At 44.0% G+C, this 72,089-nt stretch overlaps 1 non-coding gene across 1 annotated transcript; it reads left to right on the forward strand.

The window, feature by feature from the left end:
- Positions 1 to 28,491: 28,491 nt before the first annotated feature.
- TRNAE-CUC (transfer RNA glutamic acid (anticodon CUC)) lies at positions 28,492 to 28,564 on the forward strand. The gene has a single exon. It is a non-coding gene; the product is annotated as a tRNA-Glu (tRNA).
- Positions 28,565 to 72,089: the final 43,525 nt, after the last annotated feature.

Here is a 72,089-nt window from a genome sequence, read left to right on the forward strand (position 1 = left end):
AAATTTCAGATCTTCCTCCTTTCTCTACTCATCCGTTGCTGGGGATTCCGTATCCGTATCCATGTGGTACCTTCACTGGTTTCTGTTTCTGGACACCAACAGCAGAGAACCTCTGTCGCCTGCTGGGTGACCCGTACAGAAGATAAGTGCTGTAGGAATTCAGAGGGTGATGACTTAAGTAATCTCTAACCCCTGACGTGGGGCACGAATGCACGACCCCAAGACCAAGAGTCAAGGGCTCTACCAACTGAGCCAGCCGGGCAGCGCCCCCGGAGGGTGATGCATTTTCAGGAGAACCAGGCTGATCTAGAAAAGCTGGGACCTTGAAAGCTAATGCTAGATGGGCTCTGAAGCCAGCCTCCCTGGGCTTGAGTCTTGACTTTGCCACTTCCTAACTGCGACACGGAGAGCAAGTTATTGACCTCGTTACACCTCAGTTTCCTCCTCTGTCACAGGGGGGTGATAAGAGTATCTACCTAATTGGATTCTTATGAATATTAAATGGGTTCGGACTGATAAAGCGTTTAGTGCCTGGCATGTGGAAAGTACTATCCTGGTGTTAAATCTCCTTAAATACAACTTTGTTGGATTCCCAGGATGAAACTCTTGACTGGTGATACAGTTGTACACAGAATGGTCACATTTTTTTATGCTCGTTTCTAGTCTCATGGCAGCAGTTGTAATCATTCCGCAGTGTTAAAAAAATGTAAAGAAGGTCACAGAGAAGATAGCACAAAGATCGCACCAGAAAAGAAAGCCATATAATAACAGTACTGACTTCGAGTGTTTAAGATAGACCCATTTCACGTAGTTCAACTTTTATTTCCACTAAGGCAGCTTCTGAATTGGTGATCCGTCAGACAATCTACATACAGAGGCTCACACATGTAAAATCCCCTTTTGGTTTGGGCTCCGTAAACGACAGACCCATGAAACTCAAAGGGGAGGGGAAAGTGAAGCCCAGCCAATAAAGGAGGTGCCTGACATCAGCCACCAGTTCGGAGCCAGTGGGCGGCAGGCAGCGATTGAGCTAGAAGGGTGAGCGTGCGGGGAGTGGTTAGTGGGGTCCCTGGGAAAGTCCTGGTATGTATATTTGGCTGGATCCCCGTGGGCCGGTGAACAACAGAGAACTTTTCTGTTGGATGATGAAAGCAAGAAGAGGGGTATCGTTCCACTTTCCTTCGATATCTGTCTTGGTCTTTGTTTTTTTTTTAAATGTTTATTTATTTTGAGACACAGAGAGAGAGAGAGAGAGAGAGCCCGAGCGCGTGCAGGTGTGCAGGGGAGGGGTGGAGAGAGAGGGAGAGAAGAGAATCCCAAGCAGCCTCTGCGCTGTCAGCACATGAGGCTCAATCTCAGGAACCCTGACGTCATGGTCAGAACCGAAATCAGGAGTCGTCTGCTTAACCGAGACGCCCCCCCCAGGGCGCCCCGCCTTGCTCTTGATGATTACAATTGGAGTCCACAGAATCAAGAAATATAAATAGGAATCAAATACCAACCGGGCAATTTGTGACCTGAGTCGGTTTTGTTTTGCCAGCAATTTCTTGATCCTTCGTTGGCAGACATCGTATCTACCGGCCCGTCTTGAATGAGTTTTGCTATAGACTCAGACGCTTCTTTCTAGACTAACGCTGTTGCTGAATTCGTAAAGTTCAGAGCTAAATAAACCCGCCAGGAATTGGGACACTTACCTGGGCTGGGCTGATCTCTTTCTACTATCGTACTCATGCCTTTGGCGCTCACGCTTGGAAAAATCCCATAACCAGCCCCCTCTGCCCACGGAATGTTATGTTAGTGAGACTGATTTCTGTCTAGAACGTGTGATAGTATGAAGGGGGTGGCAACAGGAGGGCCACAACCTATCATGGGACCTGGAATTGTACCCTTATTGATGACATGTTTGAGTTATGTCATACCTTATATTCTCCTGTATTGCCTAGTACTTTTACACCCACTACTTTACTTCATCCCCACAACAGTCTTCTGGTTAAGAGAATGACTGCAATTTTACACGTGAGGAAACTGAGGGTTAGCAAAGGAGAGCGAAGTCATTTGCTTAAAGTCACCGATGAAGGTAGCAAACTGACGGTCGGCTTTATAATTCCGAGGCCAGCTCTCTTTTCTATCACCCAAAAGCCATCTCCTGGCTTCGCTTCTAATGTCCCCTTTGCTTTATTTTTTTCATCTTTATTTTTGAAAGTTTATTTACTTATTTTGAGAGAGAGAGAGCGTGCGAGCAAGTGGGAGAGGGGCGGAGAGAGAGGGAGAGAGAGGATCCCAAGTAGGGTCCCATGCTGTCAGCACAGAACCCTCCTTGGGGCTCGATCTCAGGAACTGTGAGATGGTGACCGCAACCGAAATCAAGGTGGGACACTTAACTGACCGAGCCACGCAGGAGCCCCTAGTGTCCACTTTAAAAAATACAACTACCCTTGGGAGCGGGAACACACCTAACTTTCCATAAGCCATTCGCACCCTAGTATACATTGGAGAATCCCCTCGATTTTTCTCAGTGACAAGAAGCTTAGAAACAAAAAAATTCTCAGGGTGGAATGTTAAAGGCCATTTCTGCCAAGGTGGGATCCTCTAGGAACGAGAGTGGGTTTTTTTTTTAAGTCATCCCTACACCCGACATCGGGCTCAAACTCACGACCCCCGAGATCAAGAGTTGCACGCTCTACTGACTGAGCCAGCCAGACGCCCCGAGGAATGGGAGTGTTACCGATGGGCCAGAGAGAGAATCATCTGAAGCTCGAGAGAAGGGTCCAAGTATAATGCTGCCTGTGAGGCTTCTGGAAGGCGTCAGGGAGAGAGGGCGGCAGAAGGTGGTGGGGACACTCACAGAGAGGGAGGAGGAAGACCAGAGGAAAAGGAAAGAAGGGCTTATCAAATATGTTTTCCCACTTGGCAGTTTTTCTCTGCTTCAGCTCATAGCTGCTAGAATATTTTGGGGTATGCCATGATTTTAGATATTGAGCGACCAGTGCTGTGGGCAGTGAGCAGAGCTTTACCAGGCAACGGGGTTAGCTTCTTTTTCTCTCCCGCTGTCGGGCATTTTCTCCACATTTCACTCGTTCCGATGGCCCCAAGGTTACTCTGGGCTCTGTACCTGACCCTTCTGCCACTTACAAAGACAACTTGACCCAGCCACATCACCGTGTACCACTCCGAAGTGGACGAGTTCTCAGACACACATAAATGCTAAGTGCTCAAATGGACCCAGCGCAATTATAAAGAATGTTCTCCGGAATTTCCTTAGACATTACCAGATCCGCTCTTGTCTAGAACATTAAGCAATCCGTTTCAGCCGTGCATTCCTCCCGAGACAAAGCGTGCGCCTCTGAAAAGGCCTGCGCCGCAGAGTGGCGGGTGGGGGGGGGGAGAGAGCAACCTCACAGTGTGCGGAAACCCATGAAGCCCTCTGAGCATCGCAAACCCCCACCCATCCCGGTTCCACAGCTGTTAGTTTGAGCGAAAACATATTAAGATGCATTTTCCTAGGAGACAGCAATGGAGGGTCACTGTTGCCTTTGTTTATCTTTTATGTGTGTTGGTGGCCGAGCCCCCGATCTCCCTCCAGCCCGCCCCCCCTTTCTCCCATCTACGCCTTCTCTACTCCTGGGTCCTCAGCCCCTGCCTGGGCGTCCTCTCCCAGCTGAATTCAGCTGGCCCTCCCACCCCTGCATTGTCCTCTCTTTGCTTCTTCTGCTTGAAGGGCTATTAGTCTAATACGAGCTAGTAAGAGCTTTTAGGGAACAGGCAGTGAATATTGCTTTTGCAGAGGCCAAACAAGTCTTCTCTGTGAGCAGCGCAGCGGTGCTGGAGGGGACAGGGGAGAGCTGAGTCCGGCCCCCCACCCCTGCCCCCCGCGCTGTCCCCCAGCTGTCAGAGGGGCTCAGCGTTCCTCGTCTGTAAAACCAGGAAGCTCTCTCTTTGTGGGAAGTGGCGAACACTGTTTATACGGGAGCATTGAGGCTGGGGGTGGGAGGTATGGTTGTCCTGAACGTCACCTTTTTCTAAAGCCTAAAAATCGAAGAGCGCACTTTTGAAAATTATAGAACTGTTTGCTCACGGGAAATCAGGGCAAGGGGCACCTGGGTCAGGCGGTTAAGCATCCGACTCGTGATTTCGGCTCAGGTCACGATCTCGCAGTTCTCGGGATCGAGTCCCACGTCGGGCTCTGCGCTGACAGCACAGAGCTTCCTGAGGATTCTTTCTCTCCCTTTCTCTCTGCCTCTCCTGCGCTCTTTCTCTCTCTCCCAAAATAAATAAACTTAAAAAAAAAAGAAGAAGGAAAACAATGACAGCAACCCCCACACGCACGTAGCCCCAAATGAGAAAAGTCATCATTTACCTAAAATCTCTTTGCTCCGAACGACCTGACCCTTGGGAGATCTATCAGATAAATATTCATTCTGAAGGTGCTATGCCCAGAGAGGGCTTTCACATCCCAAAGTAACAGGTAAAAGCTTGAAGTACCTCAATATTGAACAGATTCCATGCGATAACGATAATCAGACACAAAGGTAAGATTCATAGGTCCTATTCGCCTTGGGTCTCATCAACCCTAGACCAAAGTCGGGGCCTGAAATTAGAACATCGCGGTGCCCGTCCTGACTTCAGATTTAATTGGCTGTATTAGCCAGAGTCAAACTGATTGCTCTCCGTTGGCTTCCTCCTTTCCCAACACACACGCACACACACACACACACACACACACACCCTTCCCTCTCTCCTTTGCCCTGGCGGTGACCCTGGGAAATGACCGGTATGGACCACATCACCCTTTCCCGCTGGCTTTTAGTTGGGTTTCATTAGCGGGAGATGCCAGCAGGAGGCAGGAGGGTGGGAAGAGAGAGAGGTGTACTTATCTCCCTCGCTCCCTCCCTGCCATTAGGGCGCGATTTGGGCCATTACCGTGTTGCCACATCAACAGCCATGGCTCGTGTCAACAGGCTTCTCTTCCAAGGCTGCCACTCTTCCTGATTCTAGCCCGGGGAAGGTGAGCCCCGAGCAGGACCCCACCATGTGTCAACAGCCTCTCCGTTCAGCTTTTCTCGCTTCCCCCGTTGAGGGTGCCATCTGTTTGCAACCCGGGCCCGCCTGACACAGAGTCTGGCCGGTAAACACACCCCTCTTGAGTGTTTAACACGGAGCACTTTAATGCACTGGGCTGGTTACTCAGGTAAGGGAATTGCTGGCGAGCCAAATAGGCCCCTCGACAACCCAGAGATTAGCAGCAGCAGGAAAACACAGAACACAGAGGGAGAAAGGGAGCAGGGGGCAAGAGGGGAGGGGTGGGCACCAAGCAGGCGCTGAGGAGCTGAAGTCCACCAGCCAAAACTGCCTCCCGAAGGGATCTGTCCAGCAGAGGAAAGACACAGCCCCTGCCGGAGAAGCCACCCGAGGCAGATCCAGCTTCTTCCTCCTTCCACCCCGGCTCCCACCCCTTCCTTCCCTTCCATTGGCTGATGCAAGAGCCTCTTCAGAAGTTTGGCCCGCAAGGGGGTTGACCTCCCCTACCCCCCCCCACCCCCCCCCCACCCCCCGCCAAAAGCAAAGCAGAACAGAAGAAGGACAAGGAGAAGAAACCAAGAACAGGGGTGCCTGGGTGGCTCAGTCGGTTAAGCGGGGCCAACTCTTGGTTTCGGCTCAGGTCACCGTCTCACGGTTCGTGGGCTCGAGCCCCGGGTCGGGCTCTGCGCTGACAGTGCGGACCCTGATTGGGACTCTCTCTCTCTCTCTCTGCCCCTCCCCCGCTCACTCTCCCTCAAAATAAACAAATAAACGTTTAGCGAAAGTAGAAGGAGGAACAAATCGGTCCAGAAGCAGCGCAAGGCTGTGACACCTCGGGCCAGTTTACCAAGCCACGCTGAGCTTTTGTGTTCTTACGCGCAAAAGGAGACCGTTAATGTTTTACCCGCCCCATGGGGATGCTGTGAACCAATCCTAAAAGACAGACTAGGTCGGAGTGTTTGGTAAACTCTAAGGAGCTATATAGACTAAGGTATCTGAGCACCCTGGAGTTTATGAGCCTGCCAGTTTCTAATATTATCACTTTTGTTCTCAGGCGACTGCTTTTAGTGTAATACCTCAACCAAAGAAATGCCTTCACTAGATCGATTCTCTGAAACTGCCTGGGAGCCTGTTTGCAAGGAAAGGCAACGAAAGCACAGGGAAACGCAATCGTTTGTTCGTGATGTCCGGTCCACCCGCGACCAAATCAGGGGGTCCGCGGGGGAAGGGGGGCACGGCTCCCGTCTTCGGCAGCCGGGCTGCATCCGGGGGCTCATGTGGCAAGCTCAGTGTGGCACGCGGGAAGAGTATGCCCCCTTAGCGGTCCCCACACCAGGCAGTGTTTCGGGAAGGACAGCAGAGAGCCAGATGGAAAACAGACACATCTCTGCACAAGATTAGCTTTCATGTCCCCTGAGCTGTCGTGAAGCCAGAAGCCAAGCTGGGGAGTCAGCTGCCTGCACAGAATCCCTGCCCCACCAGCAGGATGAGTTTGTTCAGAACCTGCTCTATGAGGACAGTGGAGATTGCCTTCAGTACCTGCCTCTTCCTTCCTCCTTCGGCGGTTCGCTTCTCCTCTGGTCTTCTCCCCAGGCGATTCCTTTCCTCCTTTCTCCTTTGTTTTAATATCCATCTTCGAGAGGGATCTGAGGCCAGCCTTTTGAATCACCTGTGACTACATCCCCACGGCACTGGCTCTGGAATCTGGCTGCGTTTGAAAGTAGCTGGGGTGTTGAAAAATCCCCAATGCCTTGGCCGTACCCTGGGTCAATATCAGAATCTCTGGGGGCGGGACGTAGATATTGTTATTTTTTTACAAGTTCTCCGGGGTGATGGCAATGTGAAGCCAAGGTCAAGAACCACTGCTTTAACTCCATCGCAGTGCGAAATTAAAGCTGTGCTCTTCCTGCTGAAGGAAAGTCAGAAGGAAAGCCTGTGGTAGGGCAGAGAATCTTCTTGAATGACAAGTGGGTTGCTTCAGGAGCTTGTAAGGTGATGAATAGTCAGGTCCTTCCACCCCAGACTGCCGTGCTTCTGGAATAGTTGCACGCCTCCCCAACTACTACCCATTCCAGTGCCAAAGCTGTGCCCTCCTCACAGATGACCAAGCCTTGATTGGGTCAAGGGTAAGGGATCCAACTCTTTGTATACCACAGAAGCTCTGAGCCACAGGGGTTCATTGGCCTGTAGACATTATCTAAAATGAGAAGAGGGCGGGGCACCTGGCTGGCTTAGTTCGTAGAGCATGTGACTCTTGATCTAGGGATTGTGAGTTCGAGCCCCACGTTGGGTGTAGAGATTACTTAAAAATAAAATAAAATAAAATAAAAATAAAACGGGGGGTGGGGGAATGAGAGGCTGAGAAGTTAAGAGACTTTTATGAGGTGCTACTGTAGATTTCTGTCAGAGCCAAAGGACTTCTTTCTTGCAATCCTACCATAGGTCCGTTCCCATCTCCCCCACCGTGCTCAGGCTTCTGCTGAAATCAGAGCCCATTTCGAGAAATTTCTCTTTCTTTTCTTTCTTTCTTTCTTTCTTTTTTTTTTTTTTAAGATTTTATTTGTAAGCAATCTCCACGGGGCTCAAACTCACAACTCCGAGACCAAAAGTCGTATGCTCTTCCGATTGAGACAACCGGACGCCCCACGAGAAATTGCTGAAGGCTTTTGAAATGATGGTTTTTGTACTAAAAGCCAGGTAAATAACGCGAGCCAGTGACAATGATTAGGAAATGTTTATGTCTTTTGTGTACGAGGCCATTTGTTTACTTGGCAAAGAGAGAGGAGCCCATGATGTCACTGCATGTGGATGAAAAGCTCAAACATTCATCTGTGCAAACATACATGAATGAAAGAAAAACATCTCTGTTTGCGAGAAACAAGTAGGATTACGTTAATTTGAGGGAGGCTCCCTATTAAATTGTGACACATTGCACCTTGGATCAAAAGCACTTGGGGAAGGGATGTAACTTTCACTCCCTTGGTTGAAAACGATTATGGAGAAGTTCTCAGGATCACATTCAAATCTCTATACACAGGTGACGGGCACTGAGATAACTGTCTTTGAAGGAAGAGTTTACTACTCATAGTTCCCAAGTGCAGGGGACATATCACATCAGTCAGAGCCACATGGGAAGGGCCAGGGTTCATCGGGAAGCAGAAGGATTGAGGGGAGACCATGGGCAAAAGAATGGAGAAGGCAAGATAAGCTTTAGGATTGGCTAGTTTGGATAATTTTAACGGGCTGTGGGCTACAGGGAGGTCCCCAGCTATCTGGTATGTAGCCCTGGGGTGATTTAGGTCACAGGGAGATCTTGGTGTGAGTTTACTAAAGCAGGTGGTTGGTGGTGGGGTCTAGGGATTGGTTGATTTGCATGTGAAAGGTGTGCTTTGAGGGGGTTGTGGACTCTGTATTAGTGATCCCTGGGATCACTAATCTTTTCAGGATTAGCAAAGCCTCAAGATGTCAAAACGCCATAAGAGGGCGCCTGGGTGGCGCAGTCGGTTAAGCGTCTGACTTCAGCCAGGTCACGATCTCGCGGTCCGTGAGTTCGAGCCCCGCGTCAGGCTCCGGGCTGATGGCTCGGAGCCTGGAGCCTGCTTCCGGTTCTGTGTCTCCCTCTCTCTCTGCCCCTCCCCCGTTCATGCTCTGTCTCTCTCTGTCCCAAAAATAAACAAAAAACGTTGAAAAAAAAATTAAAAAAAAAAAAGCCATAAGATACCAAAAATTAAAAACGTGATGGCTACAAAGAAGAATTTTCCGTTCTGTCTTTACTGCAATAGTAATCTTCATCTTGGGGGGTCCTGGTTGCAAAAGCAAACCCTTTCCTGGTGAGAATCCCCAATTTAAGGATAGTTTCGTAAAATGAGACTTTAGTTTATCGAGTCATTGTCTCAACAACGAAGGACAAAGGACACTTGAAAATCCAAATCATATCCGAAAACATATCCTCAAAAATCCAAAACCATATCCTTATGGGTCCAAGAGAACTTTCTTTGTAACCATTAAAAAGGCTCCATAGTTAACTCAACTTTGAGGGACATACTGTATTGGCAGTCACATTAATCTGCCCCAACACCTTTCTTCAGCTGATGAACAGCAAGTATTACCTTTTTTTTGTCTATTGATTTTAGAAAGCTAACCTCTCACAAACAATATGCAGTTGACCTTTGAACAATGTGGGGGTTAGGGGCGCCAACCCCCTGCGCGGTCAGAAATCCACACATAACCTTTGACTCTCCAAAAACTTAACTACTAATAGCCTACGGTTGACAGGAAGCCTTACCAGTAATATAAAATCGATGAGCACATATTTTGTATGTTATATGCATCACATGCTGTATTCTCACAATAAATTAAGCTAGAGTAAAGAAACTGCTATGGAGAAAATCGTAAGGGGGCGCCTGGCTGGCTCAGTTGGTAGAGCCCGCGACTCTTGATTCAAGGTTGTGAGTTTGAACCCCACAATGGGTGTAGAGATGATTTAAAACGATAACATCTTTTGGGGCGCCCGGGTGGCTCAGTTGGTTGAACATCCAACTCTTGATTTCGGCTCACTTGGTGACCTCACAGTTCGTGGGATCGAGGCGTGCTTTGGGCTCTGTGTTTCAAGCGCTTGGGATTCTCTCTCTCTCTCTCTCTCTCTCTCTCTCTCTCTCCCTCTCTCTCCACCCCTCCGCAGCTCACGGGGGCTCTCTCTCTCTCTCTCTCTCTCAAAAATAAATAAATAAATAAATACACATTTAAAAATCTTTAAAAACAAAAAGAAAAAGAAAATCATAAGGAAAATATGTTTACAATATTGTATTGTACATATATATACACATATATATACATATACACACAATATATATATGTATATAAGACACTATATATATATATATACATATATATATATATATATGAAAATCTGTATATAAGTGGACCCACACAGTTCAAACCCTTTTTGTTCAGGGTCAGCCGTGTATGGAATCAGCAATATAAAGAAGTCATTCTTTTCTCTTTTCATCTACTCACAAAACTTTCCATACACCCACAAGACCACGTGCCTGTGCGCACTCGTGCCTCCACAAAGGGTTTTACTAAAATACCCTGAAATATTTCAGGGATGCTTATGTAGGTCACTTGATTGAAGACTCAAGTAATTTTATGTGTGTGTGGGGCGGGGGGCGGATGGGGGTGCAGGTGTCTTTCACTGTGTCCCTGTGGCCAGACACACAAGGGGAGAGGAGTCCACTTTTCTCCGGGGAGTATCCGGCATAGCACGGGATTAAAAGCAGCATCATTCCCAGCAGCCCCAGCGCACATTGTCACTGCTCCACGAGCAGGTGGCTATTTATAAAGGTAGCGTTCGGCGACGGCCGCCCAGCATTCGAAGACTTTTCGGAAGATTCATGGCTCCTTCCAAACCTTATTCGGGTCACTGGAGCTGAGGTTTTCGGGATCCTTGAAATCCTTTCTGGGGTGGAAAGTAGCGAGAATTCCCCAACAGAACATAGTAAAGTGTGGAAATTGCTTCTGGCGGGGGGTAGCGGCTCGGCGAGGGCCTGAAAAAGCCGTAAGGGTGTGCTGAGCTGCCTATAAGGGAAGCCATGCGTGCCCGGGCAAAATAGAGCAGCACACAATGGGACATTTCATGGCCCACAAACTGTCCATTACCAGTTTGGAGAACGGGGGCACAGACTTTATTTTTTCCCTGATTTTGTTTATTTTTGTTTTGCTGAGCATCTAGGGCCTACTGAGGCACGCCCACCCGCCTCCCCCCAGCCCTGGCTTTCTCTTTTTCAGATTTTCTCACATTTCTGTCCTCTTGGACCCTTTATTTCCCTTGCCCGCGGTCCTGCCACTTCTCTCTTCTCCTGTTATCCGCCAACAAATAATGAGATCAATATTGAATTATATTGACTCGGTGTTTACTAATATTAATAACTTAGCCGGATAGGGAGCAAAGAGGCAGGACACCCAGCCTCTGACCTAAAGGAATAGGTAAATTAGACCCTTCTAGGACTCGGTATAGCCTCACTTTTTTTAATACCCGCGAAGCCTGCCTTTCGGGAGACTGTAATTATTAGTAAAAGCATCAGCCGGTAGCTTGCCTGGGGGAGCCCTGCAAGGGAGAGAAGCTTCCAGGGCTGCCTCTGGTGACAGAAAGTGGAGAAGGACGTTTGGGGGGGGAGGAGGCGGTCACAGGAGCCATGGGATTGCATTCCCAGAAGGAGGTCGGGGATCAGGAGCCAAAGCACATAGAGTCATTCAGAAAGGAAGGAGATATTGTCCTTTGCTCCCTGCTGAAAGTAGACTAGAAGACCGGAGACAATGTGCAGAGATGGAATCAGACATTCTAGAAGCAGCACAGGACTAAAACAAAAGAAAGGGACTCAAAAATGGGGCGCCTGGGTGGCTCAGTTCGGTTGAGCGACCGACTTCGGCTCAGGTCATGATCTCACAGTCCCGTGAGTTCGAGCCCCGCGTCGGGCTCTGCGCTGACAGCTCGGAGCCTGGAGCCCGCTTCGAGTCTGGGTCTCCCTCTCTCTCTGCCCCTCCCCTGCGCTTCCCATCGCGTTCTTCTTCATGGCCCAGTTGGAGATTGATGGGAATGCGCCATAGGTATCTGTGTCTGCTTGGGCATTTACATCAACTTGCGTACAAGCTTTCAGAAAAGTTTCGCGTGCCCCTGAATGTTTTATCGGCGTTATTATTGTTATGATTCCGAAGGAAAAGATCTATAGAATCTCAAATCACGCATGACTCTTCTTGACATGCGCTGTCACAACGATTTCTTTTATGGAGCTACTGAAGGCAAGCTCTGGAAACAAGATTTTTCTCCACAGGCACTGTAGAATAATGCTTACGCCAAAAAAAGAAAAATGGTGACCTTATTAACCTAGTTCCTTCCACAGAAAATTCCCACAAACTGTCAGCATCCCACGGGATTCCACCCACGTGCAAATCCTAGTGCGATGCTTTGAACAAAGACATTTGTCTCCTTCCGTGTGGCTGCTGAAACCACCTTCAGGATCGAGAGCTCTGCGATTAGATGTAAAGCTCCAAGTCCCCTCGAGGAGGAGAAACGGGAGGTTAGTGTCGCAGGACCACACACGGGTAATGTGCGCGTTCCACTCAGTGGGTATCTTTGTAAATCAGATCGATCATTTACAAGAAACGGGGGCATCTGGGTGGCTCGGTTGCTGGGACGTCCAACTTCGGCTCAGGTCACGATCTCGGGGATTCACGAGTTCGAGCCCCGCGGTCGGGCTCTGTGCTGACAGCTCGGAGCCTGGAGCCTTGCTTCGGATTCTCTGTCTCCCTCTCTCTCTGCCCCTCTCCCACTCGCGCTCTCTGTCTCTCAAAAAATAAACAAACCTTTAAAAAAAATTTTAATAAATAAATAAGTAAAAAGAAAATCAATGTGTCTCTGTATGTGCCAGTACAATGCTTCTTTCATGATTATAGATTTGTGCAGTATATCTTAAAATCTGGCATTTGGGGGGCACCCGGGTGGCTCACTCGGTTAAGCATCCGACTTCAGCTCAGGTGGCGATCTCCAGTTTGTGAGTTCGAGCCCCGCATCTGGGCTTCTGCTGTTGAGCTCGGAGCCCGCTTCTCCTCTGTCTCCCTCTCTCCCTGCCCCTCCCCTGCTTGCTCTCTCTCTCTCTCTCTCTCTCTCAAAAGTAAATACACATTTTAAAAAACGTACAAAAAAATCGCACACATACACCGCCACCTACTTAAGCCGCCCCTGGGGCAGATACCTGAGAAAGACGCCAACGTTTTCTCCCTGGCCCAGGAACAATCTTAGCCCTTCCTGGGGGACACGTGCTTACCGGTGAGCATTTGAAAGAAGGAGCAATGGAAAGGCTCCCATGGCACCCATGGCACCCATGGCCCAGCGTCAACTCAGTCCACCATTACTGGAGAGCAGCTCAATGTTTACCCCTACTGCTCATGGGCCAGCACCATTGCTTTGCACAGGGAAGGAAAAGCGTTTTTATAGGACGTGTACTTTTAACTCTGAGCAAACCACACTCTTGTCCAGAGGAAGAGAGGCAGAGGCAGGCCCAGGACTTCTCTATCCGTTGCCTTGTGTTGGAGAATAAGGTCGCCCATGCGTGACCGCCCCTCCCCGGGACAGCTAGGCTCACGGGGGTGAATCCTTCATGGAGCTCTGGGGTGGAAAGAGATTTGTGAAGCTGCTCCTTTTCGGGGACCTGCTCCAAGTTTTCCTCTGCTCTATCAGGGGTGATCAGAAACCTGAATTAGAGACCTTACCTGTTGGACACTCCGCCCAGGGTGAGGTGGCCTACCTCTTCTCTCCATCTGTCCCCGGGGCCTCCGAATGATCCTCTGTTGTCATGGCTCTCTGCCCTGACGTAGGCACCTCACATAGTACTATGGAGAGTTTTCCTTTGGGTACTTCTTCAGTTCTTAGCAATTTTATTTTATTTTTGTTTTAAATTTTTTTTACACATTTATTTATTTTTGAGAGACAGAGAGAGACAGAGCGTGAGCAGGGGAGGGGCAGAGAGAGAGGGAGACGCAGAATCCATAGCAGGCTCCAGGCCCTGAGCTGTCAGCACCGAGCCTGACGCGGGGCTCGAACCCACGGACCGCGAGATCAGGACCTCAGTCAAAGTCGGACGCTTAACCGACTGAGCCACCCAGGCGCCCCAGTTCTTAGCAATTTGTGGTAAGAGTTTCTTCTGCCAGTATCTCGGGCGATAAAAAGAGGTATGTTTATCACATATACATCATATATATCACATATCATGTAAATGTATCTGCGCACATGTATCCAAACAGCATTTTGTTGTGTGGTCTTTATACACGGCACTCCTTACTCACGCAATAGCCCCACAGCAGATGTAGGGTCATTTCAAAGTTCTGTGAGGGAGAAGAGGAGCTTTCAATGAGAAAGTACCAATAAGTGGTTCTGGAAATCCTTGCCCACCTTACGTAACGTGTTTCTTTTATTATTGGAACAAAATTTTAAGTACAGGCAAAGTACAGAGAATAATACAACAAACAATCAAGAATGCGGAACACATGATTGAGTTTTGTCGTTTGCTTCAGATTGTTTTGTACACACGGGACACAGTTACAGAGCTGAAGATTTCTCTGTGTGCTCTCTCCACTGCCACTGACCTTTCCGCTCTCGTTATTCTGAACTTGGCACCTTGGTATCTTTCCAGCCTGTATTCTCATGACTTCATCAGGTATATATTCGTCGCATGTTTCGCGCATATTCATACACGTGGTTCCATAAATGGCAGCATACATTCACACAATTGTACAACGTCCTCTTTTATTTCAACGTATCTTGGCATATTTTTGGAGGAGAGCCCGTGCCTTTATATATCAACCGTGTACGTCATCATACGAAGGTATCCCAATTTGACAAACGTCAAGTTGCTATTCGTTTTCACCATTACAGTAATCCTGCGACAGGGCAGCACGCACGTGTCTCCTTGGACACAAGTGAAGGTTTCTCTGGGATCCATAACCTTAAGGTCAAGTTGCTGGGGATGATTTTCAACGTCACCAACAGTGCCAAATTGCACCCGCTCTCATTTATACTCTCATTCACCGCGTTTGCGCGTTCCTAGCTGGCCAGACATCCATCAAAACTTGATATTCACTGGCTTTATTTAAAAAAATTTTTTTAAAGTTTATTTATTTTTGAGACAGAGAGAGACAGAGCATGAACGGAGGAGGGGCAGAGAGAGAGGGAGACACAGAATCTGAAACGGGCTCCATGCTCTGAACTGTCGGCACATAGCCCGAAGCGGGGCTCGAACCCACGGATGGCGAGATCATGACCTGAGCCGAAGTCGGACACCCAACCGACTGAGCCACCCAGGCGCCCCTCACTGGCTTTATTTTTATTGATCTGACGGTACGAAGTAGAAGCTAAGTTGTGTTGCTATTTGCATTTTCCCGATTACTTGAGAGGTTGAAACTTTTTGATATGTTTATTGGCCAGTTGTGGGCCCTCTTCCGTAAATTGCCTGCTCCTGTCATTAACCGCTTTTTTTTCCCTGATTTGTCTATTTATAATTGAGGTACCAATCTCAATTATAGGTCTTTATGTATTCTGGGTACCAATCATTCGATAGTTACACGTATTGCAAATATATTCTTCTCCAAAGAAGCGGTTCAACTTTTAATGCTATTTATGAAGATATTCTTCTAAATCGTTTCCTGGTAGTTTGGGTACATTTATGTGAAATTTACTTTTTGTCAATGGTATGGGGTAAAAATCTATTTTCCACATATGGATAACCAAATGTTTTGATGGTACCCATTGAATAGTTTAGAATTTTCCCTTTGATTTGTAAGGCGATACTAATTCTCAAATATCTGGTCTGTTTGAGGGGTCTCTATTCTAATCTAATGATCTATTTATCTATTCTCACACTAACACTACTTTGTTTTAATCACTATAGCTTTATATAATTCTTTATATTTGCCAGAGGAAATGTCCTCTCCCCATATTTTTTTTTTTCAGAAATGTCTTTCATTAGAGTTTTACTCTTTTGTATAAAACTTAGAATCAGTGTGTTAAATTACATAAAACATTGTGGTAGGATTTTGTTTAACATTGTGTTAAAGACAGGGGGGCGCCTGGGTGGCTCAGTCAGTTGAGCGTCCGACTTCGGCTCAGGTCATGAGCTCACAGTCCGTGAGTTCGAGCCCTGCGTCGGGCTCTGTGCTGACAGCTCAGAGCCTGGAGCCTGCTTCGGATTCTGGGTCTCCCTCTCTCTCTGCCCCTAACCCACTCGCATTCTGTCTCTGTCTCTCTCAAAAATAAATAAACATTAAAAAAAATTTTAATTGTGTTAAAGACTAACTTGGTAAAAACTAACAACCTTAAATGACTGAATCTTCCTGGGGCATCTGGGTGGCTCAGACAGTTGAGCATCCGACTCTTGATTTCAGCTCTTGGCATTGTCTCTCTTTCTCTCTCTGCCCCTCCCTTGCTGGTTCTCTCTCTCTCTCTCTCTCTCCCAAAATAAATAAATAAACTTAACAAAAATATTAAATCTTCCCATACTTGAACAGGCATAATACTTCTCCAGCAATCTAGGTCTTTGTTTTTTTGCCATCTTGCAATAATGTTTGATACATTTCCACACAAAAGTCTGCACAACATTTGTTGCGATGATTCCTAGTTAGGGTATAGTTTTGTTACCGTAAATGAGATTTTTTTTCTAGTGTCTTATCCGATTTGCTATTGCTGACACATAGGCATTTCCTTATTATTGTCATGTTGATCTTATGACGAGCAATTTTTGCCTGTTGTATAGATAATCCTGTCTGCCAGTAACAGCAAAATTCTCTTCTCCATTTTCGATTTTCTCTTGTCTTACTGCATTCTCTAGACACATCAGTATAATATGAATATAAGAAGTAGTGGCTGACATTCCTCCCCCGATCCTCACTTTAATTTCTGCATTTTTTTCCAGAAATGTCTTGAATCTTCATTAGAGGCTTACTCTTTTACATAAACTTTAGAATCTGTTTCTTGAGTTACATAATGTCCAAAGTTTAGCCATGAACTAAGATGGCTGGTATAGATTTTTGGTAGATTTCCATATTCTTTGTCAGGTTAAGGCAGTTGCCTTCTTTATCTGGTTGTCGTGGAGGTCGCGTTTTTTTTTTTTTTAAACAAAGCGTAGATTTTATTTGAATTGAATCATTTTCTGCACCTATTTAGTTGAACATATATCTTATTTCTCTGTACTGCGTTTGGGGGGATGCATCTTTCTATTTACTATGATTTCTTCTAAATTTGGTTTCCTATTAGCCTACTACTTGAGAATTTTATTTTAATTGCTTATTTCTAATTTCTATCATTTCTGTTGGTTTCTGTTTTTCATAATGTCTTTTATTAATTCTATTATTACCTCCATTCTTTAAGATATATATATATATCTTTGTATATATATATATATATTTTTTTTTTTTGATTTAAGTAATCTCTAACCCAACGTGGGGTTCATACTCCCAACCCCAATATCAAGAATCATATGCTTTTCTGAATGAAACAGTCAGGCACCCCATATCTCCATTCTTTAACTATTTTTTTAATGTTTTTTTTTTTTTGAGAGGTGCGGGGAGAGGCAGAGAGAGAGAGAGAGAGAGGGAGACAGAGGATCCGAAGCAGGCTCTGCATTGTCAGCACGGAGCCCAATGCGGGGCTCAAACTCACAAACCGTTGAGATCGTGACCTGAGACGACGTCAGACACTTAACTGACTGGGCCACCCAGGCGCCCCTTAACTCTTTTAAATGTACGTACATTTTTTTCTTTCAGGTTACTTGGTTGTACCTTGTTCCTCAAAGGCGAACTCTCCATTTCTTTTTTTTTTTTTAATGTTTTTAATTTATTTTCGAGAGAGAGAGACAGAGCACGAGTTGGGGAGGGGCAGAGAGAGAGGGAGACCCAGAATCCGAAGTAGCCTCCAGGCTCTGAGCGCTCAGCGCAGAGCCCGATGCGGGGCTCGAACTCACGGACTGTGAGATCATGACTTGAGCCGAAGTCAGACGCTCAACCAACTGAGCCACTCAGGTGCCCCAAACCATATGACTTTAGATATGCTTCTTATGGTCCCTAAAAATCCACGTTAAGTGAAGGAAAGAAATAACAACGCCTATAAGATATGGAGTCACTCCAAGTAAGAAGCTGGAGGTTTTCAACTCTCAATACGTACTGGGTTGCCTATGATTGAGTGCCCTGGCCCATTCTTCTCAATGAAGGACCAACTCCTGGCCCATTTCACACTATCCTCAAGCCAAACTTGTGGTTTCCCCTCTTCCATACTCTTTGAGCTGTGCAGATTTTCCATGGACTACTTAGACTGTTGTCTGACTGTTTTCCATATTGTTCTGAAGTTTCTTCAACAGTTTTATTGAGGTATGATCGATCTCCATACATACAATATACCCAATGCATTTTATACTAAACGTATTCAGTGGTACACAGATCATTATAATCCAATCTTAGAACAATTCCATCATCCCCAAATGTTCTCTAGTGCACATTTTCAGCCCATCACCAACACAGGAAGCCCTCATCTGCCTTTTGTCTCTAGAGCTGTACCTTTTCTAGAAATTTCGTATGGAGACAATCGTAGCAGAGGTACTCTTTTGTGTCTGGCTTCTACTATTTATCATAATGTTTTTGAGGTTCATCCACATTGTCGCACTTATCCGTAGTTCTTTTAGTTTATTCCCTTTTATTGCTGAGTAGTATACCACTGTGTGGCTATATCACGTTAGGTTTATCCATTCACCAGTGGCTGGACGTTTGAGTTGCTTCCGGTTTTGAGCTTGCAAACAACGCGCTGAGAACACCCGCATGCGTGCCTTCATGTGGACATGTGCTCTCATTTCTCTTGAGTAGATACCTGGGAATCGAATTGCAAGGTTATATGGAAACTGTACGTATAACTGCTTAAGAAGATGTCAAACTGTTTTTCCCATGTGGTCGTATCGTTTTATGCTCTCGTCAGTAACGTATGAGAGATACGAGTTTCTCCACAGCCTCTCAACACTTTGGATGGTCAGTCTTTTTTTATAATAGCCATGCTAGTCGGTGCGAGGTGGTATCTTATGATTTTAATTTGTGTTGCCTCAACGACTAATAATGTTGACCAAGTTTTCACGCGCGTATTAGAAATCTGTATATAATCTTTGGTGAAAGTGTCACATCTGTTTCCTATTTGTATTGGGTCGTTTGTCTCTTGTTATTGAGATGTGCAAATTTCCCAAACTCAAAATTGATTAAAGACCTAAGTCTGAGACTTGAAACCATAAAGCTTCTAAAGGAAAATGTATGCTGTAATCTCTTGGACATCACCCTTAGCAGCATATTTATGGATATGTCTCCTCAGGCAAGGGAAACAAAAAGCAAAAAAAAAAAAAAATTATTGGGACTACATCAAAACAAAAAGCTTTTCACATCCAAGGAAACCATCAACAAAACAAAAAGGCAACCTATTGGATGGGAGGAGATATTTGCAAATGATATATCCAAAAAAGAGCTAATATCCAAAATATCTACTACTGTGGAAAACAGTATATATTCCACTATAGTATAAAATTCCACGACTGGGGAATTGCCCTGAGAAAACAAAAACACTGTTTTGAAAAGATGTATGGGACCCCCGGGTGGCTCGGTCACTTAAGCGTCCGACTCGTGATTTTGGTTCAGGTCATGATCTCACACACACTCTCGTGCGTGCTCTCTCTCTCTCCCTCAAAAGAAAAAAATAAACTTTCTTACAAAAGTATGCACCCTCAACTAAACAATCCATTTCAGACTAATACCAACTTAAATCTAGTCAAATGTAGCAACTTTTCTCCAGTGTATTTTCCTTCTCCCACTTTTGCTCTTTTTGTCCTCACATATATCATATACATGTATGTAATACCTAGATGCTATATACCCAATAATACGTGTTATAATTATTTCTGTGAAGAACTGCATGTTCCTCAAATAATGAAGAAAAAAGAAATGATAGAAAGAAGAAATAAAAAGAATATGGAAATAATAAAAAAGTGAGATGCACACACACAAATACCTGCAGTCTTTTATAGATGCACCTGTATCCACTCCCAGTATTCTTCGTTCCTTTTTGTAAATTTGAGTTAAAGTCTTGTGTCATTTCCTTTCAACCTCGACAGCAACTTCATTATTATTTCTGAGACTTTGTTAATTTGTCTCAAGCATTTTTCTCTCTGTTCTTTGCACCGGATAATTTCTTTTTTTTTTTTTTTAAAGATTTTTTTTTTAATGTTTTGAGAGAGAGAGAGAGAGAGAGCATGGGGGGAGGGGCAGAGAGAGAGGGAGACACAGAATCCGAAGCAGGGCGCCAGGCTCCGAGCTGTGGGCACAGAGCCCGACGCGGGGCTCGAACCCACAAGCCGTGAGATCGTGACCTGAGCCGACCGTCGGTCGCTTAACCGACTGAGCCACGCAGGCGGCTCCCCAATTCTCCCTTAGCTTTCAGCCTTTGCTAGAAACCTCTCCTGGGTGTCTTCCACGCCAGTGTGTAGTTTCTCCGCTCTCAAGACACGAGGGGGTCTTATCTCAGCCCTTTTATGGTTCTGCCATTGGCAGGACCTTCCTGTTAAAATTTCGGTTTTTCTGTTCACCCAGCGAGCTCAGCGACCTCGGAGTGCTGTGCATTTTCACTTGGTTCCTATCAGATGGGTTACTTGTAGCTGACCGAGCCCTAATTAAACCACATTCACCCGAAATTGAGTCTCCCCCCCCCATCCCCCCCCCCCGCCGGCCGCCGACCCACTAGTTTGCATGGCCCACAGCTCATGCTGGTAAAAGTTACTTCTTACCCGTGAAGCCGGGAGCAGGGTAAGTCAGTAGACCCAGGAACAAAAGCCACAGACTCTATCTTTGGCCAATCAATCTGAAGCTCTAAAAATGGTCGTTTGGGGCCCTTGAGTTCAACGCTGGCTCTTTGGAGAAAGGATTCACCGAGGTCTTTATGCCTTCACGCCACAAGCCGACCTGTTTGCCGATTTTCCTTTTCCCTTCTTTCTTTCCCTGTAACAGTCTTAAGTTTTCTCAGTCTCTCTTCTGCCTTCCGGTGCCAAGTATCACTTCCTCGTCACGCAGCCCAGATGCTGACTTGCAGCAGGGATGAAATTTCCCCCACATCCGGGCGCCTGGGTGGCTCCGGCGGTTAAGCTGCCGGCTCTTGATTTCGGCTCAGGTCATGGGCTCGGGGTTCATGAGTTCGAGCCCCACGTTGGGCCCGGCGCTGACGGTGCGGAGCTTGCTTGGGATTCTCTCTCTCTCCCTCTCTCCCTGCCCCTCCCCCCTGCTCCGGCACAGGCGTGCACGCGCGCTCTCTCTCTCCAAATAAATAAACACTGAAAAAAATTTCCCTACATAGAGTGAGTTTTTCACAGGCCCAACATTCTGCGTGATCATGGGATTATGTATGTATTTCATGAGTAGGAAAAAAGTTTCTTTTACTGGAAGCGATCTAAGCTTTGGAACAATTGCATCCAAGACGAGAAATCTGGCAGATCTAGGTATGGATAAGAGGCAAGGAGTCTACTTGGATTACGTGGAGAACAGAAAGTTTGAGGTTGAGTAATTCACGAGGACCTTTCAATAATGAGTGCTAATGAATGTAGAGTTGTAAATCCCATAATTGCAAACCTCAATTCGCAAGGCAAGGAGGGGTCCAGGGCACCTGGCAAGAGGATGGCGTTAGTTCCAAGCAGTCCAGGGAGATACTATTTGCTGTTGCCCTTAAGCAAATTAGAAAAAAAACGGAGCTCAGAAAATTTGTCCTCGTGGTGGTTGCCGTAGAAGGCGGGGAAGCTCTCAAGCCAATTGTAAATTGTTGTGCCATGGTGGGTTTTACCAGAGAATGATTCTCCTTATTTAAGAGAGGCCGAATTGTCTGGTTGGTACATTACACTATTTTCTTTGCAGTCAAATGCATTTAAATACAGGAGGGAATCAGAACGATTCCCTGCCGGACCTTTCCCGCTCACACCATTCTTAGAGACCCGAGATTTCTGTGCAGGGCATCTGGTAACCCCATTCACACAGATCTGTTTGTATTTCAATTCACAGCTGAGGGGAACTTGAGGTCTGACAAATTTCAAAGTTTCCAAGGACCCCAAGGGATAGGATTTCTTCTTTTTTTAAAAAAAATGTTTGTTTGTCTGTTTGTTTTAAAATGTATATTTTTGAGAGAGAGAGCATGAGCAGCGGAGGGGTGGGGGCGGGGGGGGGGGGACAGAGGGTCCCAAGCAGGCCCCGTGCTGACAGCAGCCGGCCTGATGTGGGGCTCGAACTCACGAACTGTGAGATCATGACCTGAGCTGAAGTCGGATGCTCAACCAACTGAGCCACCCAGGTGTTCCCCACTGTTTATTTTTGAGAGACAGAGGGAGAGAGAGGGAGAGAGAGAGAGCAGGGGAGGAGCAGAGAGAGAGGGAGAGAGAGAATCCCAAGCAGGTTCCACAGTCAACACAGAGTCTGATGCAGGGCTTGAACCCACGAATGCCGCGATCATGACCTGAGCCAAATGGCCAACTTACTGAGCCACCCAGGTGCCCCAAGATTTCTTTCTTTCTTTCTTTCTTTCTTTCTTTCTTTCTTTCTTTCTTTCTTTCTTTCTTTCTCTCGAGGGAATGCAGATAGTATCCTGAAAATAACAAGAGTGTGGGGAATCTCTACTCCATTCCCACAGTCTTGTGGATCCCACCAGGATTCTGAACCAAAGTCAAAGGCAGGGTTCCTCTGGGCTGGCTTGGGGTTGTAGGCCGGGGCAGAGGCAATTAGGGTCCATCCTGGGATGAGTGATAAGGGAGCGGAGAGTGTGGGGAAGCTTCTATAGAAGACTGAGTAGGAGAGCTATTTTCACAGTGTTTCTTGAAAGCGTTCTTTGAAAATACAGCCCCTCTATGTCGGCGCTATAACAGCTCATTAAAAACCAAAGTTTCAGAGCAGTTTGAACCTTTTCATTAACACTACACTGCGGAAGTTCGCTTGGTGTTTTTTGGTCACCGGCATTTCAAAGGAAACTCTAAAACGTGTCGCAAATATGAGGTACCTCGTTTCCTTGCTGCTTAAGACACCCATTTTCCCGTTCTGAAATTGAGACACGTTTCTCACCCAACCTATTCATTTAATGTGGTAGTACCCTCCATGTCCTTGAAAAACGTTTAGTACATCAAGGATGTATCTTCAGATCTATGGGGTCTTAGAACAGAAGTGACGGTGAGAGCGTTAAGAGCGGGAACTCTGGCTCAGACAGAACCACATTTAAATAATTGCTTCATCAAATACTGGTTCTGTAACCTTGGGCCATTTACTTAATTTTTCTAAGACTTGAACTTTCTCATTTGCAACATGGGGATGCTCATACCTATTTTGTAGGGTTTTGAGAATTAAGCGAGGTAATATGTAGCAAATAGGAGTGAGCGGCCAATTAGCTATTGTCGTGCTGTACTCATTTTTCTTTCCTCTTCCACCCAGGGAGGCCAAATATCGTCCGGCTCCTACTCCTAAGGGCCGAGGGAAAATTGATCAAACCACTAATATATATAGAGGATCTTTTATGTATTCAGCACAATAGCCAGGCGCTTTGAGGAAAGTTACTGAATTATGCTACAGTCCCTGCCCTTTGGGAGCTGATAACCTAGTTGAGGACAAAAGTTAAATTCATAAATGACCAGAGGGGCACCTGGGTGGCTCACTCTGTTCAGCTTCAGACTCTTGATTTCGGCTCAGGCAGATCACGATCTCACGTTTCGTGGGTTCGAGCCCCGCATCGGGCTCTGTGCTGACAGCTCAGAGCCCGGAGCCTGCTTCGGATTCTGTCTCTCTCTCTCTCTCTCTCTCTCTCTCTCTCTGCCCCTCCCCCACTTGCACTCTGTCTCTCTCTCTCAAAAATAAATAAACGTTTTAAAAAAAAAGACACCTCACAAATGACCAGAGAACGGATTCTTTTATCATCGATATGACGTCATTTAGCCTCTAATTATGTACATCAGAATAAAAGCGACTCAGCACTCTTTAAAAAAAAGAAAAAGGACTCTGGTTCATGGGAATAACATGGATTCTGGAGTCAGATGAGGATTGAAATCCTGATTCTCTCACTTCCTGGCTATGTAACCTTGGCAAAGTTACCTAACTTCCCTGAGCTTTCATTGTCCTGTTGATACAGGCGTGGGTAATGGTATCTACGTTACCGGGTTGCTATAGGAAATGGATAAGAAGGTCCATGGCCTCTACCTGGTGCTTAATGGGTAGCAGTGATTGCTGGATACATCTATGTTTTCTCCGGAGCACAGCCCCTAACTCAGCGATCTGTACAGAAAGACGTAATCAGCAAATGTTTACTGAGCTGAAAAATTCGCATTTGTTCTACGTTTTCTTCTCCCGGCTGTTTGAGTGACTGCTGTGAGATGTTGCCTCGCGCCGATCGTCCAGGTGAAGTCAGTTGGCGGCCAGTTTTGGGCTGTTACATTTTTCAGAACCCATCTACGACCTGGAAAAGATTTTCCTTGAGAAAAACAGCAAATTGCCAAGCTCATCAGTGAGTTCTCCTACGAAGAAGATCACTTTCTGGTTATTTTGTCAGGGGGACATTTGATTAAAAAAAAAAAAGCCTCTCTGTGAACACAATATCCTAGGCTTAATCTTGTGCTAATTAGAGCTGGGCTTTCTTAATTCATTTCATAAACATGTGTAAGCTGCCACAGCGTACAAGGAATTGTGCTAGGGGCTATGTGGTAACAAAGATATATAAGAAGTATTCTCTATTTTCAAAGGGGTTTCGTCCCAGAGAGAGGTACAAAAATAACCAAAACGTAAGGTAGAATATTTTTTTTTTAATTTTTTTGACGTTTATTTATTTTTGAGAAGAGAGAGACAGAGCATGAGCGGGGGAGGAGAAAGAAAGAGGGAGACACAGAATCTGAAACAGGCTCCGGGCTCTGAGCTGTCAGCACAGAGCCCGATACGGGGCTCGAACTCACGGACCTCGAGATCATGACCTGAGCCGAAGTCGGACGCTCGACCAACTGAGCCACCCAGGTGCCCCATGAATATTATTAAGTGGCTTAAGAGAGGCACAATGTGCTTTAGGAACATGAAAGATGAAGAGATTGAGTTCTGTCGGAGAAACTGAAAAATCTGGGTGGAAATGGGACCTAACTTCAACTTGTGATATAAACTGAGATCTCTGTAAGCAGTGTGGGCTACTCAAAGTTTGAAGTTGTATCTAAATCTTATGTCTGCCTTCCGTGGAATTATCCTTATTTTTGTGACTTTGCAAACAAGACTGATCCCCAGCTTTGACATAGCAACTTCAGTAAACCCTTTCTTTCTCTCTTTCTTTCCTTTTCTTTCTTTCTTTCTTTCTTTCTTTCTTTCTTTCTTTCTCTCCTTTTCTTTCTTTCTTTCTTTCTTCTTTCATGTTTATTTTTGAGAGACAGAGAGACAGAGCGTGAGGGAGGAGCAGAGAGAGAGAGGGAGATACAATCCAAAGCAGGCTCCAGGTTCTGAGCCCGATTCGGGACTCAAACCCATGAACCGTGAGATCGTGACCTGAGCCGAAGTCAGACGCTCAACCGATGGAGTTACCCAGGTGCCCTAGCAAACATTTTCTTTCTTAAGCTTCCCCATAACCTCCCTTCCAGAAGCTGGCACCCTTTAGGAGACTGACTTGAAATATACCAGTCTTCTTGATTCGTGACTGAAGTGAAATCTGTTATGTTACGTTTGTATTTTCTAAGGATAAAAGTTGTGAATTGGCTGTTTCTGACAACCTATTTTGCTTCCTAAAATATCTCAAATTTATCATTAAGACAAATTTCAAAAAGAAAACACAAAAATACATGTGACTTTAAAATATAAAGATTTACGGGGCGCCTGGGTGGCTCAGTCGGTTAAGCGTCTGACTTTGGCTCAGGTCATGATCTCATGGTCTGGGAGTTCGAGCCCCACATGGGGCTCCGTGCTGACAGCTCAGAGCCTGGAGCTTGCTTCCGATTGTGTGTCTTCCTTTCTCTCTCTGTTCCTCCCTTGCTCTCTTGCTCTCTTTCTCAAAAATAAATAAACATTAGAAAATATTTGTTAACACTATAGATAGTTATGAAGTATGTGAAACCAAGCACTTATAAAAGCTGTGTCTCAAGGGCTCCTTTAGAGGATTTTTTCTGGGAGACAGGTAAGTTAAGGCTTCTTAAAATAAATGTTTAATGAAGTTTGGATTAAAGACCCCTTCTTCTTTTCTATTTCTCGGTAACTCTCCTTCTAGTAAGCATAGGCATTCGTAATTAGGATCATCTGTCTCAAATTTTCTTCTCTGCTGATTTGTTGTGGATAAATGCTTCTAAAAATCTCTGGAAGGCAAATGCTAGTGGGAGGCAGTTTCCATGGTGACTTCAGGGTTTGTATTGTTGTTTTTAGACATCATAAATATGAGGGCTGCTTTCGCTGGTTACTGTGCATATCTTACTCATGGTATGAAAGGTCGTAGGGTAGATGGTGAGGAGGGTATGGGCCCTGTGGTCTGGGCCTCCTGTGATACGTCCAGAATCTTTGCCTCTCTCGTGTCTGTGTGTCTAACTGTAGTATTTGATGCTGAATCCGATCTGAGGTGGACACATAACTCGGATACACAATGGAGTCGGGGGGAAGGGTTTCCATAACAAGTGAATGAAAGTCAATGAATGTATCTTAATAAGGCAGAAATGCACTTCTTGTTTTCCTGAAAACCCATTCCCTCCCTAAGCAAAACTTGTTTAACGTTTAGCGTAAGAGGAGGAAGAGGAAGCCATTGCTTCTTTCAAAGTCCAACTCAAATTCAGTTAGCTTTATCCTCATAATGGTCAGATTTATAAAACATTAATAATGAAACAATGGGAGCCTGCCCATTAGACAATATCTGTAACAACTTCCTTTACATTAGGACAGGTATTTCCAGATGAATCTCTATGTATAATTATCTATCTATTTATCTATCTATCATCATCTTTCTATCCTTATGGAATTTAAAACTTTATTTTCCCTTCAAATGTTGCCTTACAACTTGTCTAGAAAAGAATTTAATCTCCCCCAGGGAGTCTGGCCTTTGCCCTGTGCTCCCGGGAAGTTATTTCTATGCCCCTGCAATGTCTTGCCTTATATAAGTGTCTTTGTTTCTATGGGGGTTTGGGGTCACAGAGATAGTAGTCTAACAATGTGATGGAGGGTGGGGGCTTTGGTCATGCAGCATTAGTTGGCCTAGAGAGGAAGGAGCTGGGGACTGGGGTCAGCTACATGGGTGGGAAACCAGATCTACATGGCTGAGCTCCAATAAAAACTCTGAACACAAAAGCTCAGGTAAGCTTCCCTGGTTGGCAAAATTCTTTGTGTATTGTCACACACGGTTACCAGGAGAGCTAGCGTTCCTGGGATGCTACAACTCCACTGGGAGAGGACAGCCAGAAGCTCCACATGGAGAACTTTCCTGAACACTGCAGCTTGTGTCTCCTCCTTTGCCTTATTTTCATTTTCATCCTTTCACTGTCATAAACTGTGTGTCAACAGCCTTCCGTGAGTTCTGTGAGTCTTATTAGCCAATCATCAAAACTGAAGGTAGCCTTGGAGACCCTTGATCTTGAAGTTGGTGTCAGAAGTGAGGATGGTCTCGGTGAGCCTTGAACTTGCAGTTCAGAAGTGAGGGTGCTCAGGGGAGCCTGGGTAGCTCAGTCGGTTAAGCGTCGGACTTCGGCTCAGGTCACGATCTCACAGTTCACGAGTTCGAGCTCCACATCAACAGCCCTGACAGCTCAGAGCCTGGATCCTGCTTCGCATTCTCTGTCTCCCTCTCCCGCTGCCCCTCCCTTGCTCATATTCTGTCTCCCTCTCTCTCTCAAAAGTAAATAAACACCAAAAATTTAAAAAAAGAAGAAGGGAGGGTGCTTTGGGGGATTGCCCTCTAACTTTGCACAACTTTAGTTAAATCAGCACACCGAAACATAGAGACGTTGGTCAAGTCCCCTCCGGTCATGGATCAGGTTCCCCAGGAAACGTTTGGAGACTCAGATCTGTGCGCAGTAAGTTTAGTGGGGAAAGCTCTAGGAACAAGCCCTGTGAGGCAGCAAGAGAAGCAGGATTGGACAGAGGGAGACGTTGAACAGCAGCTCTATTCTCGACAGCAGTTCTCCGCTGATCCTGGGAGGGCCTTTCAGAGCAGCCATGAACGAAGTCCTTTATATAAACCCTCTTCACCTCCCCACTTCCCACTTCCGCCCAATCATTAGATGTGGGTTACACCTGGGGAGGGTGTGCATCTCTGGGGAGGCAGCCTCCATCACCTGAGGGGAGCTCCAGGGAGAGACTCAGCTGTGAGTCGACAACAGCCAACACTCCTAGCAGCTGGAGAACTGGGTGCCTCAAGCCTAAAGAGAAATGCATCTCCCTTTTCAAGTTTTCTCCGGGGTCTACTGAGTGGCTGGCTGTTGGGGCCAGAGGCAACCTAATTGGCTCTCCCTTTGTGAGATGGAGATCACAAACCATGGTGTGTGTGTTTTATTTGGAAAGCCGCATGCAAAATTACAGTTCTCTACAAAACAAAATGCTGGAGGAGAGACTTTCAACATAACTCTCTATGCTGGCCAATAGAGAGGAAAGAGATAAGGAAATCTGCGGGATCGAGGACAGAGAAGCATAAAGTGTTAAACAGCAATTCCAAACGGATATAAGACAGCACTAAGGGGCGCCTGGGCGGCTCAGTCAGTAAAGCGTCTGACTTCAGCTCAGGTCACGATCAGTTCGAGCCCCTCGTCGGGCTCTGTGCCGACAGCTCAGAGCCTGGATCCCGCTTCGGATTCTGTGTCTCCCTCTCTCTCTCTGCTCCTCCCCTGCTCATGCTCTGTCTCTCTCTCTCTCAAAAATAAACATTAAAAAAAAAATTTAAAGATGACATACGGCGTTGCCTGGGTGGCTCAGTTGGTAGAGCACGTAACTCTCGATCTCGGGGTTGTGAGTTCAAGCCCCACGTTGGGCACAGAGATTACTTAAAAATAACATATATATTTAAAAAATAAGAAAACAAATGAGAAAGGGGGGGGGGACAAAAGCCCAGAGAGAGACAAATAAACCCAGAAACAGACCCTTAATTATAGAGAACAAACTGGTGGTCACGGGAGGGCGGTGGGTGGGGGGATGGGGACTAAGGAGGGCACTTGTGATGAGCTCTGGGTGTTGTATACCATTTGTAACACGGTGCATTAACTATACTGAAATCAAAATTAAAAAATGGTAGATGTGTGAAGCAAAAAAATAATTTAAAAAATAAAATAATCTCCTTTCCATTAAAAAAAGATCTTAAGGACTTCATATGATAAAAGAATGTAAAATAGCTTGCTGATATTTTTATATTGATTACACGTTGAAATGGTAATATTGTGGATATATTGTAAGAAAGAAACTGTATTATTATTATTATTATTATTATTACTTTTATCTGTTCCTTTTTAGTTTTTTAAGTGTGCTTCTTAGAACATTTTAAAATACGTATGCGGGGCGCCTGGGTGGCTCGGTCGGTTAAGCGTCCGACTTCGGCTCAGGTCACGATCTCACAGTCTGTGAGTTCGAGCCCCGCGTCGGGCTCTGGGCTGATGGCTCAGAGCCTGGAGCCTGCTTCTGATTCTGTGTCCCCCTCTCTCTCTGCCCCTCCCCCATTCATGCTCTGTCTCTCTCTGTCTCAAAAATAAATTAAAAAAACGTTAAAAAAATAAAAAAAAAATACATATGCGACTTGCGTGTCTTTTTTAATGTTTCTTTATGTTTGCGAGAGAGAGAGGGAGCATGAGCAGGGCAGGGGCACAGAGAAGGAGACAGAGGATCCAAAGGGGGCTCTTCACTGACAGCAGTGAACCCGATGAGGGGCTCGAACTCAGAAACTGTGAGATCTTGACCCGAGCTGAAGTCGGACGCTTAACAGACTGAGCACCCGGCCCCTCGCATTTTATTTCTATTGGACAGCACTTTCTTTTTGTAAGTAAACTCTACCCCCAGCTTGGGGCTCGAACCCACTTACCGGAGATCAAGAGTCACATGCTCTATTGACTGAGCCAGCCAAGTGCCCCTATTGGACAGCGGTTTTCCGAACAGTCTCTGAAAAGCCCCAGGATAAGAAGCCCAGTTGCCCAGAGGTGAAATCAGCCTGTTAGCACATCCTTTATTACTGTCTCCCTTCCCTGTCTCACTTCCTTATTCTCTCCTCCTGGTTCCTAGGATCACCTCCTAAATAAGCTACCTGTGCCCATACCCTGGTTTCAGGGTCTGCTTTGGGTGGGAACGTGGGTAGGGGGGAGAGCGTGAGGGCCAAACTAAAGACATTAAGTGAGCTACGGTCGTACAACCCCAACCAAGAAATACTTGGTGCTGCTAAAGATGTGATCCCCTCTCCTTTCCTCCCATCCAAAATTTGTGTTCACTCCCTCATGCACGTTAGCTAAAGCCCATAAAATTTCGCACCAGATCTTTCGCCCTGTGCCCAAGATACCCCTCACCTCGAAACCCGCAGACTCGCTACACCATTTTTCATACCTCCTTCCTCTTGTGTATCCTTTCCTCCAAGCCAGAAATTTACTTTCCCTTTCTTTTCTCTTTCTCTGGCAAACCCTTATCTGTCCTGCAAACCCCAACTCGAATGTAAACTATTGTGTTAAATATTCCCTAGACGATCTACTCTCTTGGGGTCTTCTTTCTTGGTAATCCCATTCCTCACCCATGTATTAAAATGTATCAAGGGGCGCCTGGGTGGCTCAGTCAGTCGAGCGTCCGACTTCAGCCAGGTCACGATCTTGCGGTCCGTGAGTTCGAGCCCCGCGTCGGGCTCTGGGCTGACGGCTCAGAGCCTGGAGCCTCTTCCGATTCTGTGTCTCCCTTTCTCTCTCTGCCCTTCCCCTGCTCATGCTCTGTCTCTCTCTGTCTCTCAAAAACAAATGTTAAAAAAAAAAATTTTTTTAAAGTGTATCAAGCCATGTGATAATCACCAGTTTTTGTCTATCTTCTATATTCTACTTACCCCACGCTCCTTTTTCATTTTTTTTTAATGTTTATTTATTTTGGGGCGAGAAAGGCGAGCCGGAGGGCAGAGAGAGAGAGGGAGACAGAGGATTCAAAGTGGGCTCTGTGCTGACGGCAGAGATGCGGGGGCTCAAACCCATGAATCGTGAGATCGTGCCCTGAGCCAAAGTCAGTCGCTTAACCAACTGAGCCACCCAGGCGCCCCAATTTGCTATGCACTCCTAAGAGCAGCGTGTTTCTCCGGTAGCAAGCCGGATCTCTGGCACATAAAAGCTGCTTAACGCGATGTGGATTGAAGAGCCTGCAGGGTCTTAACACAGGATTTCTCAGAGGTTTCCATTTAAGAAGCCCCAGCTGGAAGGGATAATGGGACGTGGGGGAAGGAATGAACAGCAGGAGAGTGTTCACTACAAGAGAAACTTCCGGCAGTGAATAAAATGTCATAGGCACCTGTTGGGATGAGCACTGGCTGTTGTACAGAAACCAATTGGACAATAAATTTCATATTCAAAAAATAAAGAAACGAAAAAAAAAAGAAATGTCATAGCTAATCTAAAACACTTCAATGGGTTTTGTGTTTCACTCTGTACGGTCTATCTCTGTATTTTGATGGAAGACGTGTTTTAAATCGACACCAGGGAGACGAGACGTGCAAACTCTTTCTTGTCTCGTTAGCTAATGGGCAAGAAAGATGCTCCGAGCCGAGTTCATTAATTCGAAAAGTATCGTACACGACTGAAGCAAGCAGAAATTACGTGGAAGATCCAGTTATGAGGCAAATCCCTGCAATAGCTAGAAAGCCACAGTGTATTGAAAGCTCCAAATGTGCATAAATACAAGGACATATTTGGCAACAGCTTTTCTTCTTTTCTTTGTTCTTTTCCCTTTCAGGGCCCTTCTTTCCAGGCTACTGTGCTTTTCCCGTTGTGTGTTCTTGGTGCCTTTTTCAAAAGTTAGTTCATCATAGGGGCACCTGGGTGCCTCATTCGGTTGAGCGTCCAACTCTTGATCCGGGGCTCAGGTCATGAGCTCATGGTTCGTGGGTCTGAACCCCTGCATCAGGCTCTGCGCTGACAGCACAGAGCCTGCTTGGGATTCTCTCTCCCCCTCCCTCTCTCCCCTCTTCCCTGCTTGGGATTCTCTCTCTCTCCCAGAATAAATAAACTTAAAAAAATTAGTTCATCATATATGCATGGGTTTATTTCAGGACCCTTGATTCTATTCCACTGGTCTATGTGTCGGTCTTTATGGAGGTACCATACTGTTTTGATTACTGTCGGTTTGAAGTGTAATTTGAAATCAGGAACTGTGATGCCTCCAACTTCGCTCTTTCTCGGGATGGCTTTGGCTCTTGGGGGTCCTTTGTGGATCCACGCAAATATTTGGCCGGCGGCATGCATTTACAAGACGCGGGGGGGCTGGCTGCAGGCACGCAGACGGATAGCTCAAGGACAGTGGTCAGGGCTGGATCCAAGCCCCCAAACAGCCACGTGGGTCTTGGCTGTGGGCTATCGGTGTGCACTTGTGTGGTTACAGAGGCTCACGTATGCACACAGTGAGGCAAGCCAGTGACAGGAGTCGGGGCCAGATGGGGACCCACAAGCACCCATGGGGGCCTTGGCTGTCGGCGGGCACGCACAGCTGCAGAGACTGGGGCCAGCTGCCCATGTTGATCTCAGGCATTGGTGGCGGGCTGGTCAGAGGGAGTGCGGAAGGAGGGTAAAAAACTTCAGCGGCGGAATCTGCAAAGGGTCAGGAGTGGCTTCCACAAACAATTTTTTTAAGTTTATTTCTTTATTTATTTTGGGAGAGACAAAGCACAAGTCGGGGAGGGACAGAGAGAGAGGGAGACAGAGAATCCCAAGCAGGGTCCACATCATCAGCACGGAGCCTGACGTGGGGCTCGAACTCAGGAAACTGTGAGATCATGACATGAGCCAAAATCAAGAGTCAGACACTTAACGGGCTGAGCCACCCGGGCGCGCCTAATTTTTTTTTAGTGTTTATTTATTTTTGAAAGAGAGAGAGAGAGAGAAAGACAGAGCACGAGCAGGGGAAGGACGGAGAGAGAGGGAGACACAGAATCCGAAACAGGCTCCAGGCTCTGAGCTGTCAGCACAGAGCCCGACGCGGGCCCGAACCCACGAACCATGAGATCATGACCTGAGCCGAAGTCGGAGGCTCAGCCAACTGACCCTCCAAGGTGCCCCACCCCCCACCTTTCCCCCCACCCCAAACTGCCCAACAAAATTTGTTTCCAGATGAAGCCAGCAATAGATCCTTCAGCATTATCACCTAGTGCTAATTTTCTGAGACTTTAGTTTTCCAACGCCACATTATAAATCATGTTATAAACCTTGCATTTCTGCTGAATCCCAGATACCATTTAATTCTGGTTGCCTTGAAAGCCATCCCCGAGGTACCTCCTCCGTCAGCTCAGTGCATTTAAGTGCATGTCACATCACCAGGAAGAAATGATCTCTTATGCCTCATACTCCAGGCAAATCTGAAAATGTCTGTGGGGAAACGGATGAATATAGCATAGGTACCAAGGCGGCGGTGGGCGGGGAGGGGGACGGGTTCCTTCTTCATTTTTATTTTCAAAACCTACGGTACCCTGGGGTGCCTGGGTGGTTCAGTCGGTTGAGCGTCCGACTTCGGCTCAGGTCACGATCTCACATTCTGTGGGTTCGAGCCCCGTGTCGGGCTCTGTGCTGACAGCTCAGCTCAGGGCCCGGAACCTGCTTTGGAATCTGTGTCTCCCCCTCTCTCTGCCCCTCCTCCACTCTTACTTTGTCTCACTCTGTCTCTCAAAAATAAATATTAAAAAAAAATTTTTTTTTAAGCTAGGCTACTCTAAGCTCAGCTTTTTCATCACCACTACCGAGGTCTAAGCGACTATCTTCTCTCACTTGAATTCTTGCTGATTCCGCCTTTGCCCCCCACCCCACTATAGTTTATTCTCCACTCAGAAGCCGGATGATCTGATGATGTCCTGCTGCTCAGAACCCTCCAGTGGTTTCCCATCTTAATCAGAGTAAAATCCAAGTTTGCCTTAGGGTCCTGAAGGCCCTACATGATCTAATCAATCCCCTGGTAACTCTTTGACCTACTGGCATTTGTTTCCTATTTCTTTTTCTTTTTAAAAAAAAATTATTTTTAACGTTTATTTATTTACTTATTTATTTAAAAAAAATTTTTTAATGTTTATTTTTGAGAGAGAGAGAGGCAGGGGAAGGGCAGAGAGAGAGGGAGACACAGGATCCGTAGGAGGCTCCAGGCTCTGAGCCATCAGCACAGAGCCCGACGAGGGGCTCAAACCCACGAACCGTGAGATCATGACCTGAGCCAAAATCAAGATCAAGCACTTAACCGACTGAGCTGCCCAGGCGCCCCAAAAGAACATTCTCTGTGTCAATCTACAATCTACAAGCTTCAATCTACATCTGCATCTCAGTATTGCCACCACTTGGCTACGTACTTAATCCTTACTTATTTGCGTATGTTGTCTTTTTCCCTACCTAGAATGTCAGTTCTACGAAAGCAGGGACTTTGTCTGATTTGCTCTCTGCTGTTTCTTTTAGGACCATACCTGGGTGCATAGTAAGGCCTTGGCAAACACTTGTTTAATGATTTACTCCAGGTTTAACTATTCCTACCTAACACAAGTAGCCTCGGGCCCACACAAACATATACGGGGCTCTATTTTCCTTGGGTTAACACCTAAGAATGTCTACCACGATCCTTCCATTCGTCTCCAGGGCAGGAGCTAGGTCTTGGGGCACTGGGTGATGTGTAAAGGTCTGGGACCAGAGGGGAGGATGATCTTCTCTATGTCACTGACGGATGGAAAAAAACCAGAGCAGTAACGGGCCTCCATACTTCTCTTCCATCCACATAAGCCAGGCTTCTGCCCAACCTGGTGGCAACAAAGAGAAAAGTCTGTCAGTAACACGTCTAGTTCAAAAAACACTGCTGGGGGCGCCTGGGTGGCTCAGTCAGTTGAGCAGCTGACTTCAGCTCGGGTCATGATTCACGGTTTGTGAGTTCGGGTCCCGCGTCGGGCTCCGTGCTGACAGCTCGGAGCCTGGAGCCTGCTTCGGATCCTGTGTCTCCCTCTTTCTCTCTCTGCCCCTCCCCCACTCGCGCTCTGTCTCTCTGCCTCTCAAAAATAAATTCAAAATGTTAACAAATTCTTTTAAAGAAAACACTGAAAGCCACAGCGACCTGTACAATAAAAAATAACTTGGTGAGCTTACTCCCAGAATTCCCTGTTTGCACCAACGTTGTTAACGGGAACAGAGAAGCATTGAATAAGGACTGCAGGTGTTGTCTCAGGGGGTTGGTCATTAACGCATGCAATAAAGCACTAACTTTACCTTTTCATGGGTAATTTCGATACCGAATCACCAATGAAACCTAGTAATAGTTTAAATCTTTTAAGTTACTACCAGATGTACAAGCTTTGGAGTAATTCTTCTCAGTTTCTTACCGACAAATACATGCTGTGTGTTCTCTTAATTCTGCTTGAATATTTTTTTCGTCTAAAATATCCAGAAGTTGAGTGGCAGTAACATGGTATCTATGAAAGGAAGCCCACTGAGCATTTTACATTTTTAAGTTCGGATTTGGTGATCAGAAAGCCTGAGTTACCAGCTTCTTAGACTTGAAGCTTCTCTGTCACACCGAACACCTGATACTTGGCACTGAAAAGATCCTAGGAAGCAAATACAGATGTTTCCCGGGGAGAAATTACCAAATGGGGATTCGTGACCACCCAGGAAAGATCACTAACATCTCGCCTCCTCCCATCTGTTGAGTTTTACTGGTCTCCAATCTGTTAGGATGGGGTCATTGGACATCACAGACATATACTTGAACATTTTGGATAAATCTTGGTGCAGTTGTCTCCAAGGTATTCATTTTAACTCCGTACTGCCTCACAAAACTAACATTAGTCATTAAACCATCAATTAAAAAGTGGAATGGGGAACTTCTGGTTTGTAGTTGGGCACGTAACAGGCTTGGAGGGGGGGGGGGGTCACTGCTCTCTCCTTCCAGTAAGTAAAGAGGTGAACAGGCTGAAAAATGAATAGCTCTTCTTGGATATTAGGAGAGGAGAGTACATAAGGCAAACTAGTGCCCTCCAGATTGAAGAGACAGTCAAACAGATACAGGGAGTCACAGCTTACCCAAGCAGAGACTCACCAGTAGAAATACAGGAACCAGTGCCAGGGAAGGAAAAATCTCAAGTGTAATTAACAAATTGCTGTAGGCTAAGGCCAGATGACTCTGAGATGTATCATCTCCAGAGGAATTCCGTTATTGCAGGGGGCACACTCTTGTGAGATTTAACACCAGGAACTCTACCAGATTGCCACAGCAAATACTGAAGAAAACTCACCTTGGGTTTCCTGCAGGAGGGAGGGGGGCAAAGGAACCCTTCTGAAACACTGCACAGCACTCTGTTCTTAGTAAGGTCTGCCCTGTGGAGAGATACGTGAACCAGGGTCCAACCTGCTGGGGTATTATCAGAACCTAACGAACCCGGAGAAAGGAAAGGCCATACTCCAGTGCATTCTCACTGTCCTGCCTCATATAAGGGAAGAGAAACACCTGTGAAGGTTATAGTGTAGACGCCCACCTCACCACCACATTACAAAAGGCCTATTCACAGCAGTTCTTTTATCCAGCATATCGTGTCCAGCGTTCAAGAAAAAATTACAAGGCATACTAAAAGGCACAATGCATATTTTGAAGAGACAGAGCAAGAATCAGAACCAGACTCAGATATGGCTGGGATGTTAGAATTACCCCACCAGTAATTTATTTTATTTTTAATGTTTATTTTTGAGAAAGAGAAAGAGACCAAGTGTGAGCGGGGGAGGGGCAGAGAGAGAGGGAGACACCGAATCCAAAGCAGGCTCCAGGCTCCGAGCTGTCAGCACAGAGCCTGACTCGGGGCTCGAACTCATGTACCGTGAGATCATGACCCGAGCCGAAGTCAGACGCTTAACCGACTGAGCCACCCAGGTGCCCCATCACACCACTAATTTAAAACAACTGTGATTAATAAGTTTAAGGATGTTAAGGGTTCTAATGGATAAAGTGACAGATAAAGAACAGATAAACAAGGTAAGCAGAGAGATGGAAATCCTAAGAGCCAAAAGGAAATGTTAGAGATCAAAAACACAGTAACAGAAATGAAGAATGCCCTTTAAAGAACTTATTAATGAGCTGGACATAACAAGGAAAGAATCTCTGAGCTAGAGGAGGTATTAATAGAGAAGCCCAAAAGTGAAAACCAAGGAAAACAAAGACTGAAAAATGGAACAAAATGTCCAAAGACTGTGGGAAAAGTACAAGAGGTATGACATACATGAAATTGGAATATTGGAAAAAGAAAAGGAGAAAGGAATAGAAGAAATATTTAGAACAATAATGACTGAGAATTTCCCCCAAATTGATGTCAGACATCAAACTACAAATCCGGGAGGCTTGGAAAACACCAAGCAGGATAAATCGAAGGAAAAAAAAATACACCTAAGCATATCATCTTCAAATTACTGAAAAGCAAAGATAAAGAAAAAAATCATGATAGAAAACAGGGGAAAAAAATCTTACCTGTAGAGCAACAAAGATAAGAATCACATCTGACCTCTTCTCATGAATCATGCAAGATGAGAGTAGACTAAAATATTTGAAATGTTGAGAGAAAAAAGTCACCCCTAGAATTCTGTACCCTTCAAAATTCTTCTTCAAAAGTGAAAACCATGGGAACGCAAGCTGGTGCAGCCACTCTGGAAAACAGTATGGAGGTTCCTCAAAAAACTAAAAATAGAACGACCCTACCACCCAGCAATTGCACTACTAAGCATTTATCCACAAGGTACAAGGGTGCTGTTTCGAAGGGACACATGCACCCCCATGTTTAAAGCAGCACTATTAACAATAGCCAAAGTATAGAAAGAGCCCAAGTGTCCATCGATGGATGAATGGATAAAGAAGGTACACACACACAATGGAGTATTACTCGGCAATCAAAAAGAATGAAATCTTGCCATGTGCAACTACGTGGATGGAACTGGAGGGTATTATGCTGAGTGAAATTAGTCAGAGAAAGACAAAAATCATATGACTTCACTCATATGAGGACTTTAGGAGACAAAACAGATGAACATAAGGGAAGGGAAACAAAAATAATATAAAAACAGGGAGGGAGACAAAACATAAGAGTCTTAAATACAGAGAACAGAGGGTTGCTGGAAGGGTTGTGGGAGGGGGGATGGGCTAAATGGGGAAGGGGCTTAAGGAATCTACTCCTGAAATCATGGCTGCCCTAGATGCTAACTGATTTGGATGTAAATTTAAAAAATAAAAATAAAAATAAATAAGTAAATAAAATAAAAGTGAAGGAGAAATGAAAACTTTCTCAGACAAACAAAAATTGAGGAGAAAGACAAAGGTATGATATCACATAGGATCTAGAAGAGCGAAACTGACAGAAACAGAGCAGAATAGTGGGGTGGCTATGGGAGAGTGGGGAGTGGGGGAAGTGGAGGGATGTTGTTTGAGGGGAAAATTGCCACTTGAAGATGAGTGAGTTCTGGAGATCTAATGTGCATCAGAGTGACTGTAGTCAATAATACTGTATCATAAACTTCAAAGTTTCTGAGAGACTAGCTCTCAACTGTTCTCACCACGAAGACAAAATGATAAGAATATGATGCGTAGAGGTGTTAGCTAACACCATGGCGATAACCACATTACAATATAGAAAGGTTTCAAGTTAACCTTAGACTTACACAGTGTCATATGTCAATTAGCGGTTAATTTTTAAAAATTAAGAGAATTTTTTTTTCCAGTTGACCTGCCTTGTGAAATGTTAAAAGAAGTTTTTTAGAGAGAGTGAGAGAAAGCAACAGAGGTAAGAAACTCAGACCTACATCAAGAAAGGAAGAGCTTCAAAGAAGGAATGAGTGAAGCTAAAATACAAACTTTTTTCTTATTCTTCATTGATTCAACAGGTCACTGTTTGTTCACAAACATAATAGCAACAATGTATCCAATTATGTATGCTTAGGTATTATTATATATACCTGAAATGAATAATAGCAGTGCTATAAAGAATGAGGGGAAGGAATTAAAATACTTTCGTTGGTTTAAAGTACCGACATCACCTGTGAAGTGATACAGTGTTCTTTGAAAGTGGATTTGGATTACTTCTAAATGTATATCACAAACTCTAGGGTAACCACTAGGAAAGGTAAAAAAAAAAAAAGAGTATAACAAATATGCTAAGAAATGAGAGAAAATGGGATCATGCAAAATGCTCAATTGAAACAAAAAATGCAGGGGCACCTGGGGGGATCTGTCAGTTAAGCGTCCGACTTCGGCTCAGGTCACGATCTCACAGTTCGTGGGTTCGAGCCCCGCTTCGGGCTTTGCGCTGACCGCTCGGAGCCTGGAGCCTGCTTCGGATTCTGTGTCTCTCTCTCTCTCTTTCTCCCCCACTCATGCTCTCTCTCTCTTTCTCTCAAAAACAAACGTTAAAAAAAATTTTTTTTTAAATGGACAGTCTGGCAAGTAGAAAATCAGTAAGGATATAGGTGAACTCAACAATGCCATTAATCAACTGGGCATAGCTGATGTCTATAGAATACACAGTTTTTTCAAGCTCGCATGGAATATCTACCAAAAGACCGCATGCTGAGCCATAAAATCACCTTAGCAGATTTTAAAGAGTAGAAATCATACAATGTCTCCACTCAGACCACAGAGGAATTAAACTAGAAATCAAGAACAGAAAGGTAGCCGGAAACTCCCAAAATATGTGGGGATTAAACAACACACCTATAAAATGCACACGGGTCAAAGAAGGAATCAGAAGATAAATTAAGAGTACTTTGAAATAGGGGCGCCTGGGTGGCTCAGTCGGTTAAGCGCCGGACTGCGGCTCAGGTCATGATCTCACCGTTCGTGGGTTCGAGCCCCGCGCCGGGCTCTGTGCTAACAGTTTGGAGCCCGGAGCCCGCTTCATATTCTTTGTGTGTGTGTGTGTGTGTGTGTGTGTGTGTGTGTCTGCCCCTCCACCACTCTCTCTCTGTCTCTCTCTAATAAATAAATAAATAAATAAACAAACATTAAACAAATGAAAATAAAAGTGGGCAAAGACCTTTCCAAACTCCTCACCAAGGAAGAAATATAGGTGGCAAATAAGCAGATGAAAAAAATGCTCCAAAAAAATGCTCCACGTTGTATGTCATCAGAGAAATACAAATCCAGAATCTGGAACACTACAACAAACTGCAAAATGATACAGCCACTCTGGAAGACGGTTTAGCAGTGTATTACAAAACCAAGCCTACTCTTGCCTAACAATCCAGCAATCACACTCCTCGGTATTTACACAAAGGGTTTGAAAACCTGTCCACACAAAAACCTGCACACAGCTGTTTACAGCAGCTTTATTCATAATTGCCCAAAACCTGGAAGCAGCCAACTGTCCATCAGTAGGTAAGCGGATAAATAAACTATGAGGCATCCAGACAATGTGATATTATTTAGCACTAAAAATAAATGCGCTTTATAGAGCAAGTTTACCTGCATTTTACTGAGAGAAGCCAATCTGAGAAAGCTCTGTAATGTATGATTTCAACCATAGGACTTTCTGGAAGAGGCGAAACTACAGAGACACTAAAAAGATCAGTGGTTTCTAGGGCTGGCAGTGGTGGGGAGTGGTAACCAGGGGGAACCCAGAGGATTTTTCAGGTGGGGAAAATACTCCGTATGATATTATAATGATGGATGTCATTACATGTTTGTCCACACCCATCGAATGTACGATAACAAGAGTGAATCCTCAGGGAAACTAAAGATTTGGGGTGATGATGGTGTGCTCATGTCGGTACACCCTTGGTAAAAAATGGACCATTCTGGAAAGTGATGTTGATAATGAGGAAGGTTGTGCATGTGTGGATCAGGGGGTAGAGGGGAAATCCCCGTCCCTTCCTCTCAATTTTGTTGTAAATCTAAACCTCCTCGAAAAAAAAATAAAGTCTAGGGGTGCCTGGACGGCTCAGTTGGTTACGTGTCCGACTCTTGGTTTCAGCTCAGGTCATGATCTCACAGTTCGTGTGTTCGAGCCCTGCGTCGGGCTCCGCACTGAGGAGGCAGAGCCTGCCGGGGATTCTCTCTCTCCCTCTCTATCTTCCCCTCCCATGCACTCTCTCTCTCTCTCTCTCTCAAAAATAAACTTAAAAATTTTTTCATAAATAAATAAAAATTTAAAAAAAATAACAACAAAGTTAAAAAAATAAAGTGTACCATCACCAACAAAAACCCAACGCGTGGATAAATGAAGAGTCCCACAGTTCCTCTCCCACACACATCCATACACCAGAATTAGAACTAGTATCACACTGGTTATCAGCTTAGTGGGAAAGCCTCCAGATATTTACAGTATAGAGCATTGCTAAAAACACAAATAGTCTCAACAATGCCAAAAAAAAAAAGAAATATAAAATACTAGGGTACATAGCATGCAGTAGGGATAAATACCATTTCAAGAAGGTTAGATATATTTCAAGATATATATATATATATATATATATATATATATATATATATATATTTCAAGATATATATGTATTCAAGATATATATATATAAGATATATTTCAAGATATATATATATGCACAACTTTCTATGTACATACATATATACATAAATACAAGAATGCGTCTGCTGTGTTACCATGCATTTAATGCATTTCTCCCTATGAGTCATGGTCAAAAAGCCTGGAACTCTTTGATCTAGAGTAATTTTTGCCCAAGTATGGTCTGGAATGCTTGTATGAAACAGATACCTGCGCTGTCTCTCAAATCGTTTAAAGAGTTCAGTCGGCCAATGATGCAAGTGTCCTCACCTAATCCGGAAAAAAGAACCTTTGTGATGGTGTTAAGGAGGAATCCTGAGGGTTCTTACGTGACTCCAGTGTGCCACCAGGACTGGACTGAGAACCACCGGACTCCACAGTGGTCTTTGGAAACAGGTACTGAGAGTTGCAAGTCAAGTAGGAAAGAGAGAGTAACGTTTATATGGGCCAATCATCTCACACATTTCACTCCATCCCATCGGTGCCAATGACTATTGTCTAGCAAATCACCTGGAGGGCCTGTTAAAACAGATTTGTGAACCCTCACCCCCAGAGTTTCTGATTCAGTAGCTTTAGAGTGGGGCCCAAGAATTTGCGTGTCTAACAAAATCCCACATGATGCAGCTCCTGCTGGTCTGATGAGTACGTTTTGAGAACTAGTGATTTATGCAAGGGATCAGTTGAAAGGGGTATTTTGAGACATGCTGCTTAAACACAGTCCAATGGGATTTATTCCAGGTAGGTAAGGCTGATTCAACATTTAAAAAGTAATGGAATCTATCGCATCAAATGGCAGAAGAAGAAAAATTATTTGATGATATCAGCGGATGCAGAAAAAGTATTTGACAAAAGCCAACATTCACATGTGATTAAAAGCTCTCAGCCAATTTCTTAATTATCCAGTTGTGTCCAAAGGATGAGACTTGTAGGTTAATGACTTGAAATCTTTCTTTTTCTTTTTCTTTTTTTTATCTTTTAACGTCTTTAAAGTTTATTTATGTTTTTATATAATTTCTTGTCAAATTGGTTTCCATACAACACCCAGTGCTCATCCTAACAGGTGCCCTCCTCCGTGCCCATCACCCACTTTCCCCTCACCCCCACCCCCCCATCAACCCTCCATTTGTTCTCAGTCCTTAAGAGTCTCTTATAGTTTGCCTCACTCCCTCTGTGTAACTTTTTTTCCCTTCCCCTCCCCCATGGTCTTCTATTACGTTTCTCAAGATCCACATATGAGTGAAAAACATGGTGTCTGTCTTTCTCTGCCTGACTTATTTCACTTAGCATAACATTCTCCAGTTCCATCCACGTTGCTACAAATGGCCAGATTTCATTCTTCTTTCTCGTTGCCAAGCAGTACTCCATTGTACATATAAACCACATCTTTATCCATTCGTCAGTTGGTGGACATTTAGGCTCTTTCCATAATTTGGCTATTGTTGAGAGTGCTGCTATAAACATCGGGGTACAAGTGCCCCTATGCATCAGCACTCCTGTATCCCTTGGGTAAATTCCTACCCTCTTGCCCTGTTGGTGGGAATGCAAACTGGTGCAGCCACTCTGGAAAACAGTGTGGAGGTTCCTCAAAAAATTAAAAATAGACCTACCCTATGACCCAGCAATAGCACTGCTAGGAATTTACCCAAGGGAAATCTTTTTTTTCAATGCAGGTATTTACAGCTATACATTTCCCCATAAACGCTGTTTTGCCACCCATGAGTTTCGTGGATGTTTTTGTATTTTCATTTTTACTTATCTCACTGTATTTTCTAATTTTCCTTGTGCTTTCTCTGACTCATTGATTACTAAGGAATGTTTTCATTTCCAGATATTTGTGAATTTCCCCCAATTTTTTTTGTTATTGATTTCTAATTTCATTCCCTTATTGTCAGAGAAATTATTTTGTATGATTTTAATCCTTTTAAACTTATGAACTCTTGTGTTTTGTTGTTGTTGTTGTTGTTGTTTAGAGAAAGAAAGAGAGGGTGCAAGTGAGTGAGGGGCAGAGGGAGAGAGAATCCCTTGAGGGGCAGAGAGAGAGAAGGAGAGAGGGAGAGGGAGAGGGAGAGAGAGAGAAGTGGGGTTCACCTGAAGCAGGGCTCGCACTCACCTGAAGCGGGACTAGAATTCACTTGACGCAAGACTTGAACTCACAAACCGTGAGATGGTGACCTAAGCCAAAGTTAGATGCTTAACCAACTGAGCCACCCAGGTGCCCCTGTAAACTTATTAACACTTGTTTCATGGCCTAACATATGACCTAACTTGGAGAATGTTCCATGTGCACTTGAGAATATGTATTCTACTGTTTTGGGGTAGCATGTTCTCTATCTTTCAGATCTAATTTGTTTCTAGTGTTGTTAATCTTCAATTTTCTTGCTGGTCTACTATGTAGTTATTTCTATCCATCGTCAACAGTGGGTATTGGAGTTTCCAACTCTCTTTGTTGATTTGCCTATTTCTTCCATCAATCTTACCAGTTTTTACCTCTTGTATTGTGGGGGCTCTGTTGTTAGGGGCATATATGTTTATGGTTATTATATCTTCCTGATAGATTGACCCTTTTGCCATTACATTATGTCCCTTCTCTACTCTACTAACAATTTCATCTTAAAGTCCACTTTTAAAAAATTTTTGAGTATACTTGACTTTAAAAAATTTTTTTGTCTTAAAGTCTATTTTGTCTGATATTACTATAGCCACTCCAACTCTCTGTTGTTTACCATTTGCATGGAATATCCAGTTCCATCCTCTTACTTTCAACCTATCTGTGTCTTTGAATCTAAAGTGTGTCTCTTGGGGGCGCCTGGGTGACTCGGCTGGCTGAGAATCTGACTTCGGCTCAGGTCATCATCTCGCAGTTTGTGAGTTCAAGCCCTGCATTGGGCTCTGTGCTGACAGCTCAGAGCCTGGAGCCTGCTTTGGATTCCATGTCTCCCTCTCTCTCTGCCCCTCCCCTGCTCATGCTCTTTCTCTCTCTCTCAAAAAATTAAAGAAACATTAAATAAATAAATAAAGTGTGTCTCTTGTATGCAGAATATATTTTATGTTTTTTTGAAAGTCAGTTCTGCCAAGGCACCTGGGTGGCTCAGTCGGTTAAGTGACTGACTCTTGACCTCAGCACAGGTCTCTATCTCAGGGTTGTGAGTTCAAGCCCCGCATTCGGCTCTGCACTAGGTGGGAAGCCTGCTTTAAAAAAAAAGTCAATTCTGCCAATTTCTGCCTTTTAACTGGATAGTTTAATCCACTTACACCTAATATAATTATTGATAAATTATTATGTTTGTCATTATGCTGTTTTCTATGTCTTATGCTGTTTTGTTATTCCTCAGTTCCTCCCTTATAGCTTACCTTGTGTTAAATGTTTATATTGTATATATTTTTAAGTTTATTTATTTATTTTGACACAGAGCATAGTGGGGAAGGGGCAGAAAGAGAGGGAGAGAGAGAATCCCAAGCAGTCTCCCCACCATCAGTGCAGAGCCCGATGCAGGACTCAGACCCACGAACCGTGAGATCACGACCTGAGCCAAAGTTGGGCATTTAACCAACTGAGCCACCCCGCGCCCCTAGATATATTGTACTGCGGCATTTTAATTCACTTGTCACTTTTGTTCCTATATACTTTTGAGTAATGTTTTAGTTGTTATCCTGGGGATTATCAATAACCTTCTAATTCATTATAACCTGGTTTAGATTAAAATCAACTTCATTTCAATAAAACTTTGCTCCGGCATAGCGACACTTTTCCCCCTGCTTTATTTCGTTATTGTCATAAATTCTGGTTTTACAGATTGTGTGTCCACCGACTTAGATTTTGTATGTATTGCATGATGAGTTGTCTTTTAAATCATATGGGGAAACAAAAAGGAATTAAAACAAATGGCACATTTACGTCATCTTCTATAGTTACCTATCTAGTGACTTTTACAAGCGTTCTTTATTTCTTCATGTGAATTCTAAGTACAAGCATACCTTGGAGATATTGTGGGTTGGGCTCCAGACCACGGTAATAAAGGAAGTATCACAATAGAGTCAAATGAATGTTTTGGTTTCCCAGTGTGTAAAAATTTATGTGTATATTCTAATGCAGTCTTTTAAGTGTGCAATAGCATTGTGTCTCAAAAAAAAAAAAAGCCCAATGAACATGCCTTAATTTAAAAATATTTTCTTGGGGCGCCTGGGTGGCTTGGTCGGTTAAGCGTCCGACTTCGGCTCAGGTCATGATCTCGCGGTCCGTGAGTTCGAGCCCCGCGTTGGGCTCTGTGCTGACAGCGCAGAGCCTGGAGCCTGCTTCGGATTCTGTGTCTCCCTCTCTCTCTCTGCCCCTCCCCCGTTCATGCTCTGTCTCTCTCTGTCTCAAAGATGAATAAACGTTAAAAAAAATATAGTTAAAAAAAATATTTTCTTGCTAAAAATTGCTAGCCATCATCTGAGCTTTCAGTGAGTTATAATCACTGATCACAGATTACCATAACAAATATAATGATAATGAGAACGTTTGAAAGATGTGAGAATTACCAAACTGTGGCTTAGAGACATGAAGGGAGCAAATGCTGTTGGAAAAAATGGTGCCGATAGGCTTGTGCAACACAAGGTCGCAACAAACCTTCAATTTGTAAAAAATGCAAAGTGCAATAAAGCAGAAGGCAATAAAACAAGGTATGCCTGTATTGTCTGGTGTCTTTTCCTTTCATCCTGAAGAACTCCCTGTAACGTTTCTCATACCGCAAGTCTGCTAGTGACAAAATCTCTCAGCTTTTGTTTATCTGGGAATGTCTCAATTTCCCCTGAATTTTTGAATAATAGCTTTTCTACAAATAGAAATCTTGGTGTACACTTTCTTTCAGCATTTTGAATATGTCATTATACTGCTGTCTGGCATCCATGGGTTTTGATGAGTAATCAGCTGTCAATCTTATTGAGGATTACTTTTATTTTTGTATTATTTTTTAATGGCAACATTTTATTTTATTTTATTATTATTTTTTTAATGTTTATTTGTTATTGAGAGACAGAGAGAGACAGAGTGTGAGCAGGGGAGGGGCAGAGAGAGAGGGAGACACAGAATCCGAAGCAGGCCCCAGGCTCCGAGCTGTCAGCACAGAGCCCGACGCGGGGCTCGAACTCACAAACCGTGAGATCATGACCTGAGCTGAAGTCAGACGCTTAACCGACTGAGCCACCCGGGTGCCCCTCTTTTAGTTCTTTTGGCATGCTTTCCGGTAGCTCTTTTAGCATATTTAAAATAGTGGCTTTAAAGTCTGCCTAATAAGTCCACTATTGGGATTTCCTCTGTGACAGCTTTGTATTAATTTCTTATTTTCCTGTGTACAGGTCATACTTCCTTGTTTCTCGGCAAATCTCCTCATTGTGTTTTTGAAAGCAATACATTTCAAATAGTATAATGTAGCAACTCGGGAAATTTCCTGACCAGAGTTTGCTGTTTCTGCTTTTAGCAGTTGTTTGCTTAGTGACTTTTGTCAACTCATTGTGTCGTCTGTATCTTTATCATGTGTGGCCACCAAAGTCTCTCCTTGGTTAGTTTAGTGGTCAGTTAATAATTAGATACCATTTTCCTTAGATGTTTAGAACCAATAAGTCTCCTTATCTTTGTGTGAGAGAGAGAAAGAGAGTTGGAGGATGCCTTTAACGCTCTACTAGGTGGTTTATAATTCCATATTAGCTTCCAATTCCTGTTTTTGTAGAGTCTCAAGTTCAGTCTCTGTAGATATTCCTCGGCTTTTCATTTCCGGTTCCCTGGCTAGTTTATTGTTGGCTTCCATTGCTCTCTGTCTCTTCGGGCAGATGTGATGTTCAAACATTTGAGAAATTCCCCTCCGTCACCCAGGGAGAAATGTTTATCACTGGGAGAGTTTAAGTGAGCTCACCAAAGGACAAGCCTTTCAAGCGGTGCCTTCCAGGGAACAACTTGGTCCTGATTCCTATTCGGGGGTCAAGTTCTGAAAGATCCTCAGCTCTCCTCTGCTTTCTCAAGTACTGAGACTGCGGGATATTATTTTTCAATACTGCTGTGCAGCTGGGGAGAAGTGGATGCCACTAGGATTAGTTAAAATGGCACAAGTCTTGATTTTCCTTATCAAGATGCAGTCATCTCTCCTGACTAACCACCTCCCCATGTTGCTACAAGCCTCTGGTGAGTCTCCAGAGTACTGAAGAGTGGATTTTGACAATTTTCTCCCTGCTTTTATGAAGGAGCGAAATTTCAGAGTTCCTCACTCGACATTTGCACTGATTTGATTTTTTTTTTTTTTTGACAACTCATCCTGTGATGGAAAATCATCCATTTTATAAAAAACAGTGACAACGTTACCTTTCTGAACTCTTTGTTTGTTTTGTTAATCCAACCCCGGCTGAAATGAAATGAAATTCCACTTTTGAAGCCAAATTTGATACACCGTATTATTATTGTGCCAGACCTTCCCACTGAAAAAGAAACGAAATTAAAAAATCAGATTTAAAAGACTGAATCAACATTTCCAGAGTCATAGATACAAAAGTCCATAAATGTACACAATGTTTTCAAGATGATAAATTATATAGAAGCAAGCGAAAAGAAACAAGCAATTTCTGCTTAGAAGAGTTTAGATTCTATATAATGCTGAGATTGCAACACATAAGCTATTTCAAGTCAGAATTAAGACTGACACAGCAGTGAACCAAATTCCATTTCATGTTTCTTTGAAGATGCTATAAATTGAGAATAAAGTGTCACCTTGTCTTAACTTGGACTTCTTTATTACTTTAAGAAGTTAACCTGAAACATACCAGTTCTATTATTTGGAGCTGAGTTTGGGGCTACCTACAAATTTTATACTTTTTTCCTAAGGGAAAGGATAAAAAAAAAAAAACTTCAGTGACAATATGACTTCCAAGAGATCGATAATGAAACTGATTAGAAAACAATTAAAATTGGGGTAATTTTAAATGCAAACTCTCTGTGACTTCCTCGCCCAATGTTTACACAACATAATCATTAGCAGATCTGAAGTGCGATGTGGATTTGACTTCAACATCTTTCATAAATTTTCTGTCAGAATATGGAACAGTGTGTGCGTGCGTGCGTGTGTTAAAAAAAATCAGTTGCCCTCATTTGATATTCGAGCATCTCTTGGATTTCCAAGTAACGGTAAAGGAAGAGTTGGCCTAAAAATGATCAGATTAGTGGCATGGGGGTGGGATTCTGGCAGCATTCATATATTCGCATGAAGCATAAATGCAGACCCTGGAGCAAAAAAAAAAAAAAAATGCCTCCTTCCATGGAGGACTTGGCCACGTGTCATAACTGGAGCCTGTGCCGAGACAAAATGTACACGATGCGCTACATTTCCGTTCTCTGTCCTTTCAGCATCGCCCCAAACACGAGTCTCTCTGTGCAACATGGCGATACAAATTTTGTTGCCCATATCCCGATTCCGGATAAAAGCAGGAGCTCTGAGGACGGCCCCCGAGTCCCCCGCACCCTTAGCTCTCGGAGGCAGGCGGTGCCTTCATCTATTCGTCTGAGGTCCAGAATTTTTATTCCGGCTTGGTCTGTACACGGGTGTTTCCCTTCATGGGAGAAAACAGAGAGAATGTTCTGATTATGAGGATTAAAAAAAAAAAAAAAACCACCACCACCACCACCCCAAACCCCCAAATGTACAGAGTCCCCCTGCATGTGAGTTAACATTCACAGCCGTAGCCCTCCAGACACTTCAAGTTTCAAGTAGACAGCATTGCCATGGTAACGCATAAAGGAGAGCTGCACAAAGCAAGCCCATTGCACGTTATTCAAATACCATGGGTGGTGCAGGCGGCACTGGGGACGCTGTATCTTTGGAGGATGTGGGAACGCACCCTGTCACAGAATAGTCATGGTCTTCTAACTCAGTACATAAGCTGCGATGTGGTCTCGTTCTTGAATGGCCCAAGACCTAATCGAGCTGAATTCTGACGATCCAGAGACTCGGAATCTTCCACGTATTCAAGTATCGAATGTTACTTGAGTCCCCAACCGTGTGCCAGGAATGGTTTAGGGAGCAACCACTGGGCGCTGGGGAAACAGAGCTATAAAGCACTTCCTTCCCAGGGAACGCTCCATTGAGACGTTCCCTTCACAGGACCAAGGAGCAGCATTGCATAGGTAAAATCTGTAACTGGAGAAGAGTGGAATTCATTTATTAATATGTACTGCTGGGTGGCTTCCCTGTTATAGTCATGACATTAAAGAAGCAATGGCATTTAGATAGATGGACAGGGAAAGCCGTTGTGATGAGGGGAATTGCATCGGTTAAGGCACAGAGGCAGAACTAAATAGAAAACAGGGAGAAATTCAGACTTTTAATAATTTTTTTATGGGAGAAAAGTTCTTAGAATTTATTTTTGAGACAGAGAGAGACAGAGCATGAGCGGGGGAGGAGCAGAGAGAGAGGGAGACACAGAATCGGAAGCAGGCTCCAGGCTCTGAGCTGTCAGCAGGGAGCCCCACACGGGGCTCGAACCCACAATCCGTGAGATCATGACCTGAGCCGAAGTCGGATGCTTCATTGACTGAGCCACTGGGGCACCCCAGACTTTTTTTTTTAACTAAATAACTTGAGGACCTCAGTTGTCTGATACAGAAATGGGCTGCTTTTTGTACAAATTTAGTTTTTTAAAAATATTTACTTATGGGGCTCCTGGGTGGCTCATTCAGTCAGGCAACCGATTTCGGCTCAGGTCAAGATCTTGCAGTTCATGGGTTCAAGCCCCGCGTCAGGCTCTGTGCTGGCAGCTTGGATCTGGAGCCTACTTCGGATTCTGTGTCTCCCTCTCTCTATGCCCCTCCCCCACTAGCTCTCTCTCTCTCTCTCTCTCTCTCTCAAAAATAAACATTATTGTTGAGAGTGCTGCTATAAACATTGGGGTACAAGTGCCCCTATGCATCAGTACTCCTGTATCCTGTGGATAAATTCCTAGCAGTGCTATTGCTGGGTCATAGGGTAGGTTTATTTTTAATTTTCTGAGGAACCTCCACACTGCTTTCCAGAGCGGCTGCACCAATTTGCATTCCCACCAACAGTGCAAGAGGGTTCCCGTTTCTCCACATCCTCTCCAGCATCTATAGTCTCCTGATTTGTTCATTTTGGCCACTCTGACGGGCGTGAGGTGATATCTGAGTGTGGCTTTGATTTGTATTTCCCTGATGAGGAGCGACGTTGAGCATCTTTTCATGTGCCTGTTGGCCACCCGGATGTCTTCTTTAGAGAAGTGTCTATTCATGTTTTCTGCCCATTTCTTCACTGGGTTATTTGTTTTTCGGGTGTGGAGTTTGGTGAGCTCTTTATAGATTTTGGATACTAGCCCTTTGTCCGATGTGTCATTTGCAAATATCTTTTCCCATTCCGTTGGTTGCCTTTTAGTTTTGTTGGTTGTTTCCTTTGCTGTGCAGAAGCTTTTTATCTTCATAAGGTCCCAGTAATTCACTTTTGCTTTTAATTCCCTTGCCTTTGGGGATGTACCGAGTAAGAGATTGCTACGGCTGAGGTCAGAGAGGTCTTTTCCTGCTTTCTCCTCTAAGGTTTTGATGGTCAACAATAGCCAAATTATGGAAAGAGCCTAAATGTCCATCAATTGACGAATGGATAAAGAAATTGTGGTTTATATACACAATGGAATACTACGTGGCAATGAGAAAAAATGAAATATGGCCTTTTGTAGCAACGTGGATGGAACTGGAGAGTGTTATGCTAAGTGAAATAAGCCATACAGAGAAAGACAGATACCATATGTGTTCACTCTTATGTGGATCCTGAGAAATGTAACAAAAACCCATGGGGGAGGGGAAGGAAAAAAAAAAAAGAGGTTAGAGTGGGAGAGAGCCAAAGCATAAGAGACTGTTAAAAACTGAGAACAAACTGAGGGTTGATGGGGGGTGGGAGGGAGGGCAGAGTGGGTGATGGGTATTGAGGAGGGCACCTTTTGGGATGAGCACTGTGTGTTGTATGGAAACCAATTTGACAGTAAATTTCATATATTAAAAAATAAAAAATAAAAAAATAATAAAAAAAATAAAAAAAAATAAATGCTGCAACACACACAAAAAAATAAATAAACATTAAAAAAAATTTTTAAATATTTATTTTCAGAGAGAGAGAGAGAGAAAACACAAGCCATAGAGGGGCAAAGAGAGAGGAAGAGAGAGAATCCCAAGCAGGCTCCATGCTGTCAGCCCTGAGTTGGATGCAGGGCTCGATCTCACAAACCGTGAGATCATGACCTGAGCTGAAATCAAGAGTCAGATGCTTAACTGACTGAGTCACCCAGGCACCCTTAAATTTAATTTTTTAATGAGAAATAAAAAGCAAATATAAAATTGCCCTATTCTACCAGTAGACTTCTTTTCTAGAAATGTAGTCTAACATTTTGATCAAATAAGGTATTGTAGATAAAAACATTTTGAAAAATTTTAAGTTCTCTAACAGATGCATTATTTACTCTTATCTTCCTTACCTATTCCATCAGAGGAAGCAAAAGTGAGAATAAGAAGAAAACTGGTGTATTGGTCACTATTGGGCTGTATCCTCCTGAGACTGAAATAATTTCTGAGGTTTTTTTCTCTTTTCTTCTTTGTTTCCTTTTTCCTTTATTTTTATTCATTAATTCAATAATTTTTGATGAACACTTTTTTTTTTTTACCAGGTAGTTATCTCTGCTAAGGCTGTATCAGTAAACAAAGCAGACAAAAATTCTTGCACTCATGCAGTTTACATTGTAGTGGGGGGATAGAAATAGTTTATTAGATGATGATAAACATCATGGAGATAAAGCAAGTAGGAAGTGTGTATATAGGGTGTGGGGGGGAGTTGTAAGTATAAAGAAATGACTTCATTGGAAAAGTGACAGTTTAACAAAAGCTTGAAGAAGTGATTCGTTTAGTTATCTGAAAGAAGAGTGTTCTAAGCTATGGGAAGAGCCAGTGCAAAGGCCCTGGGGCAAATTTAGGCCAAGATGTTCAAAGAGTGGCAAAGTGGCCAATGTAATAAGAGTAGAAGCAAGAGAGGGTGAGAGATGGAAGTCAATGAAGAGTGTGTGTGTGTGTGCGTGCACGCACTGTGTGTTGTGGGAAAGGGGTGCAGATTATGTAAGGCTTTGTAGGCGTTCACACTGAGTGAGATGGGAAACCATTGTTCATTTTGGTTTTGACAAAGGTATCCCAGAGGCTAGAAGAGCCCTTGACCAGAGGACTTTGTATGAATTTATAACACAGAGTAGCTGCTCAAACATAATAGTTGAGAATCCCTTATCTGGGGGACTCAAAAAAAATTTTTAAGCTGATTTATTTAGAGAGAGAGAGAGAGAGAGAGTGTGTGCGCACAGGTAAGGGAGGGACAGAGAGAGGGGGAGACAGAATCCCAAGCAGCCTCTGTGCTGTCAGCACAGAGCCCGATACGGGGCTCGATCCCACGAACTGTGAGATCATGACCTGAGCGGAAATCAAGAGTCGGAGGCTTAACCCGCTGAGCCACCCAGACGCCCGAAAGCAATCTTATTTTTACTATTACCATACACAAGCAATTCTAAACAGTATCAGCAATAACGTAATTCTCCCTCTCCCAATCTTTTGTTTGTCTTAATTCTAAACAATCACGGTAATTACGGATGAGGGTTTCCTATTGTGGCAAAACATACAGAAAATAAAACTTACCATCTTAACCATTTTTAAGTGCACAGTTCAGTGGAATTGAGTACATTTTGATTTACTGATATAGATATCTATAGATATTTTCTTTGTGGTTGCCATGGGGATCGCATGTACTTTTGTCATATAGAGAAGTGGGCCGTTGAAAAATTATCCACTCTGCGTATCAAATATGCTGGCTAGGCCATTGATACTAACGTTGGAGTAAAAACATTCCAAGGTGAGCTAACCATTTAGAGAATGACATTCCTCATCCTCTTGAATGTTAAATCGCAACCCTTCCTGCCTTGGGGCTGTGGCAGACGTTCTCAAACTGTGTCAAATTCTCTTTTTTTTAATGTCTGTTTATTTTTTGAGAGAGAGTGAGAGAGCACGGGGGAGGGGCAGAGAGCGGGGAGTTGGGGACAGAGGATCTGAAGTCGGCTCCACACTGCCAGCAGCCAGCCCAAGGCGGGGCTCGAACTCGTGAACCGTGAGGTCATGACCTGAGCGGAAGTCGGACGTTCTACCCACTGAGCCACTCAGGCCCCCGGGGTCAAAGTCTAAAACCAATCGCCAGATAATCTATGTAGGACTTTGCAGAGGTGGCAAAAAGCTTGTTCCCTCCCCTCGGGTCCTTAAGTGGGCAGGGCACACAACATCGGTGAAGAGAAATTGTATCGATGGGGAAATTTTGTTTCGGAAAAGGATCCACTGACATACTGTCCTGTTTCTCTCTTTTCCCTCTACCTTAGTTGAGTGGTTTAAGCAAACCACCTGGACAGCTGTGCTTTCTGGAATTTGAAGGCTGCAGGGACTAGAATGAAATTGGGCTCCTGGGCTCCCCTGGGGGCAAAGCAAGAAGAGAGGTTACTATAGAAGTGAGCTGGGCGGGGTGCAAGGATATCAGATTTCTTGAGAATCTTGTCTCGTCCTCAATCATGTTAGACTCAACGCCCTCTTTTTGTAATAAATATTTTATAACACTCCTCTTTAATATTCTGAAATGAAATGTATAAATAATACAAGCTACCTACACACGCGATTGAAAAAAGAAAGAAAGAAGTGGAATGCTGTAACTGTCCTACAAAGAAGAAATTTTAACAAGAAAGGCACTTTCACAATAAAAGAATACACATTTCAATATATAAACGCTTTGGCGTGTCTACACCAGATGACGACACCATAAATCAAATGCTTGCAACTTCTTACAATAAGGCCGGGCTGAAGTGAAGTAACAGGGTTCAAATGAATATAATTAGTGTTTCTTCCTCACGTTTAGCCGTTTGCGATAAGGACTCAGTTCGGAGGAAGACGAATATCATACGGTGTCACTCATGTGGGGCATTTAAGAAACAAAACAGATGAACATAGGGGAAAGGAAGGAAAAATCACATAAGGTAAAAACAGAGAGGGAGGCAAACCATAAGAGAGTCTTAAATACAGGGAACAAACTGAGGGTCGCTGGAGGGGTGCTGGGTGGGGGATGGGCTAAATGGGGGATGGGCATTAAGGAGGGCCCTTGTGGGGATGAGCCCTGGGTGTTATATATAAGTGATGAATCGGTAAATTCTACTCCTGAAACCATTATTACACTGTATGTTAACTAACTTGGGTTTAAATAAAATTTTAAAATTAAAAAAAAAAAAAGAAAGAAAGAAGGACTAAGTAGGGCGCCTGGGTGGCTCAGTCGGTGAAGCATCTGACTTTGGCTCAGGTCACGATCTCAAGATTCGTGAGTTCGAGCCCGGCATGAGCTCCAGGCTGACAGTGCGGAGCCTACTTGGGATCCTCTCTCTCTCCCTCGCTCTCTGCCCCTCCCCCACTGCTATAGTCTGACACAAGTGTGTTATATGATTTTCTGAAATGGGGAACAGGTGTAAGGTTCTGAACAAGAGAATGTCCAACAGTCCTTTGACTTCTTCAGCGTTTGCAATTTGGGGAAATCTAGTGTATGGTAAACCAATGCAAAAAAAAAAAAAAAAAAAAACAACTTTGCACTTACGTTTCCCAAGTACACGAATATCTAGAAGGATGTTCAAAACCCATCCAGTACTGAGACCAAGTGTTTACTCCCCGGCAGGAACCCTAGTCTCTCTGGCCCTTGCCTAGCCAAAGGCCGTTCAATCTCACCCCCCACCAATAAACAACCGGAAGTGCCCCATCGATTTCCGACACCCCCCCCCCAACTGAGGGGTGCCTCGTCTTTTGAGAATCGGAACTTGAGATTTTACTGGACCTTTTCTTTTTTTTTTTTTTTAATTTTTTTTTCAACGTTTTTTATTTATTTTTGGGACAGAGAGAGACAGAGCATGAACGGGGGAGGGGCAGAGAGAGAGGGAGACACAGAATCGGAAACAGGCTCCAGGCTCCGAGCCATCAGCCCAGAGCCCGACGCGGGGCTCGAACTCGCGGACCGCGAGATCGTGACCTGGCTGAAGTCGGACGCTTAACCGACTGCGCCACCCAGGCGCCCCTTACTGGACCTTTTCATATCTGAAAAACATTAAATAAGCTATGGGATCTGTCCAGAGTTTCATTCAGGGCTGAGGAAGGAACAACTTGACAGAATAGCAGGAGTAAGAACGAACAAACTTGAGTTCTGCTTGTCCGCTCTACAGTTTGGCTGGCTCAGTAAAAATCTGTTGTATTAACAACAGTGCTGGCAATGCTAGAAAATAGTCAGTACACAGCAGGTATAAGGACTCAGAGGCAGAAATAAGGTCGTCATGTTTAAGGAAGGGTGAGATCGTTAGAATGGTTAGGGCTGTAATGGTAGGGATGTAGAAAGCAAGAAGAGTCAGAGTTTACATCACATAAAGCCTTGTCCGCCTGGGGGCGCCTGGGTGGCTCAGGCAGCTGATTGCCTGACTTTGGCTGGGGTCAGGATCTCACGGTCACGTGAGTTCGAACCCCACGTGGGGCTCTCTGCTGTCGGCCCCCGAGCCTGGCGTCTGCTTCAGATCCCCTGTCCCCCTCTCTCCCTGCCCCTCCCCCATGCACTCACGTGTGCTCTCTCTGTCTCTCTAAAAAATAAATGCAAACATAAGAACAAAAAATAAAAGCCTCGTAGGCCTTGGAAAGGAGTTTCACATTTATTTGAAATGCAGTAGGAGACAGAGATGTCGCATGACCTGATTTGTGTTTATAAAAGAGTATGAGGAGTATGGGTTGTAAGAAACCATTCTTAAATGGCTGCAGAGTGAACCTTTAAAAGGCCATTTCGCTCTTCCAAGGCAAGGGCTGGGGCTAGAACAGAAGCAGTCAAATGAAAATGCTAAAACAGACCTAAGAGGGGGAATGATTGTACTTGCTGATGGATGAGTGTAGATGGGAGGGGGAGAGAAGCCATAATGGCCTTGACCCGCTGTGGGGATAATGACACCCTCGGCTGGGATGGGGGGAGACGCCTGAGAACAGAATTTGATAGACCATTAAAAAGATAACTTTTTTTCCCCCTTTCACCAAAATACGTCTCGTTAGGAGAAAGACAAATGCGTTAAGTAGATAGTTAAGGGTTTGTAATTAGAAAACAGCCATCTCGGAATCTTCACCATCACTGCCACAGATTAATACCTTCAAGCATAAATTGGCCTGAATCTAGCTTTCAGCAATTTCCATCTGAAGTTCAGTTCTCAACTTGGCCTCTCCCTTCTTCTTACGCCAGGATTTCAATGTGATTTCTCTATCCACAAACCTTTCATAAGGATATCCCACAAGATACTATGAGAATTAATTATTGAATGATGATACAACCGTTAGCAAATATTCAAACTGGTACTTCAAGAGCTGCCGTTACGGTGGAAAAACATTTCTTGGTATCTCTAGATTCAGAAGAAGAAAATCGACGATCATGTGCTCATTAAGATGGGGGAACAATCACGGAACAGTGTGCACCAGACACAGATGTTGGGGGGGGTCATGTGTGGGTAGGCATGACGATCAGCCAGATGGGCATGCTTCCTCTCCCAAATAAGCCCCCAAGGCACCGTCAGCAACCTGATTTAGCACTAAATTTAGACCAGGGATCATGCTACCTATTACACTCTTCTTCGTAGGGCTGGCTGATCGTGAGGTTGGCAGGGTAAGGGTTAACTGGGGGGGAAACGGGGCTTTATCGGGAGACTCTGTAAGGTATTAGAACAGTGAGAAGGTTCTAGCCCCTCCCTAGCTGCTCACCACACCATGATCGGCCACCTCTTACTTCCCTCTGCCTGCTTCTCTCATGCTAGGGCTGGGAGTAAGCAAAAATAACAAAGGTCCACGACCCGCTGGTGATGCCCACTGATGGAAGACTAACCGAGCCACCCTAAGAATGTGAGCCTCATCGACTCCTTTGATAAACTGTTTTCCTTCTGTTTAATTGAGAGCCATAAGGGGAGAAAGAGACCTTATGGGGAATTGCCATCTATTCCGAACCTCTTTTGCCAGGCAGGCTTTTGGGGCTGAGGAGATAAGCAGTGTCTGCTCTGAGCTGTTACTCCTAAGTATTGGGTTTGGCTGAAGGGGGGAGCCACGTGGAAAGGGGGAGGAGATGACCTAAACAAGTAAGTTTTCTTTGAATATTTTTGGATTACTTCTCCTGCCTATGAGAAATTCACAGCATGCTCGCTTGTACAAATTGTTGGGTTCCTCCTAGGACTGATCACTGAAGCGTTTGCCTCGGATCAAAGTTAACACTGGGCTTGTACCTTCTTTTTTTTTTTTTTTAAATGTTCATTTATTTATTTTGAGAGAGAGAGAGAGGAAGCAAGCCAGGGAGGGCAGAGAGAGACAGGGAGAGGGAGAATCCCAAGCAGGCTCCCCGCCATCAGCACAGAGCCGGAAGCGGGGCTCCACTCCACCAGCCGTGAGATTTCAGCCTGAGCTGAAATCAACAGTCAGACGCTCGACCGACCGAGCCGACCAGGGACCCGTGGGCTGGCACATGCTTGCAGGGCACCCCTTCAGTTCTGCAAACCAAATGGATCTTTTTTTTTTTTTTTTTTTTTTTTTGCATCCGTGGGAGCACGCGTGAATTTGGTGAATCAGGCCTGTGACTGTCAATGTCATCTGGGCATAGGGTTCAGCGGGCTTCCCCGAACAGAGCACAGAGCTTGTGTCCTAGAAAAGTTCAAGGGCGGGCTGCTAATGGTCCGTCTCTGCCTTGTTCCACTGCCCCTATCCTCCTCGCCCCCGCAGGCTCCCTCAAACGCGCTCAATCCCTGGCCTCAAGCCCTGCTATATATCCCCCCCCCACTTCCTCATTCTCAAAGCTGTTGACTGGATTGCACCTGTACCTCTCCTGGCTCCCTTAGCCAATCTCAATACGATGCTGGTTGATCTGGCTGCCCCTGGTTTCTCCTCGAAAAGCCCTATTACCGTTCACCCCGCGCCCGCTGCATGCTTACTGTGTACCAAGCATCAACTCAAGCACCTTGCCTACATTATTTCACGAACTTAAAAACAACACCATAAAGATCTCCAATTTGCAGATGGGAAAACTGAGGCCCAGGAAGCTGAGGCAACAAGACCTAGGGGACAGGGCTAGGAGAAGCAGATTTTTTTTTTAATTTTTAATTTTTTTAAGTTTACTTATTTATGTTGCAGGGGGGTGGGGAGGGGCAGAGAGAGAGTCCCAAGCAGGCTCAGGGCTGTCAGCGCAGAGCTTAACGTGGGGCTGGCTTTAAGCTGATTTATTTATTTTGAGAGAGAGAGAGTGTGTGCACAGGTAAGGGAGGGACAGAGAGAGGGGGAGAGAGAATCCCAAATAGACTCTGCACTGTCAGCACAGAGCCCGATACGGGGCTCGATCCCACGAACCGTGAGATCATGACCTGAGTGGAAATCAAGAGTCTGACGCTTAACCAGGCGCCCCGAAGTGGATTTTTTTTTTTAATCACGTGGAACACTAAACTTTATTCACTTCATTTATATATTTAATTTAGGATTACCTAATCCCCAATTGTGAGCTCAGAACCGTCACAAGCTCTTCAGCCCATCTGCCACACTGACTACAGAATTATCTTTGTAAAACACAATTAGTTATTCACTTCCTTAAAGCCTTCAGCCATTCCCCCCCCCCCCCCCCCCCGCCCAGTACTACGCCTTTAAGCCAAATTAAACCATTTGCTTCAGATAGTCAGACTCTGTTTACAAGAAAAGGATGGGATTTCACAACTGCACTTGGCTCTGGTTTCTTTTCTTTTCTTTTCTGGTTCTTTTCAGCTCTGCCTAAGTCACAACCTGTGGGATGTTTCTCTTGTGCTTTTGGTCTCCCTCCTCTCTGCTTGGACTTGATCGTTAAGGTCCATTTTCTCAGATTTGACCCTTGACGTCCTGGAAGTGTTCACACTTTGCCCTTTCTTGTTCTTGCTGTTTGTTTGTTTGTTTGTTTTGAAGCAAATGGCCCCTCGTTCTTCTGCAGCCCTGGAATCCCACCCTGATGCTCAGTCCCTCAATGTTCCAACATGCCCATCTGCTACAATTCAACCCCTTCGACTTGAGACAGTGCTTGATCCTCTGACTCTGCAGTGCTTTTCCAGCCTCACCTCCCACTTCCTCCTGACGGCTTTTTGACTCATGAACCACCAGCACAGAGCCTGACGCAGGGCTCGAACTCACGAAACAGGTGAGGTCATGACCTGAACTGAAGTCGGACTCTTAATCGACTGAGCCACCCAGGCGCCCTCGGCCGTTATATCTTTAATATCCGTTCCTCTACTGTCATTGATTTTTCCTCCTGGGACTCAACGTGAACAAGATCTGATCACCGAGTCTTTTATTCTCCTTTCTGTATTTCCCATCCTTTGTTAGTCTTCATATTTCAGTCTGGATATGTTCATTTGATCTCTTTTCTAGTTTACTAAATCTCCCCCCCTGTGTGTCCAATCTGCTGGTCAATCTACCTACCAAGCTTTCGATTTTTTTTTTTATTTCTAAATTCCAGAATTTCCATTCTTAATCATGTCTTTTGTTCGTAGCAAGCACAACTATTCTGAAGTTGCTGACTGACAACCCCAGCAATGGAGTCTGTGTCAGGATATTTTTACTGACTATTGTTCCTCTTTTTAAACATATATCGTCTCTTCTTTGGTGCCTGGCTATTGTGTGTGTGTGTGTGTGTGTGTGTGCGCGCGCGCGCGCGCGCGTGCATGCACGCGTGCCCATGTGCACAACACTCACAGGGACCCTTAACGTGGCATTTGCAAAATTGCTGGGACGAGTTTTTTGATGCCTCAATTAATCTCTTCTTCCAGAGGGGATTTATGGTTTGATTCCATTCAGTGTTCCAATAGGAACCATTTCAATCCAAGTGCAGGAACTGAAGTAACGTTTCAAAGCTGAGCTGGAGTCTTAATGATGAATATTTTCTTCGGGTTTCCTCTTCTAGGAGAATACATGCTTCCAGAGTCCCGCCCCTACGTGTGAGTTTCTATGGCCCCTTCCTTCTCTCATCCTACCTTTGGCAGTTTCAGGACTCCAATCCCTGTCTACCCAGCCCTGCAAAGCTGGTAAATACACCCCTTAACATCTCAATTACTTACCATCTTCCTCTGAAGTGGGAAAACACCCCCAGAGAAAACAAGGTCCAAGTGGTGGTCTTTTTTTTTTAATGCTTATTTATTTATTTTGAGAGAGGGAGAAAGAGTGAGCAGGGGAGGAGCAGAAAGAGAGGGAGAGGGAGAGGATCCCAAGCGGGCTCCACACTGCCAGCACAGAGCCCGATGAGGGGCTCGAACTCACGAACCGTGAGATCATGACCTGAGCCGAAATCAAGAGTTGGATGCTTAACCGACTGAGCCACCCAGGCGCCCCATCATGGTCTTAAATTCTGGGCTCTCTACCCTTATTTGATTCTGGCTCTGTAATGTTTTGTTCTCTTTTTAGTTTTCTGACATCTTTTCTGAAGATGGTTTTTATAATTTATCCGGCTTTCACAGTTGTCATCAATGGAAAGGTCGCCTTGACTTTTCCAGTCTATGGTAACCTGAATTGGCAATGGCATTGTACCCTTCCATGACCTGCTGGCTTTTGTTCATAGAGAATTTGACAGATGTCTCCCACCCTCTAAAAATTTACACCACAAACTAGAAACCACTGACAATCCTATCATTTGCAGGATACGATTAAGCCCATAGTGAAACAGTATACACAAGTAAATTTGTATATATACAAACTACTTAGAGTTAATCCGGATTTCCATTAACTTCCATTCTGCTCTTAGTACTGGACTCCTTTTCCCTAGCTATATTAACCTTTATCTTGCAGCTTTGGTTAGTCCTATTTTGCAATCCGAGTGTTGGTTACTGGCAACCAACTGTCCACAATATTTAAATCCCGGGGTCTAGTTAGCAAAATATATGGGACACCTGGGTGGCTCAGTCAGGCATATGACTTCGGCTCAGGTCATGATCTCAACGGTTTGTGGGTTCGAGGCCCGCGTCAGGCTCTGTGCTGACAGCTTGGAGCCTGGAGCCTGCTTTGGATTCTGTGTCTCCCTCTCTGTCTGCCCCTCTCCCGTTCATGCTCTGTCTCTCTCTGTCTTTCAAAAGTAAATAAATGTAAAAAAAAAATTTTTTTTTAAGTACATTTAGATCTGAGTTAGGGTAACACTTGGAAGCCTGGAATGGGAAATCAAGCCGTCAGCGGAGATCGCAGAAAAGTTGCTAAATTTGGAGATCAAAATCTGAAATCACCTTGCCTCTAGATAGGTATTAGGTATTTTTATTACTTTTTTAAATGTGTACTTATTTATCTTGAGAGAGAGAAAGAGCACATGCGCTCATGCACGAGCGCTAGCTGGGGGAGGGACAGAAAGAGGGCAAGGGAGAGAATTCCAAGCAGGCTCCATGCTGTCAGCACAGAGCTGGAAACGGGGCTCGATCCCACGACCCTGAGATCATGACCCGAGCCAAAATCAAGAGTCGGCTGCTTAACCGACTAAGCCACCCAGGTGCCCCTAAATTTTTTTTATTGATGCCTCTCTTAGTCGTTAGTTACACCAGCCCAACAAAAATCAACTATGGTCTCCCATCGGCTCCTACACTTAGGCTCCTGAGAGCTACGAGAGAAGATCTGACGACACACAAATTTTGCCCCTGGAAATGCAAGACCCCCAACCTCAACTGGATCATCACACAAGCTGATCCCCCGTTTACCCACTCTCCTTTTCCTGGAACAGCTATTGGAAACCTTCACCGCTCTTATTTAAAGTCTCAACCCACGACCTTCATTTTCGGCATCAGCCATATTCTACCCATAATTTCTTTGCTCGTATTTCTTCGGCCATTTTATTATGGAAAATTTAAAACCATACAGGATATCTTCATAAGGTCCCAGTAATTCACTTTTGCTTTTAATTCCCTTGCCTTTGGGGATGTGCCGAGTAAGAGATTGCTACGGCTGAGGTCAGAGAGGTCTTTTCCTGCTTTCTCCTCTAAGGTTTTGATGGTTTCCTGTCTCACATTCAGGTCCTTTATCCATTTTGAGTTTATTTTTGTGAATGGTGTGAGAAAGTGGTCTAGTTTCAACCTTCTGCATGTTGCTGTCCAGTTCTCCCAGCACCATTTGTTAAAGAGACTGTCTTTTTTCCATTGGATGTTCTTTCCTGCTTTGTCAAAGATGAGTTGGCCATATGTTTGTGGGTCTAGTTCTGGGGTTTCTATTCGATTCCATTGGTCTATGTGTCTGTTTTTATGCCAATACCATGCTGTCTTGATGATGAATGGATAAAGAAATTGTGGTTTATATACACAATGGAATACTACGTGGCAATGAGAAAGAATGAAATATGGCCTTTTGTAGCAACGTGGATGGAACTGGAGAGTGTGATGCTAAGTGAAATAAGCCATACAGAGAAAGACAGATACCATATGGTTTCACTCTTATGTGGATCCTGAGAAACGTAACAGAAACCCATGGGGGAGGGGAAGGGAAAAAAAAAAAAAAAGAGGTTAGAGTGGGAGAGAGCCAAAGCATAAGAGACTGTTAAAAACTGAGAACAAACTGAGGGTTGATGGGGGGTGGGAGGGAGGGCAGGGTGGGTGATGGGTATTGAGGAGGGCACCTTTTGGGATGAGCACTGGGTGTTGTATGGAAACCAATTTGACAGTAAATTTCATATATTAAAAAAAAAAAAACTTAAAAAAATAAAAAATAAAAAATAAAAATAAAAAGAGGTACTAAAAAAAAAAAAATAAAAAAAAAAAAATAAAACCATACAGGATATAAAATGAACCCTCATGTACATATCATCCAGCTTCCAGGATTACTGACTCGTAGCCAATGCTGTTTCGTTGACTATAGCTTTTCAAAACTGTATTTCTAATCTTTCTTTCCTACTCCCCTCACATCACTCTGAAAGGAGGTTCCCCAATATCTGAGGTTATTCCCTGCATCAAGAAATTGAAGTATAATTAACATAGTGTTATATTAGTTCCAGGTATAATGATTCAACCGCTCTATACATTTCTCAGTGCTCATCAAGATAGATAAATGTACTCTTAATCCCCAGTATCTATTTCATCTATCCTTTCACACACCTCCCCTCTGGCAGTCATCAGTTTGTTCTCTGTATTTAAGGGTCTGCTTTTTTTAAAAAAAAAAAACATTTTTTAATGTTTAATTGAGAGAGAGAGAGAGAGCACGAGAGACAGAGACAGAATCCGAAGCAGGCTCCAGGTTCCAAGCTGTCAGCACAGAGCCTGACGCGGAGCTTGAACCCACGAACTGCGAGATCGTGACCTGAGCCAAAGTCAACTGCTCAACCGACTGAGCCACCCAGGTGCCCCTTAAGAGTCTGCTTTTCATGCCCCTTTCAAATATTTCCTTTATGCGAACTGATTTCAGGATTTAATTATTTTCATATTAGGAATCATACACACACACACCCTCTTGACACTATATATCCCTTTAGCTAACATCCCATATTTCTTTTCTTTTCTGCCAAGAATCTGGAGAGTATTCTGTACTCACTGTTTCCATTGCCTTATTCCCTCCCACACCTCAATCCGAGCAAAAGGGTTTCTAGCCACACCACTTTGCTGAAAATGCTCTCATTGACTTCACTGATTTCTATCTCTTTTTGCTAAGCCTTCTTAATGCTCCCAGGTGACTCGGGATGAATTTGACATTGTTGGTCCCTTTCTGTAAGCAGCGAAACTTCTTCAAACTCCATGCTCCCCTTGATCCCGTGAAAATACTTTCTCTTGTGTTCCTCCTACATCTTTTGGCCTCTCCTTCTTCGGTCTCCTCTTCTCTGTCTCTTTCATGTGGGTGTTCCCTGGGATCTGTCTTTGGCTCTCTTCTCATTTACACTATCTTGTAGCAATCTAGCCCACTGCCTATGTCATCACCATCTGTATAGTTTTTCTCAAACATTTGGAGTCTAATGAAATAATGACACATACGAGGATGAGCAGTGTTTTTTTTTTTCACTAAAAGATTCATTTCTATTTGTAAAATGAAACGCATAAATGGATGGCACTAATGAAATAATGATGTTCCAGGTGCGATAGAGAAAGTAAGGACATTATTTCTAATATTTCTCCCCTGTATGTCCATGCGGAATAGCTTGACTTTTAGGGCAAGTTCCACATGTATCTGTTTCTTGTTCCTCCTCTTTGTTCATACTCACGTAGGCGGTCCTAAGTCACAATTCTGAGTTGTCGGAACTAGAATCAAGAGTTTGCTTCATTGACCACAAAAGTTTCAAATATTGGCTGAAGGTTAGAACTGGAAGTTACGAAGACAATTTTAACTAAAAATTAATGGGTTTTTTCAGATGTTAAGCTGAATAGCATATCACAGGGGGAAACAAACCTAGAAGGATGAATGTTTTAAATTAGGAAATGGCAGCAAATGGATTATTGATCTATTCTTTGGTTGTATTCCATTCTGAAAACATTTCTTCATATCCTGATGCTTGGGGATGATTTTGAAATACGCCCCATGAGACACCAATGATTTTTCTTTTTAATGAGTAAAAAAAATCACCCAGTGGTTGAAATGTGTCAACTCTTGGTGGTTGAGAATTTTGTATCACAGTATATTGTTTTTAAGACATCCTAATGTCTTATTCTCAATGGAAAACCATGACCTTGGTCCTGAAGTGATAGGATGAAATTATTGAGTATATACATATATATATTTTTTAATGCTTATGTATTTTTGAGAGGGAGAGTGAGAAAGAGTGAGCTCAAGCAGGAGGAGGGGCAGGGGGGGGTGGGACACAGAATCTGAAACAGGCTCCAGGCTCCGCGCGGTCAGCCCAGAGCCCGATGTGGGGCTCGAACCCACAAAGCGCGCAATCACGTCCTGAGCCCAAGTCGTTCAACTTGAGCAAGCCACTTAGAATTAGCAAAATAGTCTTTACCGGCATTACTCGTGATGAGGAGATACTGCTATCTCAACCCTTTCTCCAGTTCTCATGCGACCAACTTTTCCCAGATAGCCAGCTTACCTCAGATTGGAAAGGCAGGTCTCAAAAGATAATGCTCAGTGACTGCAGTCAGATTGTCTTCACAATCTTTACTGGAAGGGAAATGTTGCTATCCCTAATTTATAGATGATAAAACTGAGGCTTAATAGGTTGAGTGACTTTGCCTAAGAAGAGATTTGGACAGGGTGACTGAAAATCCACAGCAATTCGTAAGACAAGTCCAGGTTGAACTGCCCTTGATTCAATTTCCTAAAAAACTGGCCTTGGCGAAACAAACACCTTTTCTTTTATGTTCTCAGTCTTCCTTGTCCCTGTTGCAATTTTACAACATGACCCCAATGCTCTCTGCCACTCCCACAGTTGAAGGGAGAAACCTATGTCCTGTCTTCTCAAATCTGAACTTTGTGTCTCGTTGACCAGTTGAGTCTTAGAGAAGGAATATTGTGCTCGTTTCTGGACTCAGGCCTTAAGAAATGATCAGCTTCCACTCCTTGTCCCTTGGGACAATCACTTTTGTATCCAAGCTACCATGCTGTGAGGAAGCCCAAGTCACCCTATGGAAGAGGCCAGCTTGGAGAAGAATCAACAGCCAGGACCAACTTGCCAGACATGTGAATGAGCCATCTTGGAAACAGAAGCTCAGCCCCGCTGAGCTCAGCCCAGGTCAAGCCACCACATGGAGTGACAACCAACTGTCCCCGCTGAGCCCTACCCAAATTTCAAATTCATAAACAAACTAAACGAATGTTGTTCTTTTAAGCCATTACGTCTTAGAGTGGTTTGGTATGAAGTGCTAGATAGATAACCAGAGCACCCCCCTCCTTTGAACCCTCCTTTCTCTCACCCTTCCCTCCCTGTTAATTTCAGTTGCTTTCCCCTAAATCTGTCACACAATCAATACGTACTTTTTATGTTCAATGTTCTCATCCTTTTTATTAGACGATCGATAACAGAGTTCTTGTTTATAATGTTTATTTATTTATTTGGCGGGGGGGGGGGAGGCAGAGAGAGAGGAGAGAGAGAATCCCAAGCCAGCTCTGTGCTGTCAGTGCAGATCCCAACGGGGGGCTGGATCCCACAAACGGTGAGATCATGACCTGAGCCGAAATCAAGAGTCGGACTGGGGCTGGGAAGTCCAAAATCAAGGTACCAGCAGGTTTGATGTCTGGTGACAGCTCACTTCCTGGTTCGTAGCTGCCCATCTTTTCACTGTGTCCAAATATGGCAGAAGGGGGTCTTGGGGTCTTCTTTATAAAGGCACTAATGCCATTCGTGAGGGCTCCAACCGCATGACCGAATCACTTCCCAAAGTCCTGCATCCAAATACCATCACCTTGGAGATTAAGATTTAACATATGAATTTGGGGAGGGCACACGCAGTCTATAGCAATTTTATTTAATTGGATTGATTGATAGCAGTCATTTTAACCAGTTTTCTGTTATTTTCAGTGAAAGGTGTTAGGACTACTCCTCAGACCTAGTGAACCCAAGGTTCCAGAGTGAGGCTTGGGAAGCCTCATTTTCAATAACCTTTCCAGATACTTTCTACACATACCAACGTTTGAAAACTTTGCAACAGTGCTTATTTATAATTCTTTTGGAATGTGGATTACGATGAGATTTAAGTTAAAAGAGGCTGTAAATGCTATAAAGCATTTAGCATGGAGCCCAGAATACTATACGAGGTCAATTAAATTTCTGCTACTGCTTTAACTTCCAACATTATCGTTGCTATTTTTTTAAAGTTGTCTTTCATTTTTTAAGAATATTTATTTATTTTGGAGAGAGAGAAAGAGAGCAAGCTGGGGAGGAGCAGAGAGAGAGGGAGACAGAGGATCTGAAGTGGGATCCGTGCTCACAGCAGCGAGCCTGATACAAGGCTCGAGCCCCTCACAGACTGTGAGATTGTGACCTGAGCCGAAGTCGGATGCTTAACCGACTGAGCCACCCAGAATGTTCTTTGCTCCAGGCATCAGATGAAGGCTTGCAGCTAGCTCCCGGAGACAAGGGTAAGTTTAGGCAAAGCATTCTTCAGAGAGTCTACCCACCTGGCTCAGGTACACACACACACACACACACACACACACACACACACACATGAGACAGAGCAAAAAGGATCATCTGATACCTTCGTTGACAATGGAGTAAACCATTGAAAGTGGGTTTTTGCAAGATCCTAGACCCGGGATCTTCATATATGTGGAAGAAGGTGCCCACGAGGGAATTCTAGTGAGCACTTGGCCAAATTCCCCTGGTTTCCTCTGGAAATATATGGGGCCTGATATTCCACTTTCATATAGAAACAGATGTACTAGCTTATAGGGTGAAAGCCTGAGAAGAAAATCGGACAAGCTGATTATAAATCAGCAGGCAGTTTTTACGAAAAGTCAACTCATGCTACAATTTAGTGTCTTTTGAATGTGGGCATCTTGTTAGGTGGAAAACATTCAGACTAGATTATTAAATCTCAATTAGGCTGAATGCTTACAGAACGATATAGTTTGACATTCAAATTTATTAATTAACTCAGGGTCAACATCACATTTTCGTTCAGCCCTTGTTAAAAAATAACAATTCTCTACAGTGTTCTGCCTTAGCAGTAACCGTGTAGTGAAGAGTTTGAATTTGCGTAATTCTTTAACTTCCCTCTGCCTCAGTTTTCTCATCTGTAAAATGAAAAGAATAATAACTATACCTCAAAAAATTGTTCAAGATTCAATCGATGTATGAAATTGCAGAAGATACTTTTTGGCATGTAGTAAACAGTGTGTTAGTTTTTGTTGCCATAATAATAATAATAATAATTATTACTACCAGTTATTAGATAGATTTTTATTAATAAATATTGTTAATAATTATTATTATTAATTATTAATTACTATTAATCAATTATATATTGATTATATATTAATTATATTATATATTAATTATTATTAATTAATATATAATTATATATATTATTATATATATTATTATTATTATTATTAAAGAAACCACATCACCAGGCAATTTTTCTGTTAGTACAGACCTATAACTAAGTGGGTTTGAACTGCCTACTGTATTTTTTCTTCCTTATGATTTTCTTAATAACATTTCCTTTTCTCTAGCTCACTTTATTGTAAGAATACAGTATATAATACATATAAGATACAAAATACGTGTTAATCAACTGTTCGTGTTATCAGTAAGGCATCTGGTCACCAGTAGACTGTTAGTAGTTACCTTTTGGGGGGACTCAAAATTTACACGTGGATGTTTTTCAGCTGCTGAGCAGGTGGGTCCCCTAACCCCATGTTGTTCAAAGGTCAACTGCATAGGCCTCAACTTGACTCTCCCCTAAGGGTGAGATCAAGATCTTTCCTGTTCACCTCTGAATCGTCAGAATCTCGCATCATGTCTGGTGCTCAGTAACCTTCTGCTACATAAATGATGGATCCCAAAAGGTGAATATTGGCTGATTATTAAGTCTTCTTCTTATTTTTTATCCCTCTCAGAGTTTGGGTGTGGCAAGAATATTTTTAGTTGATGGTTATTGCTAATTAGAGTCTGCCATTGAGTATGACTATTTTTGTTTTGTGTCTCTTGGCAGAGGACCTTGATGGAGAAACAAAGGAGAAAAGGGAAGACAAGTGGGCTTAGAAAACAATAAAGAAGGTGACACATCTTACTGCAAACCTTAGCGTCTAAAAACTTTTCTCTTTGAAGTATATATTGAAATGATAAAAAGAAAAAGTCTTGACTGACCAGGATATAATCGCAGGGACTAAATCTGCAAAAAGACATGAATCCCCCTCACCCTCTCCTTTCTGAGAGACAGGGTAGGCAAGTAATGGTAACACCCAAATTTTGCCCAGCTCAGAGTTTGTCTGTGCTGCAGAGCCCAGATTCAGTGTTTGGTACAATCTTATTGAATTAAATATCAAGCTTAAATTTTCTTTTTCATTTTAGAGATAGAGCACGAGCCGGTGAGAGGGGCAGAGGGAGAGAGAGAGAGAGAGAGAGAGAGAGAGAGAGAGAGAGCCTCAAGCAGGATCCTGACGTGGGGCTCAATCCCATGACCTCGGGATCATGACCTGAGCCAATACCAAGAGTCGGGTGCTTAACTGACCGAGCCACCCAGGCACCCCTACATATCGAACTTGATCACAAGATTGGATCATTAGATGTCCCAAGTCCATGTGATTCCAGTACCTAATCAATCAAATATGAACATTTTTCTATAAGCTTATGTTTATGAAGAGTTAGTTTGTATCGAATTAAAGATTCCATGGAAATGCATAGCTATGAGTAATAAATCCCTAGAGCTTTTGATGGGAGTGGGAGTTTTCAGCCTGTTCATCTGCCATGCTCCAGATCAGGAATATATTCATTCTGGTTCATCTTCTTCAGTGCGTCACTTGGGGAGATGTTTCTGCCGTGCTTATTTAGAAAGCCCTAGGCTGGAGTCAAACTACGAAAACAAGTCACTGCTGTGTCCTAACTTACAGTGGAGACGCCTCCTCCCCCCTCCCCCAGTTTAGTACCACCTTGATCCATATGTACAGATCTTTGTTGAATGCCTCGAGATGTGGGCAGAAGAGGTGGAGATTGTTGGTAAAAATAAAGGGCTCTACCAACGGTTCTTTTCAAAGCAGATGGCCTGCAAAACTGCTGTACATAGACTTGCATGTCCAAAAATTTGTTCTATAAATTGACTTTTAAAGCTTACATATCTAAAGGAAAAATAATAAAACAGAAATTAAGACAGGAGAAAATATACCTCCTGGCCTCTTGATTCAAGAAACCATAAGACATAAAGCACGATTTATTCTAATGGAGTGGATTAACAACACAAAGAAAAAATGTGTGCATCCATTAACTTTTCAGTGTTAGAAAATCCCCACACTTAGTGCCTTAAAGCACCCAGTCCTTTCCCTTTTGATTCTGTGGGTTGGGTGGGCAATTCTTCTGGTCTGGACAGCCTCTGTTGGCAGGATGGCTAAAAAAGCTGGATGATCTAAGACAGCCTCATTCACGTATCTGGTGTTCTTCAGGGCGATGATGACGACTGAGCCCCTTGTCTCTTGTCATTCAGCAGGCTAGCCCTGGATTCTACACGTGGTGGTCTCAGGGTTCTCAAAGTGTGAAAGCAGAAGCTGTGAGATTTTTTTTTTTTAGTTTATTTTGAGAGAGAGCATGAGTGGGGGAGGAGCAGAGAGAGAAAGAGAGAGAGAGAGAGAGAGAGAATCTTAAGCAGGCTTTGTGCTGTCAGCATGGAGCCTGACTTGGGGCTCGATCTCACGAACTGTGAGATCATGACCTGAGCCAACATCAAGAGACGGATGCCTAACCGACAGAGCCACCCGGGTGCCCCAAAGCTGTGAGATTTCTTAAGGCTTAGGCTGACAATTATACAGCATTACCTCCATTGCATTCTGTGGTCAAAACAAGTCACAGGATTCAAAGAATGGATAAATGGACTCTATCTGTTGATGGTAGGAGCTGCAGACTATTGTGGTTATCGTTGCAATCTCCCAGATGGGGTGTATGTACAACACATGATACTCTAATCGCAATTATGCTAAGCAAAACTCCTGCTAGAGACAGAGGTATGATGGTAGTAAGAGTCCTGGAAACTAGACTCCAAAGACCAGGGTTCTAGAGAAAGTCCTGCCATGGATTACTTCCTGACTTGAAATAAATCTACTCAACTTTTCCGGGCTTCAATTTAGTTGTCTCTGAAATGAGGGGTTGGATAAGGTGATGTCTAAAGTCTCTTCTGGATTTCTGAGGACTCAGACTTCAGCGTATTTCTCAGCTTTTCAAGGCAACATTTCCCTAAGGATGTCAGGGGGGTGGTGCAAAATTCTAAACTTTTTAAAGACTTTATATGACTCCAGGGGCACCTCGGTAGCTCAGTCGGTTAAGTGTCTGACTCTTGATTTTGGCTTAGGTCATGATGCCGGAGTCATGGTATTGAGCCCTGTGTCAGGCTCTGTGCTGAGTGTGGAGCCTCCTTAAGAGTCTTTTCCTCTGCCCCTCTCCCCCATTCACACACTCTCTCTCTCGGTAAAATTAAAAAAAAAAATTATGACTCAAATTTGGAAAAAAAAACCATATGCTGTGATAACAACCATGTACAAAGTATACTTATAAGAGAAAATATTTAAAAATTAATGTTAGGATTATGGTTTTCAAAAATTATTTTAACAGATTTTAAAATATCATTACTACATTGACTCTTCAGTAAAAAAGAAGAAATCCTTTCCACACACTATTTCCAGTAAAAACAGTTTTGCCAGGGAGACGTGAATAGACATTTTTCCAAAGAAGACATCCAGATGGCCAACAGACACATGAAAAGATGCTCAACATCACTCATCAATCAGGAAAGTGCAAATCAAAACCACGATGAGATACCACCTCACACCTGTCCAAATGGCTAAAATTAACAACACAGGAAATAACAGATTTTGGCGAGAATATGGAGAAAGGGGAACCCTCTTGCACTGTTGGTGGGAATTCCAGCTGGTGCGGCCACCGTAGAAAACAGTATGGAGGTTCCTCAAAAAGTTAAAAATAGAACTTCCCTACGATCCAGCAATTGCACTACGAGGTATTTACCCAAAGGATACAAAAACACTGATTCGAAGGGATACATGCACCCTAATGTTTATAGCAGCACTATCAACAACAGCCAAAGTATGGAAACAGCCCAAATGTCCATCGACTGATGAATGGATAAAGATGTGGTATAGAGATATACGGTGAAATAT

The sequence above is a fragment of the Neofelis nebulosa genome, chromosome X (assembly GCF_028018385.1).
Source record: "Neofelis nebulosa isolate mNeoNeb1 chromosome X, mNeoNeb1.pri, whole genome shotgun sequence".
Lineage (NCBI taxonomy): Eukaryota > Metazoa > Chordata > Mammalia > Carnivora > Felidae > Neofelis > Neofelis nebulosa.